This window comes from Homarus americanus, unplaced genomic scaffold (genome assembly GCF_018991925.1).
Source record: "Homarus americanus isolate GMGI-L3 unplaced genomic scaffold, GMGI_Hamer_2.0 scaffold51216, whole genome shotgun sequence".
Lineage (NCBI taxonomy): Eukaryota > Metazoa > Arthropoda > Malacostraca > Decapoda > Nephropidae > Homarus > Homarus americanus.
Window position 1 is genome coordinate 595,067 of NW_024721271.1, and position 72,089 is coordinate 667,155.

The 72,089-nt window shown below is 41.6% G+C and overlaps 1 protein-coding gene across 1 annotated transcript; it reads left to right on the forward strand.

Moving 5' to 3' along the window:
- The first annotated feature begins 13,296 nt into the window (after window positions 1-13,296).
- On the forward strand, window positions 13,297-36,398 carry LOC121861664 (tubby protein homolog). The gene is made up of 7 exons (XM_042359559.1): window positions 13,297-13,428; window positions 26,272-26,474; window positions 27,803-28,000; window positions 28,621-28,866; window positions 29,484-29,601; window positions 29,763-29,915; window positions 30,183-36,398. The coding sequence occupies exons 1-7, from the start codon at window positions 13,323-13,325 to the stop codon at window positions 30,314-30,316; spliced, it is 1,158 nt and encodes a 385-aa protein (XP_042215493.1). The 5' UTR covers window positions 13,297-13,322; the 3' UTR covers window positions 30,317-36,398.
- Window positions 36,399-72,089: the final 35,691 nt, after the last annotated feature.

Here is a 72,089-nt window from a genome sequence, read left to right on the forward strand (position 1 = left end):
AGTGTGACAGTAACTCAGTGAAGGTATATAGTGGTGGACTTATAACCTAACCTAACCCCACTGAGCCCTCCCGATACTCACGGTAATATTAACGTTAAGTGAATATCAAAATCCAACATCCACATCACGCAATACACAAAAGAAAAAAATATATATTCGGTTTTTTTTTTCAATACTTTAATAAAGTTACAAAATATCCGTCGTATGTATTTCAATTTCCAATTAAAACAGCAATTTTCCGGCCAGGTGACTTTGATTACTGTCAACACAGCTAATGAGTTACTGTGTACAGGTAGAATTTCCTGCCCAGCTCACGGTCGTTTAATCATCAACACTCGTGATAAAAAATTAATTAAAAAAAAAATGTGGCAGAGGAAATATTATGATGTGAGGGTTTGGTGAGCGGCGGTGTGACTATTACAAAATCAGTTAAATAATACTGTTAGCCAATCCATTACTAATTAAATTACGGCCACTCAGCTGCCTCTAACCTGGAAATCAATACATGGTTTATACAGCACGATTATATACACACACACACACACACACACACACACACACAAAAGTGTGTCTGGAGATAAGTACAGGACACGGTCACAGGTAGGCCAGGTGAGGCTCCTCGCGTCTTGGTGCTGAAGGTAAACATAATCAAGGTGTGTTGACTGAAGATCTGAACTTACCTGCGTTATATTTTTTCCCCAACAGGTGAAAGTGAAAATTAATTAATAAATGAATGAAAGACATGAAGAAAAAAAACTCGTTATATTTTTTAGATTTATTTCATCTCGTTTCAGATTCTTTTGTTCTTGTTATTAATGTTAGTTCTTGTCTCAGTTATCAGTTCACTCACCAGAGACTCGGGAAAACATATCGTACGGATGTTTGTCTTCTCTTTATTCCAGTCATCGTCAAATTAAACCCTGATTGTGTTCACTGATAGACATTACATTAGAGTAATTAATTTTACTTCTAAATTCACAGGATAATTATTCGTTTACACAGCAGGATAATGAAATATTTGTACGTCAAGCAGCGAGATGAATGCATGGCAGCGAGGAGATCTCTTACCAACAACGAAACTACAATATTTAATCATTTATTTTCTCTAGGAACTTTTTGTGTTTATAGCGGCCAAAGTATAAATTATTTCTACATCATAGTTTAATATTGTGGACCAGTCAAAGCCCCTTCGTGTTAGGGTGGTTTTTCTTCAGGTGATCTAGTGCTTCATAGGTGGTGTAAATATACAGGTGTGATGTGTCCCTCTGTGCTAAGGAGCTTTCCACATTGTTAACTGTCAAACCTTTTAACACAACTCGTATTAAATCGTAGAGCTGACTCAAAATAGCTGCGGTGTGGCGGTGATCATGGTAGTGTTCCTTGTTCCGTGTTCCGTGTTGGTATTCTCTGTGTGAATGGTAATGTAGGTATAGTCTGTCTGTCTGTCTCTGTCTGTCTGTCTGTCTCTGTCTGTCTGTCTCTGTCTGTCTGTCTGTCTCTGTTTGTCTGTTATTGGACAAAACTCATGTATCTGTGTTTAATATTAATGGCACCTGGCTGGACTGTTCTAGTCACGTAAGATGAATTTGCATATGAGCGGTCAGTGAACTCGTATGACCTTTATGGTGATTATTAGGTCATAAGGTCATGCAGGTAGAGCTTCCTTTGTTTCATGTTAAGTATTATGTTCCTGTTTTGTTCCGTATCGTAACTATGTCGCGTCTGTTCTCTACATTGATCTCTTAGTGCCACCGGAATCGTCCCCATACATACCGTTGGCACTTTACCCATCCTTCACACACCCTTGGCACCCCCCCCCACCACACACCACATCCCCTGGGTATCCCTTCTCCCCCACACCACACCACACCCCCCCTCCCGTCACCCATCCCCGCTCCCACACAAGCCAGACAGCAGGTCCAGTCCAAAATGCAGCTTCCATGATTGTACTTGACTACCAGTGTGAGCCAGACCGCCTCCCTGCCTCAGTATGTCATCATTTACTGAGGCTCAACCTCATATTATTACTACCACTAAACCCTCAGTATGTGGACAATCATGACCTCTTGACCTAAACCTCTTGACCTTAACCTCTTGACCTTAACCTCTTAACCATAACCTCTTGACCTCAAACGTTAAAAGTTATCATGGGAACAAAACTCTACCAGTTGTAAAATCAGTCGACTGTACCTGTATATGTGGTACCTACTATGACCAGGTGCCGGGGCTACCTACCTGTAGAGGGGAGTCCACCTGTGTCCTGCGCGTAATTACCTCACCTGGGCGTCACTGACTATTACTCAAATTCGCGTGTAACATTATGTTGGCCCAGAAAAATGAACCGACTGATTGATCACATTACCTGGTGGATATTTATCATTAGGAAAATAGTGAAACAAATGAAGGGGAAGAGGTGCTTTTATCTATTATTATTATTATTATTATTATTATTATTATTATTATTATTATTATTATTATTATTATTATTGTTGTTGTTGTAGTTCTATTATGAAAAATAAATAAATTTAGACATTAAATACTTATACAAAATACTTATAAACCAGCAAGGTATTTCTCAGTTACACATCTGTACTTAAATGTCTGTCTGTCTGTCTGTCTGTAACTTTGAGCAAGGGGTTCCTAGTCTCCCTGGCAACACTCTCCCAAAGTTAGATGAAGGAAAGTTTGATTTGTATCACAATGAGAGAGACAAAACGAGGGAGAATGATAAGACTCTCTCTCTCTCTCTCTCTCTCTCTCTCTCTCTCTCTCTCTCTCTCTCTCTCTCTCTCTCTCTCTCTCTCTCTCTCTCTCTTTCACCAAAGAAGAAAACACGTGGGAGTAATTCAGTATACTTAGAGTCTTATAGATAAGTGATTTAACCATTCCCAGGAGGAGACGAGGAGAGGTTAGGGTTAATCTAGCAGCTTTGACCATTGGCCATTACCCTGGGCCATGATGAACCCCCCGCCCCCATCTCTCTCTTCGGGAGGAAAATGGCCCTTTTCCTCCATTAGTGGGGTCCATGGGGATGACTGGTGTGTGGGGGGGGGGGTGACGTGTATGTGAGGAATGACCGTATGCAGGCAGGATATACCAACATATCCTGGTAGTACAGTATATAACTCCGTAGTATCCATAAGGACGTAACTAAATTAGCTCTCCTCGTCCCTACGGCGTGATAACACCGAGTTATCTCCGAGTGTACGTGAGCTGTGTACGTCCTGTGTCCGTGGGGAGGTGTTGTGAGGCAGCTGTTGTGAGTGTATTGTGAGGCAGCTGTTGTGAGTGTGTTCTGAGGCAGCTGTTGTGAGTGTATTGTGAGGCAGCTGTTGTGAGTGTATTGTGAGGCAGCTGTTGTGAGTGTATTGTGAGGCAGCTGTTATGAGTGTATTGTGAGGCAGCTGTTGTGAGTGTATTGTGAGGCAGCTGTTGTGAGTGTATTGTGAGGCAGCTGTTGTGAGTGTATTGTGAGGCAGCTGTTGTGAGTGTATTGTGAGGAAAGATGTTTTGAAGATGGGTTGTATTGTGAGGCTGAATGTTTTGAGGCAGATGTTATTATGACCACAGTCACCCCCACCTCCCCCTCCACCCTACAAAAGAACACACCGTACATAACACAACTAACTTAAACATTACACTGAGTCACTGGTCACTATGGATGTCCAGCAACAACGATAAATTCTGAATATTGAACACCACAATGAGGATATTGACTTGTTGTATATTTACGTCAGTTATCCAAAATAGAACGAGCGAATATTGTCCATAGTAGTAATGGTGGTATTGACAATTTGATGTTTATATTGAATTCAGTCTCTTTACTCTCCTAGGGTGTTGGTTGGTGGTGTTTGTTCACTGCTGTGTTACTTGGTGTGTGTCTACTGATGGAATTGTTTACATGTGGGGAGGTTTTATGTGTCGTAAGTGAACGTTTGTAATGGTTGTTTATGATGGGGGTCTGATATGTTGATGGTTTGAGTTGATGTGGTTTTGCTGTGAGTGAGTTTAGGTATGCTCTCTCTCTCTCTCTCTCTCTCTCTCTCTCTCTCTCTCTCTCTCTCTCTCTCTCTCTCAAGGTAAAAATATGTATATTTTCTTTATTTACTTATTTATTTGTGTTATTTGTTTTTGTTTACCATGATATTAAACATAACACATATAGCCTGCGCGCGCGCGCGCGCGTGTGTGTGTGTGTGTGTGTGTGTGTGTGTGTGTGTGTGTGTGTGTGTGTGCAGACAGGAGACACGACACTGGCCATGACTTGCTGAACACCTGCCGTACGGTGTAATGTGTGGGTGTTACCTGGGGTGGTAGAGCATGACGCAGCCCTCACTGACCTCTTGTTGTGGTGTTTAAGGTCAGCAAGGGTCACCCAGGTTGTGTTGTGGTGCGTTAGGTCAGCTGGGTTCTAGACGTGATTCTGACATGGGCCCAATCATTGCACCAAAGCGGCTCATCACTGTAGGTAAGAGAAGGTGAAGTTATAATCTTGTTTTGGTGGTAAATTATCGTGTTTACGGAGTTAGGAACGTCATTACTTCCCGGGAGGAGTAGGAGAGGGAAGAGGAGGAAGGAGGAGAGGGAAGAGGAGGAGTAGGAGAGGGAAGAGGAGGAGTAGGAGAGGGAAGAGGAGGAAGGAGGAGAGGGAAGAGGAGGAGTAGGGAGAGGAAAAGAGGAGGAGTAGGGAGAGGGAAGAGGAGGGAAGGAGGAGAGGGAAGGGAGGAGTAGGAGAGGAAGAGGAGGAGGGGAGGAGGGGAAGGGAGTAGGAGAGGGAAGGGAGGAGTAGGAGAGGGAAGAGGAGGAAGGAGGAGAGGGAGAGGGAAGAGGAGGAGTAGGAGAGGGAAGAGGAGGAAGGAGGAGAGGGAAGAGGAGGAGTAGGAGAGGGAAGAGGAGGAGTAGGAGAGGGAAGAGGAGGAAGGAGGAGGGATGGAGAAGGGAGTGGGGGGGGGGACTTATCAGCTCCGTCGCGGCTCCCTGGACGTCACTATTATTACGAGACAATACTGACAGGTTCCTGGGCTGTGTGGTGGGAGACTGTACGTGTGTGAGGGCTGACTCGGGTGATGCTGTTGCTAGATAGATGCTTTCACTCAGCTGAAGGCTTCCTCTCAGCTAATGGCCTCTATTCACCTCAGGCTTCCGCTAGTGGGTTTGAGGTTTCCTTTCAAATAGAAGGTTCCACTTACCTACACTCTCCCCTGTACCAGAAGCCTTCCATTCAACTAGTGGATTCCAATTAGCTTGAGCTTTCCACTAAGCCGGAGGATTCCAGACGCTATGAGGCTTCTACCCTCTGTTGCTGCATAAACCCCTTCAAGATCCAGCCGTCCACCTCCACCCCCTCCTTTTCTTCCTCACCACCATCAGAGACTCACCACTGTGGAGTCAATGAGTCACACACGAACTCCTGCGGCCGTCACGTAATTATGCACAAATCAAGGTGGTGGAGAGCGGACGGGTGGGCGGGCGGGCAAGCGGAGTTGGTGCCCAGCCAGGCGTGAGGAAATGGAGCGGATATGAAAGGACATTCTGGGCGGAGAGGCGCGAGGAAGTAAATTAGTAGGAACCGTAATGCTGGATTTATGATGTCTCCTCCGTCAGGGTGTGTTAAGAGTGTCGTCCCCCCTGTTACACACACTCACACTTAGTATAGATTGATAGGTATACTGTAGGCTCTTAGACATATTAAATAAAAATTAAGCCTCACAATGTTGTAAAAATGTCACTAGGACTTTGACTATTAATTCATCAATAGCCTGGTGAGGGGGCTGGGGGTGAGGGGTGGGGGAGGGTAGGTGGGGGGTGAGGAGGGGCGGATGGGTGACCTCTATTGCACCCATTTGGTAAATTAGTAGACGTGATGATGCCGTGACCTCTAAAGTGTTGGAAGAATAATGCACTAGACTGTACTCTCTGTGTGTGTGTGTGTGTGTGTGTGTGTGTGTGTGTGTGTGTGTGTGTGTGTGTGTGTGAAGAAGAATGTCGGCTTTAAACAAGACGGATGTGGCTTGACGTAACCTATTTTGTCTTGTTGCACGCTGTTGGTCTCTCCTGCTGTACCGCTGTATTCCTGATGCTGTATCTGCCATCTTTACATCTCTCTGCCACCACTGATACTCCACCACCCTGTCACTATCAGACCCCTGCCACCACCAACACCATACCATCACTGTCACCCTGCCACCACCAACACCATACCATCACTGTCACCCTGCCACCATAATTTCCCCGAAGCCTCACACGCCATTGATCTCTCCTCAACTTTTAATTACATCATCAAGAAAATAAAAGATAGTGATAAAAGTGATAATTTGATGGAGGAGCCACGCCCGTCTCTCTCTCTCTCTCTCTCTTCTTTTTGTTGGACCATAACTTTGTACAGCAATGAAGAAAAATAATGTATAGTGAAGTAGGTTGACTGGTGTGTGTGTGTGTGTGTGTGTGTGTGTGTGTGTGTGTTCTGGCACAACTGGACTGGTCGCTGCCTCCTCTACCATTCTATCCGGCCATGTAAACAGAATGATAATGAGTGCCCCATTTATTATAGAGGCCATTACTGGTACACAAACACACGACAATCTGGGCCAAAAAAAAAGCCTTTGTGGTGATTATCATAAACGAACAGGTGACAGGTGGCGAAAGGTGTTAATCATTGAGAGGTGAATTGACAAACGCTGGGTGGATAAAACCTTACCTTACCTTACCTTACCTTACCTTACCTTACCTGACCTAACCTAACCTAAACTAACCTAACCTACACAAACAAAGGTATTATCGTTCCACTCACCTGTTCCTTCACGGCCTGACCCACGCTCACCTCCGCGGGTTTATGTGGAGGTCACTGAGCCACTGAGGTCACGTTAGGTCACGTCTGGTTTGGATATAATGACTGAGGTTCAAGAAAGTTACGGTGGTTTACGTTTCGTTACGTTATGACAGATTGGATGGATTATATATATCAAATACTCAAGTTGGGATCGGAATTTGGTCACGTTAGTAGAGAACCGAACTTGAGATAAGGATATTTTTTAAACCATATAAAATAATTCTGTTTACTTGTACTATTAATTAAATCAATATCAGAATAAATCTATCCCTAGTGTACAGTACTCATTTATCTTAGTTTATTTATTGAATTATGTTACATACTTTTATCTTCAAAATTATCAATAGTAAGTTTCCTCAGTATAAACAATTAATCCGTCATATTTTAGCCGTATCACGAGCAGGTAATCCGGATTATTCTTGTCAACAACACCACCTATGTAGCCCAGCTGGGGAACTAGTAGACGTAAACACCCTCTACCTGAGACACAGAGAGACGAGTGGTAGTGAGAATAAGAGAACATTATTACGTTTTATCTGTCTCTTACGTCAAGTTTCTCAGTGTGATTGTGACGCAAATATTCCTTTTCTCAGTGTGATTGTGACGCAAATATTCCTTTTCTCAGTGTGATTGTGACGCAAATATTCCTTTTCTCAGTGTGATTGTGACGCAAATATTCCTTTTCGCAGTGTGATTGTGACGCAAATATTCCTTTTCCCAGTACTTAAGAGAGATTATTTAACGTAAGAATCTTTATTGTAGTATTTTGTAGCTAGAATTTATGTCTATCTTTGTGACGTAATGAAACACTAATCCTTTTTCTCTAGTTAGGAGGATAATTAAACTTAAAGAGTTTTTAAAAAATCTTACGTTTTTGGGGTCGTTTAGAATCGTCGGTCGGGCCTGATAAAGGAAAGTCCAGTACGATAGGAATATACTTTTGGGTATACTGTGCGACTTAATATCCTCTAGTACAACACCCCACACAGTAACACACACACACCCCCACCCCTACACACACACACCCACACCCCTCCCCCACACACCCCACACACACACACACCCCACACACCCCCACACACACACAGTCACACGCCACAAATTACTTTCTCACGGTCGTTCCATCTGCTGTCTGTCTTTCTGTTTTTTTCTCCCAGTAAGTCTCAGGAGAAAGAGTATAATTGTCTTGTAAATTGTTTCTGTATATCATTGGCTAATATCTCTCTCTCTCTCTCTCTCTCTCTCTCTCTCTCTCTCTCTCTCTCTCTCTCTCTCTCTCTCTCTCTCTCTCTCTCTCTCAAAATAGTGTAAGGTATTTGAGTGAAAAGCTTGACAATTAATGAAAAAATAAACAAAGGTGGATTTTGATGAAAGCAATAAATGTGTCCCGTTGTTACCAGTGAAAACAGTGAAAGAAAAGATCCATTAGTGTGTGTGTGTGTGGAGAAAGAGTGGTTGTGGAGGTGGAGGAGTTGTGAGTGGAGAAGTGGTTGTGGAGGTGGTGGAGAGGGAGTTGTGAGTGGAGGAAAGTGGTTGTGGAGGTGGTGGAGAGAGGAGTTGTGAGTGGAGGGAAAGAGTGGTTGTGGAGGTGGTGGAGTGGAGTTGTGGTGGAGGAAGAGTGGATTTGTGGAGGTGGTGGAGAGGAGTTGTGGTGGAGAGAAGTGGTTGTGGAGGTGGTGGAGGTTGTGGTGGAGAGAGTGTGGTTGTGGAGGTGGTGGAGAGAGGAGTTGTGGTGGAGGAGAAGTGGTTGTGGAGGTGGTGGAGTGGAGTTGTGGTGGAGGAAAGTGGTTGTGGAGGGGGTGGTGGAGAGAGGGTTGTGGTGGAGGGAGAGTGGTTGTGGAGGGGGTGGTGGAGAGGGTTGTTGGTGGAGGGAGAGTGGTTGTGGAGGTGGTGGAGAGGAGTTGTGGTGGAGGAAGTGGTTGTGGAGGGTGGTGGAGAGGTTGTGGTGGAGAAAGAGTGGTTATTAGGTGGTGGAGTGGAGTTGTGGTGGAGGAAGTGGTTGTGGAGGGTGGTGGAGAGGGTTGTGGTGGAGGAAAGTTGTTGTGGATATGTTATGGGTGGAAAGGGGAGGGAGTGGTGTGTGTGTGTGTGTGTGTGTGTGTGTGTGTGTGTGTGTGTGTGTGTGTGTGGGGATGGGTGATTGAGGTGTATGCCCTTCACACTACGCGCTCGCTTACTCATATCTCTCTCTCTCTCTCTCTCTCTCTCTCTCTCTCTCTCTCTCTCTCTCTCTCTCTCTCTCTCTCTCTCACACACACACACACACGGAATTTCATTGTCTCCTCAGTTCGCTGTATCATGGATTCCTAAGCCAGTGAACCACAGCGAATCAGTAACTGTGTCTATGAGAGAGAAATGCAGTGTAAATCCTCCCCCTTCTTTTCCTTTCCCTCCTTCCCCTGTCACCTCCCTTACCCTTCCTCCCCCTTCCCTCCTTCCTTCTCCCCTCACGTCCTACTCTCCTGCTAGATGACTGAGTTGACACCAGAACAGTAGCCGCAGGTAAAGGTGGAGTGGGGGATGTTTGTGTCCTCTGAATGTCTGTCTTCAAAGTGAAAAAAAATCAAAGGTTTCTTTTGTCATGAGTTGTAGCAAAAAAGATTTTTAAACAGTAGAGAATTGCATAGCCGCCAGATTCGTGTGTGTGTGTGTGTGTGTGTGTGTGTGTGTGTGTGTGTGTGTGTGTGTGTGTGTGTGTGTGTGTGTGTGTGTGTGTGTGTGTGTGTGTGTGTGTGTGGAAAGGGTCACCCTGGATGTTCTTAACGTTGTCCTCTCATATAATAAATGGATTTCGTCCCACTACCTAAAGGCTCTCTTGGTTTCTATGATGCTTGACTTCTGAGGACTTCTGCCTGCCCTGTTTTATGTCTGCAGGCCACACACACACACACCTATACACACACAGAGAGACTTTGATTATAACCTCTTACCCGAAAGAAAAACATTGTCGATCTAGCTACTTAATATATGTAAATTTGTCTGTAGTTTTATATAAGGAAGAAGGACACTGTAGTACATGGTTCTCGTCTCTATTGACCCTAACAATCCTTACAGGTCAAAGGTCAATATAACATTCCTGGAGTTAGAGTATAATTGAATCTCTCAGTCGCAACATATACCATGCAAGAAACGCTGTAGTTAAGTTGGTTAATTAACACATAACAAAATTATGTTAAATATTACCAGATATTTAAGGAAAATAAATCAGTAATCATGTTAATATTCTTGTTGTTGTTGTTGTTGTTGTTGTTATTTTTGTTGTTGTTGTTGTTATTGTTGTTGTTGCTATTGGTGTTGTTGTTGTTGTCGTCAGCCAATTCACCATACACTGTCATGTCTGGCTACCGTGAACTGCCTCATCAAGTTCATGTCAATTTAAATGCAAATGTCACCCGAGAACTTGGTCTTAAGATATACATGAAGTTAGGCATTTTACTTAACACTCTTTCAAGCTGGCAGTCTCACCTACCTCCCCCCCACTACACCCCTCTACCCCCTCCCCTACCCCCCTCCCCTACCCTCCTCCCCTACCCCCCTCCCCTCACTCCCCCCCACCCCCCCTACCCTCCCCACCCCCTCCCCTACCCCCTCCTCACCCCCCCTCCCTCACCCCATCCCCTCACCCCCCTCCTCTCTACCCCCTCCCTACCCCCTCTATCGCCTCTGCCTGGTAGTTTAGGGTAAATTTGTTTCTATGAGGTCGGGAGTGTTTTGGTTACTAAATAAGTTGTTACTGAGGGAAGTAGAATATTTATCATGAATTATCGTAAGAGTTTTGTGATATGGAAAACGCTAATTGATTTCAGGTGTGACGAGACTACCTCCTTTAATTAGTGGAGTTATAGGTAAGCACTATAACACAGCACCATAATGCGACACCATAACACACCACCATAATATTCATCCTGTTTTTTGGTGTTTGTGATGAAGCGTCCAGAGACCTACTCTGTATAGTGATCTTAGTGCCTGTAGCTCCTGTAGTAGTGAACACCTGTATTTTGGGGGTAACTTATTGAAGATATTTTACATAGATTCTCAGAGACGAAGTTACTATACCGGGAGATGAAATTAATGACTCTAATTTCACTTTTTTATTATTTATTTTTTTTTCCCTCATTGAGAGAAGAGGAAGAATTTATATCAAAGATCCATTCTCAAAATCCAAGCCTGGATTTTGTGTGTGTGTGTGTGTGTGTGTGTGTGTGTGTGTGTGTGTGTGTGTGTGTGTGTGTGTGTGTGTGTGTGTGTGTGTGATGAATAAGACTGGTACCTGAAGTATAATATAGGAATTAATGATGTATTTTTTTCTTTTTATCTGTGTCTCGGGGGAACTATATTTGTCAACCATCTCATCAGTGAATCTCCTGAAGTGTCCAGAGCTGAAGGTCGTTGGTTCCTGCAGTGTACGAGGGGTGGATGGGTGGGGTGTTGTAGGGAGGGTGGGTGTTGGAGGGAGGGTGGGGTGTTGTAGGGACATGATAAAGGCCAGAGTACTACGTCACCTCACACATAAAACTCTTAATCGTTTTTCTTCTTCACACTTAATTACATTCAACACAAAAATATAGATTCCAATTTCATCTAATGCCGGGGAGACCAATGGATTACCTTCACGGAATCCTCAAAGGGGTGGCACGAGTTTTTGTATAGGATTAAACCTAACCTAACCTAACCTAACCATAACCTAACCTATTCTATCTACTCTTAAGACCCTTTGTGTGTGTGTAGATCTGCTGTGGTGTATTGTGCTGTATATCTGCCTGGCTCTACACCCCCCCCACACAAAAGACTTAATATATACACCACACACACACACACACACACACACACACACACACACACACACACACACACATAGTTGCCAGTGTTGTGAATGATCCAATATCATGTTTACTCACCAAATACTCAACCAATGGAATAATCTCCCAGTGTGTTATGACTGACTCAACTTACCCTCTTTACTCACATCATCATCATCATCATCGTCATCATCATCGTCATCATCGTCATCATCATCATCGTCATCATCATCAAGTGCCAGAGGTGATGTGTTCCCGTGATTGCTGTGGGAAGGATTGACACTTGGAGAAGCAGCACACCTTCAGGTAAACGTTTGCTCATCTTTCCTTGGACAGTGTCAGTCTGGGAGCAAGGCTGTGTCTTCTGCGTCCTGCCTGCCTCCTGCCCCGCTCCCGTTCCCAAGCCTCTGCCTGCCTCCCACCCTGCCCAGGCCATCCTCGACTCACCTCACTAGCACCACCACCTCCATGGATTCCTGTTTCTCCTCCAGGTGGTAATGTGAGAATGTTTTCAAATGGTTCACTTAAGGTACCACTCGAAAATGACATGATGCTGTGTAGGTATAGGGGGTCCAGGGCAGTAGGGGGGTCCATGTGTTGTGTAGGGGGTCCATGTAAAGGTGTAGGGGGTCCATGTGTTGTGTAAATGCCAGTAGGGGGGGTCCGTTGTGTGTAGAGGCATCACGTGGTTGGGTGGCTGAACTATCTACATACGAGAACTTCTAGAATGAACATAAAGACGACAGTTGAACACAAAGCTAATAATTGAAGTAAGCAAAGAGGAATAATCGTGATCAAAAAGTGAATAAACATACATACATACACACATTGCCATACATACATACATACATACATACATACATACAGTTTAATAGATACATTTAAATACACATGAGAGGCAGGAGGCAGTGATATCCTCCCTCCCCCTCCCCCATCCCCCCTCCCCCCTTCCTCCTTCCCTGGCTACCATTTCTAGTTGTCATTACCGAGACATGAGTCATTGTGATAATGAAGGTGCGTGAAGGACTGTGTTTCCTCCCGCTAACTGCCAGTATTGTGATGGTAATGTGATATGTCGGTGTGTTGAGGACGGAGACTTCTGATGGGAGGCCCTTGTTACGTTACTTAATGGTTGTTATTGTGACTGAATGTTCCTCTCGGTGTTACTGGGTGGAGAGACTGTGTGAGAATAACCACAATAGCTTAAACCCGTGTTGTAGTGAGGACGATCGGGGAAATATTGAGTGTTCGATTTTAGATGAACACATCCACGTGGAGAGACACTACTCAACCTATATAGATGTGATGATAATGTTAGTATCTTTTATGGAGCTCCTGTAGTTGTGGTAATTAGTGTTGATACAGGTGTGTGTTAGGTTAGGTTAGTTGTTTGTGATGATGTATAAATAATTTTTGTGATAATAATAGTTAATTGGTTTTAATTGACCAATACCAAGGACCAATATAATTTTCTTTAATAGATGGTTGTTATATTTATTTAATTATATATTTATTTATTTGTTTATTTATTTTCCTGTTTACTTTATTAATTTATTTGAGATTGCTGATAATAAAGACTACCTTAGAACGCTCGCCTACCTTGTTATGGTAGTAGTGATGTTTACGTCATTAACAGGTGAGACTAACTACTTCTGGTGGTTGTTACAGGTTACGACGGGCCGCTGCAGTACGCTATGACGGACGGCGTGAGTCCGGACGCAGCCATGACAACGGTGCAAGTCCTGCCTGTAGTGGGCCAGACCTCTGACTTTACCGACGACGAGGACGACAACACTACTGGTGGGTACCTGAAGGAGGGGGCGAGGGGAGGTGATGGTGGGGGTGGGGAGGGGATGGTGGGGGTGGGAGGGAGAGATGGTGTGGTTGGGGGGATGTGGGTTGAGGGAGATTTTAGTCTCGGGAGGAGGATAGGAGCTATATCAGGAGTAGGGAGGAGGGGTGGGAGATATTTGTGTCGAGAGGAGAAGAGGAGCTGTGTCTGGGGAGAAAGGGAAGCATTGGGCAGAGGGGAGGGAGAGAAGGAGGGAGGGAGGCGGGTGCAGTGGAATTCAAAGGGAAGGAGAACGGGGCGCTGAGAAGTTGACATCAAAAGGAGGAGGGAGAGAGGGGGGGGTAACTGCAGCAAGGGGCGAGCGGGGTGAGGGCCTGAGGAGGTTACAAAAGGGAGAGGGTGGAGGAGTATATGATACAGGAAGGAGGCGGCTAAGGAGAGCTGGAGAGAGAAGATTATCTCTCTTCTCTCTCACGTTCGTCTAACTCATTCACTCACTTTAAATGGAAACCTCAGAAATTCAATCTTCGGAAGAGAAAAGGTTTTTGAAAAGGGGGGAACTATCTGAGGAGTTGAGGTGAAGGGGGGTGGGTGGGGGAGGAGGGGTGGAACAGAAGGTAATGGAGTGGGGAGGGGTGGGTGAAGGGGAGGAAGGAGGGAATTTTCTTTGATTGAGGAGGCAAGACAAAGTTTCGGGTTGCAGCTGTGACGAAGGAGGAGTAATGGAAGACTTGATGATGGTTCGGAGAGAGAGAGAGAGAGAGAGAGAGAGAGAGAGAGAGAGATCTGAGAAAGCGGAGAGATACTTTCTGGGGATTAGGGAGAGAGTTGTGTGGCCCAGGCCAGCTTAGGGTGGATGATGGGATGGATTAGGTCAGCTTGAATGAACAGATAAATCACTTCGCTATTTGGATCATGTTATGTTTCATTTAGAGCACACACACACACACACACACACACACACACACACACACACACAGAGGGGGCCAGTAGTGAGGTCATCAAGGTGACAGAGTGCCAGTATCGGGGCCACAGTGCCTCTCGCTGGCCCCTGCAGTAGGAATCGAAGCCTAACAACCCAATTTGACTTTATTTACCCTCGCTTAGATTGACCTTACTTACAGCACCTTAACTATATCTTATCTAAACTCACCTAATCTCTCCTAATTTCATCTAATACAACCTAACCTAACCTAACCTTACCTCATCACCACCCACCCCCACTCCACCCCCACCCATCACCACCCACCACTCACCCAATTCCCCACCCACCCCTGCACCCACCACCACCCAACTTCACCCAACCCCCACCACCAACCCACCACCACCCACCCCACCCACCCCACCCACCACCACCCACCACCACCCACCCCACCCACCCCAACCCACCACACCACCCACCACCCACCCCACCCACCACCCACCACCACCACCAACCACTACCCACCCCACCCACCCACCACACTCCACCACTACCACCCACCCCCACCCACCACCCACCACTCACCACCCACCCCCACCCACCCCCCACCCACCCCACTTCCACCACTATTCTCCATCACACTCACTCCCCCACCACTCCCCCACCCACTCACCTACCACTATTACAGTAACACCTCAGTGGTCAGGTAATGGTGAGGTGATGAATGGGACCTTGGGGTTCCTGAGGGTCGGGAGGGGGATAGGAGAGGGGGTGGGGGGGGTGGGGGGGATGGGTGAGAGGGGTGGAAAAAGAATTGAGAGGGAGAGGAAACTGGAAAAACGGGAGGTGATGAGAGAGAAAGAGGGAGGGGAGAATTAAGGGGAGTGAATGTGAGTGGCTAGAGAGGGGAGTAAGGGAGAGGGGAGAAAGAAAATGAAGGACTTCTTGGGGGAAAAACGGAGGTGACTAAAGAGAATGAGGGGAGAGGGAACGGAAGAAGTGTGGGATAGCGTGATAGAGGGGAGGTGAGAGGGAGGGGAAAAGAGAGGGGCGTGACGAAGAAGAGGAGAGGGAAGAGAAGGGAAGTAAAAGGGGGGAATTAGAGAAAGGAGGAAATAGGTGAGGACTGAGGAGTGTGTTACTTACTGAGGACCACACCACACCACACCACACCACACCACACCACACCACAATAGTGCCGAATGACACATATGACCCCTGTATCCTCTCTCCCTCTCTCCCTCCCTCCCTCTCACTCTCCCTCCCTTTCACCCTCCCCCTCTCCCTCCCTCTCCCTCTCCCTACTCTCTCTACCACCACTAGAGGCAACACTCAACACACTGCGTCAAGTCACTACTATTGTCTCCACAGTATATATATATAAAAGACACTTTGGTCGGGACGTGTAAGAGAAGCTGCCATGTTCCACAGCTCTTTCTCTCCTCAGAAATATTTAACGAAATAATCATCTTTTTCTGTTCCTCTTCGTTGCTTTTTTTTCTATTCACTGTTAATTTTATCCCTATAGTGACATTCTTATCGGTATATTAACAATGATATCTGTATATTATCTTGTTTTGTGTGTATAGTAACTCATAAAAGCTATTTGTACTTGAGGGTAATCGATGACTTTCAGAATAAACACTGCCACTCCTGTTGTCTCGGTAGGGTTGTCAAAATCCTTCGTCCGTTGTGTCATATTTTGCTCAACATAAATTTGTATAGCTTTTTTTTTTTTTTTTAGTAACTGTACATTGGCAGTTTTTCCCAGTCAGTTTCTTCGCCTCCTGCAGTAGGTTCACCCTCCCCCGGGACGCTCCTTTGGTGTAGTAAGAGAAGAGGGATGTTTCCGGGCCGCATTTCCGGGTTACTGGGTGCGGCGTTAGCGTTATGTCTGCTTCCTGTCTCTCCTTCCGTATCCCCCTTCAGTCAAGTCAGTCAGTCACCCAGTCTTTCAATCAGCCACCCAATCAATCACTCAGTCAGTTATCCAGTCAGTCATCCATTCAATCACTCATTCAGTCACCCAGTCAATCACTCAGTCAGCCATCCAGTCAGCCACTCAGCCTTCCATCCAATCATTCTGTCAGTCACTCAGTCAGTCACCCATTCAGTCACTCAGTCAGGATTGGTATTCATAGTTGTGGCTTACTGAACTTAAAGGGTTAGTGTGAAGGAAACTTAAGGCAACAGGAAATGACAGACAGACAGACAGACAGAAAGACAGACAGACAGATATAGAAATACACACAGACAGAAAGAGACAGAAAGGGAGAAGGAGAGAGAGAGAGAGAGAGAGAGAGAGTTGTCTCTCCCCTTGCCTCTCACTACCACCCCTCTGTTTCGTTTTTCTCTCCATTCTTATCCATTTTCCCTGATTTTTCCTGCCACCTCTTTCTCCCTCTCTCTCCGTTCCTCCTTTCTTTTCATGTCCTCAATGCTCCCCTCCCCTTTTTGTTCAACTCCCCTTCTCTCCCCACTACCCACCATCTTGACCTTCTCGCCTCTCTTCCTCCTCTTTCCACCTCCCCCTTTTCCTCTTCCTACCTCCTTCCTACCTCCTCCTCTCCCCGCTTCTCTCCTCCTTCACCTTCCCACCTTTCCTTCCCTCCCCATTATAGTCGCCTGTCTCCCCCCCTCCTTCCTTCATCCTCCTCTCCCCATCACTCTGCTCCCACACCACTTTCCTTCACCCTCCCACCCCTCCATGACTCACTCTCTCGCCTTTTCCCTCTCCCCTCCCCAGTTTGTACGTGCTCTCCCCAAGGTTGAGGCAGCCTGCAGGAGCCTGGGGCGATGTGTACACACAAGGTTCACTAACTCTGTTGACATAATCTACTGACTGACTGGCTCGCGCACTTCCCGGGGCCATCTGCCGAAACGCTATTTGGTAACACCTGAACCTAACCTAACCTGAACCTAACTTAATCTAACCAAACCTAACCTGAACTCCCTTGCAAAGGAAGAGAGAAAGAGTTAAACTGAGTGATAAAGTGTAGGATTAAGAGACCCAAGAAAAGAGGAATAGGAGGGGAACCAGAGTGAGAGGGAATGGAGAGGGAATGGATGTGACGAGTGAGAGGTGGTCCCAGTGTGCCAGCCTTTGAAGTGACTTTTCGCTCAATTTGGGAAAGTGGGAAAACCTCACCTCTCTCCCTTAGGCTTCTCTCCCACCTCACCTCTCTCCCCAATGCTTCTCTCCCACCTCACCTCTCTCCCTTAGGCTTCTCTCCCACCTCACCTCTCTCCCCAAGGCTTCTCTCCCACCTCACCTCTCTCCCCAAGGCTTCTCTCCCACCTCACCTCTCCCCAAGGCTTCTCTCCCACCTCACCTCTCCCCAAGGCTCCCCTCGCCTCCTCACCTCTCTCCCCAAGGCTACTCACGTGAAGATTAGGCTTCCCACTGTATTTTACCTAATGACAAATCACTGAAATGGTACCTGGGAGGGGGTTAGGTTAGGCTAGATCAGATTCGATTCGATTCGATTCGGTTAGATTAAGTTAGGTTAGGTTAGGTTAGCTATAGGGTGCTTAATCTTCACGTGATGCACTCTATGCTGGCGACTGTACAAGCTTAGATCATCCAGGTGTCAGAGTTCACCTGTGTGTACAACAATCACCCCTATACGACCAATTGATCTATTTACCTCAACAAACTACGAAGTAAAATAATGTACCGAAGAAAGATTACTTATTATATTACCTTTCTTTAGTACATCATTTAACTAATTAACGTGTACAGGTATGTTGAGGGAAGCCCGACCACAAAAATAAATAAAGTAAAATAATTTGTTGTGGTAGAGCGGTGTACAGTGTGACGCAACACCCTGGGGGCCTGAACACCCTGGGGGCCTGAACACCCTGGGGGCCTGAACACCCTGGGGGCCTGATCACCCCTGGCTGGGGGCCTGATCACCCTGGGGGCCTCACCCTAATGGAGGGGTAATCACCTAGAATTTATTTTTTTCACTCCTAATGATCCTGAGCCTTGATGATGTGTTGTGACCGTTTGTTAGTCCACACACACACACACACACACACACACACACACACACACACACACACACACTACACCCACACCCACACCTACACCCACACCCACACCCACACCCACACCCACACATCCAGGTGAGCATAACTCGTGTTCCCAGATGAGGAGGTTACGTCACCTGCCGCCCGGAGTGTTTAAGCATAAAACTGAACAATGTTTCCACCACCACCCACCATCACGCTCCTGAAGAAGGGGAGGCAGGAGGTGTGATATGCTACCTATTTCCTTTTACACCTCCTCCTACACCTGCAGGAGGCTTGAGAAGAAGAAAAAAAAGACTGACACACTGAGGCGGAAGGTAGACACGCAAGGGATCAAAACAACAACATGCGAACTATTCCTGTAAAATAAACGTCGTGTCGGTGTGTCTGTTTGTCGACGAATACAACACTGACGGTGATATAATCCTTCATGTGTGTGTGTGTGTGTGTGTGTGTGTGTGTGTGTGTGTGTGGTGTGTGTGGTGTGTGTGTGTAGTTCGATAAATCTGCCACCCTGACTTAATTAGACATAACAGGACGTAGCGCCAAAACACATTCAAATTAACTAGTGAAACATTTCTGACCTGTTTACTTCATATACACCTGTGAATAAAGCTCTAATCGCCCCAGTTAATGTTAGGTTGTCATGATTCACACATTCGTAGGTACACAAACTAATCATATCTCATAATAAAGAATTATCCATGCACGCCTCGCCATGTTTGTTGTTATTGACCAAAGCAACATGGCCGCCTGTTGACCCGAGTCTATTGTAAACACGGCAGGTGAATGTGAGGCTTCGAATGTTATTTTCTCTCCCGGTATTACAATTCGGGTTTAAATATTTTATTTTTATATTTTTCTTACACTTAATTACTACACATTATTATGACAAGCTTCTCTTCCTTGATATATCTCTCTTCACAATATATAGTTTCGTGCTCTTGTAGAAAACTGAGAATAAGTCCCCAGGGTCAGGTACAGGCAAGTCACGTGATGTAAAATATTATACCTTGGTTATATTATAAGAATACCCTTTATTTATATATGACATCAAGTCGGATTCCAGCAATGAATATTTCTTTTACGGGATAATTGTTTAATAATGTGTTGCTGGCAGACCAAGATGGCAGCGGGTGACTGAGCGAGCAGGGTGTATGGGGTCATCTGTGTCTCAGTTAAATTGTTGTTATGTTTCTCACTCCTGGAATATATAGACGTGTTGGTCGCTACTTGTGGGTGGTGGTCTGTGTACACGGTGACTGGGGTGACACGTAGCACCAAGCAGGATAGCCACACTTCACCTGACCACCTCAATCCTTGGTGTGATTTCTAGGTGGTGGTGTTATGTCTGGGCTCCTCCTATTCTCCTCCCTCACCCCAGCGTCTCCTCACTCTTGTCTTCATTTGACTCTCCCATGTTCTATACTCTGCCCCCCCCCCCTCCCCACCTGAAATCCCCGCCCCCCGAGACTCTCCTCTCCACCCTGGTCGTTCCCGTCACAATTTGTGTTTCATCTAACTTGACACTGACCACAAAATTGTCACTTGGGCGCCGCGCCACCGTAAAACATCGAATTACTCAGTAGTTACCGCTTCTTTCCCCCAAAAACACATACACAGCATTAAAAACACATATTCCTGATCTCGAATCACCCTTGTAGCTGTTGTCTAATGGTTAGTAGTTCATGAAGGGAATTTGGGGATTTTTCTTTCTCGTTAAATCAAGGCAGTGGGCGGCACCATGAAGGTCCCCCGATAAACAGTGTCGGGTCTGGCCATCATCTGGCTGCCACAGACGAACAGTTTCCCATTTGGTGGTATTGAACGTCGTGTGTGTGTGTGTGTGTGTGTGTGTGTGTGTGTGTGTGTGTGTGTGTGTGTGTGTGTGTGTGTGTGTGTGTGTGTGTGTGTGTGTGTGTGTGTGTGTGTGTGTGTGTGTGTGTGTGTGTGTGTGTGTGGCCGCTCCTCCCCGTGTCCACACCACCACCTATATTGATCCTCTGTCACCTGGTATCTATCTTGTATTAATTATTGGCCGGTACAGGAATATTAAATTAATTATTTGCTCTGCTGGATAAAACACACACACACACACACACACACACACACACACACACACCTCTGATGGTTGGTGGGCATATAAGTCTACGGACGTGGCTAGCCAAGGTTTACTTACTCTACACTATTCTTGAACAAAATCTCAAATTATATTTAAAAAAAAAAACTATATTATTAATTATCATTCTATAAAAAACTCGACAACTTAGCAATTATTAAGTTAAAAGGTTGAATTTAACATCGCTCGTAAATTAATAATATATCGGTGAGTCTTTATTGTGTTATTGAGCTAAAATAATAATATGATTCAGTGTTAATTTACAGGAGCGCGGGTTGGCAACTGTACCTCGATCACGTGACTGACATACAGACATCTAGTGCCTTGTAGTGTACGTGGTGTGGATGTTGTAGTAATATTGTGTTATTTCTGTTTTAAGTCTGTAGAACCATTGAAGGGTATTGTGTGTGTGTGTGTGTGTGTGTAAGAATGTGTTTGTATGTGTGTGAGTATAAGAATATATATGTATGTGTGTGTGAGTTGAGATGAACAATATAGGTATCTAGTATCTCTCAGTGATGAAGCTCAAACTCACGTTGGTAAAGAGATAGATAAGATGGGCGTTTATAGCAGTGGACGGTTAGCGGTGGGAAGTGGTTGACGATCTAGTATTGGAATCCGATTTTCCCTTCACACCTGAAAGAGATTTTGGAGAATTAGTTGGTCACATTTTACTGGTCGGGAGATAACTTCTTTAACGTAACTAGAAATATTTCGCTATCTCTCAGAACAGTTGAGTGTTTATCACGTGTTGGGTTGAGTTGCTGTGTTGGGTTGGTTTGTGTTGCGTTATTTTGTGTTGTATTGTGATGTGATATGTTGTGTTATTAGCTTTGTTTACATCTATGACGTTATTAATATGACTGCCGCTTGATTCAAATCTTAATTAAATATTGTTGTTGTTTTTTATTTAAATCGTGTAATAAACTATACAACGAATACCTGACTTTAATCAAGCTTATGTTGCCGAACAAAAGTTTCCACTAAACAATGCAGTTGAGTGACTGATTACAAAAGCTGTTTCGATAACGTTCTCTTCCCAAACCAAGCTCAGTTTGGTACGATATTTGACGAGAGATCGGTCCAACACTGGGCAGACTCACTAACACTATACTAATAACCCCCCTGAAAATCCACTCCAAGTAGTCTGTGACCCTTGCATGAATCAGCCAGGGTGAAAGTATTACTGTATATCACATGAAACAGACGAGCGGATGACGGTGTGAAGAGTGAGTTGTCCTCGGTAGGATTATCCACCTTTAACCTCTGTATTTCCGATAATGGTGGATCAATTATTAATCCCCCCGGCGGCCAGAGCTACAGCACCACCACCCCTCGCACTGTAACTTTACTGTGTTGATCCAGACTCAAAGAAAATGTTATGTGGTAAAGAAAATGGGGCGCTGGATGGGCGTTGTCGCAGTGGGTAACTATTCTGTTTTAGATATGCTGTCACTTCGTCTCTGTTATAACAATAAGTAATTCAGATCTGTTTTTAGTTTGCTACAGGAGATTTACTTTACTTACAGAATAATTTATATGTTGAATAAGTAAGTATGCTTTAGGTGAGCTACTAGGTACAGTGTTGGTGTGTTTCAGTAAAAAAAAAAATTGCCCCTGCTGAAATTATATGTATTTGAAGAAATTTATACCTTATCTGGCTATATTTTTTTTGCGAAGATGTGTAGCTAACTAATAAAATTATCGTTTATGAGAGAGCAAACGAACTAAGCAAACGTAGTTATGGACTTCTTTCAAGTTCGCCTTCCTCTGTATAATATATTATAGTATACCCGTAAACTAGAGCCACAAAAGAGAACGTACATCAGCTACCGTTTTCTGTGATGGTCGACGATGTTGCTCTCATCATTTAAGAGTTTCCCAGAGATCGACCAGGCAAGACACCCCAATGACTGTGCCACATATTAATGGACCATAACGAGCTGTCTTTACGAGAGCCCGTCAAGTTTATCCATTGTTGTGCATTTTCACTGTTGCAAGAATCTCGTTGCACGCTTATTTTCCCTACGAAATAGCCAGCGAAGAGAAGCAAGGAATTAAGGAAGCTTAACCCAATGTAATTTCAAAGGTTTCATGGTAACCTAACCTAACTCAACTTAACTATATCCTAAAATATCAAAAGTTTGGTTAGATTACGTTCGCTTTTTGGGGTTAAGAAAAAATAGTACTTTGATAACATTGACTGTTATTGTTTGTTTTTACTCTCGTGCTTGGGTGATACTCGTTCACCAGACAGACAGACAAGCAGATGAATGACGTCTCAGTAAACCGAGAATGATGTGAATAATACAAGGGGAAGCAATATGCCAAGAATGCTTTGAAAGATATAGGAGGAAAGAATGGCTGTGATGTGACTGATAAAGGAGAAGATAGTAATGATTAAGAATGATAAGAATAATATAAAGAGAAGATTGACCAAAATGAGAACGTTGTTGATATCGATGACGTAAAAGAGGAATGGTTTGAATTAGAATGTCACTATTGAATGTGATTAGAGGTTATATAACAAATGGATGATTTAAATAAGACGCAAATAAGAATTGAAGGTGAATGATAAATAGCGATATGAGGGTGATTAATAGAATGATTTAAAGATGAATTATATTTTGAATTGAGGGTGAAATGAATAATTAGTTGTGGGTGAATGATGTAGAATGTTATATCCACTTTGTGTTGTGTCACTTGTGTGTGTGTGTGTGTGTGTGTGTGTGTGTGTGTGTGTGTGTGTGTCTTGTTTACACCTGTCTGACACGTTACCTGGCTGAGTTAACATTTTTATTTGTCATGGTTGTTCGTTCACTTCTTGTAATCTTGAATTATTCTTGACAGTGGCAGGTGTGTGTGTGTGTGTGTGTGTGTGTGTGTGTGTGTGTGTGTGTGTGTGTGTGTGTGTGTGTGTGTGTGTGTGTGTGTGTGTGTGTGTGTGTGTGTGTGTGTGTGTGTGTCCTGCTGGCTGGCTTGTTGTTGTCAAGGGATTATGGCCCTTATTTTTCTGTAGGGGAAGGAGGAGGGGGGTTGAAAAGGAGAGGAGGGTAGAGAGGAAGAGAGAGAGAGAGAGAGAGAGAGAGAGAGAGAGATGGAAAGAGTGAGGAAGGGAGGAATAGAAAGGAAGGGAGGGTTGTGAGGATTAAAGGCCCTAATGATGACTGAAATAACAGAGAATCGGTCAAAGCTGCGTTAGTGCCGGTCTTTATGCCCGACGTGTCAATATTGAGGTGTATCTGGCAAACAAAACTCCCTCACGTGAAATAACACATTGTCGGTCGGTCAGTCAGTCAATCAGTTTCAGGAATGACAAACAAAACAAAACTGGACATAGATTCTTAGTGGAAGACATAAGCTGGTGTGAGGCGGGAGAGGGACAATTAATGCAGTGCGGGGGAGAACAGTGGGTGAGGGAGGAAGAGTGGTGGAGATGTGGGAGGTAGGACACAGTGAGGGAGGAAGAGTGGTGGAGATGTGGGAGGTAGGACACAGTGAGGGAGAATATTAAGGGCAGGGAGCAGTAAGGGAGAGTGTGGTTGAGAAAGAGTTGTGATGGCGATGAGGGAGAGAATGATAGCTGTGGTGTGTGTTCGAGGGAGCACAGTGATGGAGGGAGGAGGCGTGTGTGCTCCCTGCTGGTAGTAGCAGTTACCATGGCGGCAGTCAGTCTGCCTACCGCCCACCATCGCACACTCTCTCTCTCTCTCTCCCCTCCAGTACCAACTGCAGTTCCTCGTCTCCTCTCAGTCTCTCTCACTTCCCCTCAGGAAGAACTCTGTCGCTCCCGTGCCACATTTTGGGGAAAGTAACGCAAAGACCCAAGGGAGGGACGCCAGGATGATGTGTTGGTGTGAGGAATGTGTCAGGGAGGTTAGGCACGCTAGTCGGGACAAGTATGAGACAGTTAACAAGGCAGATGTAGCTGTGTAGCCCCCGGTAAGTGTGTTTTCTGGGGACGCGCAACAGGTGGCGGCGTGCACGTGGCTGAGGGTAAGAGAGGCGCCGCCCACGACCTCCTCCACAACACACCACAGCTCAGGAGTGTGGGGTCTGCTGGTGTAGGGTGATCATTCCGTCCATACACTGTTATACTGTTTCTGGGACGTCAGCAGTGCCCGACTGTGACATATTGTGAACCAGTGAATGAGTGTGGTGTTAGTCTATACTTGATAACACGATCAGAACGCTGTGTTTAACGATGTAGACTTTTAGGTGGGCAGTGCGCTGTAGCAGCAAGAATATGTGATGATCAGAAGACGATATACCCCCCCTCCGTCCACGCCTTCGTGAGTACCTGAACCCCGAGGCCTTCACACATGTCCTGCCACTCACCACCCACCTCTACACCTCGGTCACTCAACCACAACTGAGTTACTAATGAGTTTAATGGGCACCAGACGTTGTGCGCCGGAAGGGTGTGAACCAAAGAGAAGGAGTGTTGTGTCAAGACTCTTGGAGGCAACCAAACCTGAGACAAGGAGCACAGTGTAGCAAGTATGTGCCAGAACCAACACAAAAAAGGCTCCAGTACTGAAATACTTACCAATTGTAGCTTTGTATAAGAGCAAAGTATTATATAAATTAATTAAATGCTCTTAAATGATAAAAGTACCTAAAAAAAAGCCTGCGTATTGGCTTTACACACCGAGTGGAATCCCAGCGTTATTGTGGTCGTGATACAAAACTGGAAGGGACACAGGACTGACGTGAGTGAGCAGTGTTCGTCCCCCCACGCCACCAGGGATAACAATATTGGGCAGTCATATAAACAGCTGATGTAGTGCTTGTGAAACTACACGATCACAAGGGTAAAGGAGTCACCATTGCTCTCCCGCACCAAACTACCACACACACACACCCCACGACCACCCGCAACACACCCCTCGACTACCCCCATAAGACACCCCACGACCCCCACACCATCCCCGCACCACCTCACACACTTTACGACCCCCATCAGTGGACATGAGTTTTGCAGCTCTGAGACGATTCTTAAGAGGTAATGTATTCTGGGTGTGTGTGTGTGTGTGTGTGTGTGTGTGTGTGTGTGTGTGTATAATATTCTAATCTTAATAAATTATTAATCGTAATTAAGAATATTTATAAGTTAATGATTTTGTTATGGTTTTGACAGTAAGCTGAGATAAGATGAAAGTGTGTTTGTCCAATCTGTTGTCTGTTTTAACTCATAATCGTCGTGTATGAAAAAAAAAAGATTACTATTTTTGTAAATCATGGATATAAAATATGTTGAGAATTATTCTTAATAAATTTCATCATTAAGTTGTTTTCGTGACCAGCTTCAGCCAATCAGCGGCCAGAGTGCTGCCACTTCCTGTGTTTTATTTGTACCACGTGACCTGATTCAGCTAATCAGTGGCCAGAGCGCTGATGATCGGTCAGACAGCTATGAAGGGAAAATGAGTCCACAGAGAGTTGGATCAGGCCAAACACCACTTTCCACCAACACCTCATCCACGTTATTAATGAGATATGTGAGGATTTCCATGACTCAGGAAGGAATTACAGCGGGGGTGATTATCCGGGGAATTGTAGGTAATGTGTCCTTGGATTGGTCACTTAAGAGATAAAATTAAGGCAGAGAATCTTTTGATAGAATGCACATTAACCGAATATGACGTATGTTTTAATTGTTCTGTTGAGGGTGGAGTATGGGGAGGGAGGTGTTTGTTAAGGAGGGTGTAGTAGTGGATGGTGTGGGCAGGGAGTATATTAAAGGAGACATCAATGACAGTACATCTTGATCCACAGAGACTGAACGCAAGCTGGCGGGCCTCCAGCTGAGTGGTTTTGTGGACGGTGACGTGGAAGACCAGGAATCTACACCCATCATTCCCTCCACGTCGCCGGCATCGCCCGACGAGCCCTCCCATGCTGTGGTGCTCCCACAGGCCCACGCCTTCTCCATCTCCCAGCAGGGCCAGGACCAGCAAGGGATGAGGCCCAACAGTGCCGTAAGTGTACCATCCATACTACTTAACACAACCACACCATCTCACTCTCTGTTTGTTACATTGTCTAGATAAATACATGAATAACGTTAAACTTTTTCTTTGAGTAATAATTATAACGCTACCAACTATACGGTATCACGAATGATTAAATTTAAATGAACCTGACCTTATTACAGGTTACTAGGAAGTTAACCCCGGCTCAGCCAATGATTTTTTCCACCTTGGATTGTCTTGCTGTTTTATAATACAGTATTTGACTTCAGACATGGGACCAATTATAATCATTACCTTGTAATCATGATTGGCTACAATTATGGTGTACAATACTGGATATATAACATCCAATTATTCATACCTATATAAACATAATTGTTATTTTAGTCCAACATTTACAAACACTACGTTAATATATCCACCTTCATTTACAGTTTTAAACGTGACTGCATTGAGATCATAATCGATCCAACAAATTTGTTGTAACCTTTTAAGGAGTGGTCATTGACAGATCCAGGAAACTAGTTAAGCTATCAGGTGACTCAGAAATCATGTCATTATACTGTATTTGTCAAGATCAAAGAAGAACCACTTCTACATGTGATAGGTCATTATGGCTATACTGTACAGCCATACTACCATGACAGTACTGCAGTATGCTCCAGGTCTAACACCATTGGATTTTTTTGTGGTGTCCTGGGGGCTTATTTGATCTCGCAATATTTACTTGGTAAAATTGTCAGTTTTGAACCTATTTATTTTTCTACTGATATAGAATCAATGTGATCAAAGGTAACCAATATTTTACTTGGTGTGATCATAAATGTAATTGTAATTAATTATTGTTTACTGTACAGTACAGTATTTATTGCACATGCTCAATGGGAACACAACTTACTAAGTTGTGTTCCCACAACTGTACCAAAGTTGAACTTAGGTACAGTTGTAACATTTTCCTGTAAACCTTTAAGCATTTACAGTGTCCAGTTTTAAAACTGTTCCTCATTATTTTATTTTAAATTTTCATTTGGAAACTCAGTTGCTGCAGATTTTTTAATGAATTCAACTGTTATTGAAGACCTCATAGCCATATATTTAGTACAGTGTGAACAAATTAATTACTTCATACTACACTACATCTACATGTAATATTCAGGTTTTTTATTGTAATTCCCAATAGTCTTTTGGGGGGATATTGCTGATTTAAATGCCCATATGCATTATAATCAGTGTCAGTGTTCAGTACGTACCAGATAACAGTATTTGAATTTTGAGCCCCAATGATAAATATTCATTCTTTATATCAAGTATTAGAATGGCTGTAATTTTTGCAGGAGTCTGTAGGATCAGGTGAAATGCCGTCATCACTAGCAGGAAACCTTGATGACGGTCCTGAGGTGGAGAGGTTTGTGTTAGAGCCGGCCCCTGAAGGCTCACTTATCAAATGCCGCATATCAAGGGACAGGAAGGGGATGGACCGTGGCCTCTTTCCTACTTACTTTCTGCACATGGAGCGAGATGATGGTAAAAAGGTTAGCACTATTTTTTTCTTTGAAATGTAAGAGAATCCAATAAAGCTGTAGCTAAATTTTAGTCTTTTCAGTACAGTACCCTATTACAGGTATGAGCTTGATGGATGCATTTTAATGCTGTACTGTGCATTATTTTTTCACTGAGTCATTTCTCATGAATGAATCATACTCATTGATTTTGATGCAAATATAATTTTCACACCATCAAGACTGTGGCACAGTGCATATATAGTATTAGTAAAGAAACATGTGGCACAGTGCATATATAGTATTAGTAAAGAAATATGTTTTAACATATACTGTAGTATATTGTCCTCTTGATCGCTAATAGTATTACTGACTGTTTTACTCAATGTTAAAATGAGTTTACTCAGTAAACCTGTGTACAAAACATCAAGTTATCTCTTAAAAGAATTGTCTGATCTTATTTGTCAGTACAGTACAGTATTACAGTAGTCATCTCTGTTGTAGGTCCTTAAGTAGCTAAAAAAAATGTAAATTATGTGTAATTTTTCTAAGTTTCTTTTTGTATTTGATTATTATAATAATGTTAATAAATCATTTTTGTTGCAATTTGTCAAGGTCTTCAGCCAATTTTAATTCAAATTTACACTTTGCAGGTATTCCTATTAGCAGGACGAAAACGTAAGAAGTCTGCCACCTCTAACTATTTGATCTCTGCTGATCCAACTGACCTCTCTCGTGGAGGAGAATCTTTTTGTGGTAAATTAAGGTCCAATTTATTGGGGACACAGTTTACCATATTTGATGGGGGTGAGGGTCGCAAGAAGGCCCCCTCCTCCACCACCACCACCACCACCACAGAGAAGCCTGGCTCAAGACAGGAATTGGCTGCTGTCATTTATGTAAGCATAATTTACTTTACCAATTTTGTAATACTTTTGTACTAGTAATTTTATTAATACATTCAAATTTGAATGTACACTAATTCTGGCTTAGCTCTTGCATTTTATTTTTGCTTAGGAATTTAAAATTAATGGTAAATTCCTAAATACTAAACCTCTACTGTCCATATTTTATATGTAATGTACTTGAAGTCTTTAAGCCATTTCCAACATGTGCTTGTATATTATAACAATATAATGAATTACAGGTACAGTAAACCCAGTACAGTTCTATACAGTACATTCCACACCATTATTTAATTACAGAACTCACAATAATATTACAGTACACTATTTGTATTTGAGGTATAAAGTGAAACTCCCACAAAAACAAAAATAAGAGTCAGTAACATAGATGTGTCATAGTCAGTAAATGGTTTACTGCCATAAAGAAGGATGAGCTAAATTGATGTACTGTATGCAATCACATGCTGCATTACTTTTAACAGCTGTAAACAATGCTTTATTCTGCAAAACTACGTATAACCATATGCGTTTAGTGGACGCTGACTGCATGCTTCTTTTGACAGTTTACTCTGAACCTTTATAAAGAAATAACTATTCACCTTGTGTTGCAGGAAACCAATGTATTAGGCTTCAAAGGTCCAAGGAAGATGACTGTGATACTCCCAGGGATGACAGCAGACCACCAAAGAGTAGAATTTCGTGCAAATGTAGAACATGATAGTCTTATTGGTAAGTTGAGTCAGACAGCTTCTTGTATGGTTTCATTTTTAATATAAAATATGCTTTAGCTTTAGAACGTAATGTAAAACCACAAAATTGAGTTTTTTATAGGTCACCTCATCCTTACCAGTGCAGTATACCATTAAAAATAAAACATAAATTTCTTTCAGAGCGATGGAAGACCAAGAATATGGATCAGTTGATTGAACTATGTAACAAGACACCTGTATGGAATGATGACACGCAGAGTTACGTCCTAAACTTCCATGGTCGAGTCACTCAGGCCTCTGTCAAAAATTTTCAAATTGTCCATGAAAGTGATGGTTAGTTCTGTTTATTTCTGTTACAGTATTTAATTTCTATATCCCATCATGGCAGTAATGTAACACATTGACACAGTGTACTAGTCATGTATTAGTTACTCTTTTTTTTTTCATTAATAGATGCCTCTTCCTGTTATGTGGGTTTTGTGTGATGTATTTGTAAGAGGAATTTATAGCTTATGCCTCCGATTCATTACGGTATCCAAGCTTACTACGAACAAGTATTTATTTCCTGTTTTATATTTACATGAATTTCCCTCTTTACAGTTGATTACATCATCATGCAGTTTGGGAGAGTAGCAGAAGATGTGTTTACCATGGACTACCGGTATCCTATGTGTGCTCTTCAGGCATTTGGTATTGCTCTCTCATCATTTGACTCTAAATTAGCTTGTGAATAATGTATTTAGTACATTTAGATATCTCCTTCTAACTTTTGGATGAAGTGTGCATTGGACTGTGCTGGCTAGTGTCCTCATTATGATACAGTTATATTATGAACACTGGAGTTTATGTAGCTAAGACTGGGAGAGCGGCAGGCCAGTACTGTGTTGCCTGATGCCTTGTTCACTCTGTAAGCTAAGGTGAAATGTGATGCTTGTACTTTGCTAAAGAGCTGTGTGCCATTTTTGCCAAGTCTTACAGATGAGAAATTAAGTCTACTATCTGTTTGAAACGTCTCATTCAGATATAAACTGGTTTTATTGCTGGTTTTAAGGCTTCAAGTGGCTTAACACTCAACTAGAAACATAACTAACTATTTAAGAAGAGTTCTCATGACATAAACCTTGCAACTTTTTTAGCTTAACATTTCAACACTTCAGAGTGTTACCTTTGATGACTGAAGACTCATTTTAGGAGTGCACATTAAAAAAAATGTGCTTTGAATATGTAATATATTGTATTGTACGTTTCTTTGAAAGCTCGTATGAATTTCAAATGTTTTTATTTATAAATAAGTTACTGATTTTCTACTTATATTTTTTTAGGTAATTTTTAACTAATGTTTATAATGACTGGTATCAATACTGATCTCATTTTGATCCGCTTTTACTTATATTAAGGTTCCTTCTTTTCTTTTTTTAGAATATGACTGGTTCCTTGGCATATTGCAATTTTATTGAAGCACAAATGCAGCCAATATAGCTACAGTATACACATACAGTATATATTTATATCTGTCATAGGTATTCTCTTTTTTTTTCAGAAAGTTGTTTTATCCTTATATCATTCTTTATATAATAAGTAGTAGAACGCAATGATCATTTTTATCTGGATTAATAAACATGTGTAGGGTGGGAATACAGGATACTTAGGTTGTGAATGAACACCATAGAAAACTGATCTACTTTGAGGTGTTCAGTTATTGGTGCAGTATCCTGCCCTCTGAACCAGTGTCTAAAATGATAATGAATTCATTGAAAATACTGTACTTGACTGTACATAAGAAAATTAATACACATGAGATACCCTGTGGAAGAACTCGGTAACAGCTGAAATACAAAAAATCCAGAAAATCCAGTTAAATTTACATGATATTAACATTACTATAACTTTTGAATCATAAACGATATCTTGTCATTTTTTTCGCACATACTGTACATTTGAACCTCCCCATAATGATGATGTGAATGAAAATGATATTAGTACTGTTCATCTTTAATATTTCCAAATACATGTACAGATTTTCATAGAGAGCTATGTCAGAAAGTAAGCTGCATAAGAGAAAGTTTCAAAATTTTTTTACTTTATGTTGCAATACTGTATTATGTTTTCATGTAATAAACAGTAAAACAGTAGTAATTCAAGTACTGTAATGTATGTAGTTGAGAAGATAATTTTAACTGCATTTTCTGGAATTTATTTCGTCAATAAAGGTTTTCTGACATTATTATGCTTAGAGAATTATTATGTACATATTGTTATTACTAATTACTACTGTAATACAATTTTGCAATTACTGTAATAAACATTAGGTATTCTGGACTTTACCGAAGTGTCTAAATAGACTTTCAACCTTATTAAAAATGGCATAAATCGGTACTGTATCTCAATACTTTTACAGTACTTGCCTGGATAGAGGATATAGTGATATAAATATCTCATTTTTGGTTGTGTTGGTGCCTGTCGAGTTCTTCCACAGGGCACCTCGTATGCACATTAAGTTTTTCTTCCTTTTCTGTTCTAATGCAGCTGTGGCCAGAATCAGCAGCAAACACATACATTTCAAGACTCTTTTTTTTTATTTATTCAATCAGATTGCTGTTGAAGGTGCATTCTACTGTGATATCCTGCTTCTACAGAAAAGCCCAAGATATATGTTTGATTTACCCTTGTCACTTCACACAACCTAACATCAGTCATCTTCATCACATTCTTCCCCAAAACTAACTTAACACAATGTTCTCTGGTCATTCATCCACATACTTTGTCTCCTTACTGGTCTTCTCCTCTCCCTCCTGCCATCCACCTCTGAAGTATACAGTACACTGTTTCCTTCTCCTTTACCCTTCAGCTTTGTTTTGCAAAATACCAGGACATCTATGTTAATTTTGCTCATCATAAATTTATTGAATCTTTCTTCACTTTCGTAACTGAATATTGTACAAGAAGGTGGGGTCAAGCCCTATGCAGGTCACTTGTTCCCATACCCATGTTCTTGTATAGTAATGTTTATTATTATAGGCTTTGATACTGTTCCACTGTTTGAATATTTTATTGTGACTTAATATATTTACCATGGTATTCCTGTTTCTCACTTGCTTTAAGTTAGCTTAATTTTAATTGTTATGTTGTTAAAACATAAATTATCAGTACAAGGAGTTATTCAAGTCTTTAAAAGGCTATGTTTGAGTTTCAGATTTGTTGTGGAAGCACTAACATTTATGCAATCATACAAAGATTACCTCAACTTTGTTGTGTAAACTCTAGAATTTATTTTACCTATTTCTAAGTAGGTTTAGTTAAATTTTGTTTATAACATAATTTGAAATTTCTCTTTCTTCATAATAGTTCCTGAAGTAACATTAAGTTTATAAAGAAATAATATGAAATTAACTACCATATCTACATGCTGAACAACCAGCTCTGTCAGTATTGTAGTAGCACTTAATTACCAAATACTAAGTAGCATTGCCACTAGTATAAGGGGTTATCAGATAACAGTAAATGTGCATACAAACACCTATTGATTGTGACTCATGTGCTTTAATAAGAATAACACAATTATAGTACAGTACATTTATTCTCCACTGGGACACATTTCAGTAAGACAGTTTAGTGCTGAAGTAGTACAGTAGTAGTTAATATATTTAATGATTGGTTACATCTGGGAAGCCAATTTAAATTCTCCCTAGTTTATGAGACTGGAATATAGGAAAGAAAGTATCCCTCTAATAGATAAAAAGGCATTAACCAAAAATAACTGAAATTCACCTTTTCTATGACAACAAGAATGTCCCATATCATGGTAGTATATCTTACAAGTGCATGTTTTATACTGTACATATTGTAATGCAAGTATTTGTAATCCTGAATGGTATTTCTTTTTTATAAAATGGCCAGGTTATTTTTTTTTAGTTAATAATCATTATACTGTACATGCATATTTCAGGCACATTGCAAGTCTACATTATTTTCTCTTTCATTTGTGAATGCTGTCTTGGCTGCAGAGATTCTCCTGCAAATATATTTGTTCAATTAGGGGTATCATACCTATATCACATGATGGACTGTTAATCCATAAGATGTACATTTCCTCCTAGAGCCAGGAAGGATTGGAGGGTTTTTACTGTTGATGGTGTGTTCAAAACTGGTGACTCGGATATGTCAAAACTTGGAAGTAAGCTCATCCTTCTCATTTAGGAAGTTTGTTAACATCTTCATGTGTAGGGGACAAAATAAAGGAGGTTTAGTTATGAGTTTATGCAAGGAATTTTGTTGAGGTAATACAGTAGAGAATATTGGCCATTAATGTATCTATAATTCAGATTTCTTATTATTTAGGGAAATTTTCAAAAATGTTTTTAAATATCAAATGTGCCATAACATGAATTTTTTCATTGTATGTATGACTTTATGTCCTTTGTTCTTAGTGTTACTCACATGGACAAAATCCCAAACAAATGACATATCTATGTTTTTAGAGGGGAAAAGGGAGAAATTGTATGCTGGTTGCCATGGTTCTATAGTTATCAAGTTATACAAGAAAGGTTAAACCAGAAACTTTTACTGTCTCTGCACAGAAAATTTATTTATTCTCTGGACCTGATTTAAGTAAGTGCTGACGGTGCCAATTATCCTGAAATTACAAACGTATTTCTTCAAATGGAATTAATACAAGGGACGTAAAGAGCAGTAAATCTGGGATAATTAAAATAAATTAATTTGGAAAGTAATTTAGTCAAGTACAGTAGATAAGAACTGATTAGTATTTATCAATGATTTCTTTAGAAAAAAATTTGTGATGGCAAAAAATTTATTGTACTTTAATATGAATTCTAGGCTGAGGTTTTGATTATTCAGACCATTGGTGTTCAGTAGTGTTATGGATGACTGATAAAACATAGATTATTGTGAACTGAGGTGGATATCTATACTTTTGTCTCCTTGAAGTTATATTTTGTGACTGATGTTCTCATGTCATTGTTCAAGTGCAGAAGGTACTCATACCATTTAAGTAGTAGTGTAGGACTACTTGTCATTTTCTACATTAACGAACACTTCCCTTCTGTGGGCTGGTTGGTCTGAGTAGTAGATTTGCTTCTCATTAAGCTCCTTAGTGAAACCAATATGACAGGTTAGCATCAGAATTAAGATAAATAACAGTAAAGAATGACAACTTGTTTTGTAAAAGCTATATTCTAATAATAGTGCTGGAGTTCATACTGTAGATGTGTATATAATATCAGAAATAGTAATAAGATACTGTATATAAATAATTTTTCCTGAGTCCTGTATTGTAACCTATTCATGTACAGTACTCGTGCATACATGTGACAGGCACTAGAAAACTTTTCATTGAAGAGATGTACGTGTAAATGGTTTTTCTTATTATTCTAATGTCGTTCATGAAGACAGACCGCAGTGGTATTAATATCTAAAACCAAAGTACAGTATAGAAATATTTTTGAATGAACATCTCTATATTTCACATCTCGAATGGTATGAATGTCTTAGTCCAGGTAGTGCTGTATCTCCTGCTACAAACATTGAACCAAGTTTTTTTTTAATACTGCTAGAGAAAAGAAATGTTGGTAAAGATGCTATTGATGTGTCTATCTAAATTTCTGACACTTAAAGTTTTGTAAATACGGGATAATTTAAAACTTCCATATTATAATATACAGTACAGTAGAACTTCTCTACACAGGACTTCAGTACACCAGAATTCACTTTTTTCAGACTTTCTAGGGTGCTCCAGACTGCCCTCTATTCACCTGAAATATTTATAAAAGTTCGAAAAATCCAGCGTGTTTGGACGGTTTGTTTGTTCATACGTGTGGTTGAATGTGTGTATGTGTGTGTAGGAGTCGCGCCATATATGTCCAAGTCCTGCTCTCATATGTGCTGTATCTGTGTGCCATACCTTGCTACTTACTCTCAATTACATGAACTTTTTATGTTGAGAACATATTGTCTTTAACAGAGATACTGTAATTGAGGGTCGTTGCATTCACCAAGTTTATTTATGGATTCATTATCCTATTTTCATATCTTCAGCCTCATCTGGTGTACGATTCATCATAATTCATATAATATAATTTGCTTTTTTCTGACTTTAGCTTTTTACAAACTTAGTAAATTTAGTAAGAACAGCCGGCATGATTCACACACATCAAAGCTGACGCTTATTATATTTATAAATTGTAGAATATTTAAAATATTTGATATGTGAATTTATTTGCAACATTTCTACTTGTTGATTTAACTTTTTCTTGTCTTTTTCTGTACTTTTCTTACACAACTCTTCCATGCTCTTTCCTCCCTCTGGGGTTTTTGTACCCATTGACCCCCTCCCCATCCTCACCCAAAAATGGGAGACTAAAAAAGAGAGTGAGAAAATATTTATGCTTTCATACAGAATGAATTAAAAATTAGAAGAATGATGATCAGGCTAAGGTTGGGAACATTATCACGTACAGTACAGTACAGTACTGTATAGGTAATGTGGTCGTCTTCACTGATTCATTGTAGCAGAATTTTATTTCTTTGGTTGAAAATGTGTTGTTTACATATTTCAGTGCAGTAAATTTTCTAATATTTTCCAACCATTAAAAGTAAAGTAAAGACAATAAAGGTTAAATAATTCAGTATTAATATTAAGGAAAAGAGTGCTGTATACTGTACAGTACTGTATACTGTACTGTCAGACATGATATATAGGAAGAGAGTTTTAGGAAAGTTTTTAAGACAATTTTATGATTTATTGATAGTACTGTAAAGTAAGTTAAAAAGAAATGCACACCAGTATCTGTTCAAAGCAGTGATTATATATATATATATATATATATATATATATATATATATATATATATATATATATATATATAAACCTGTTGCGTGGTTCACTGTCAGTTTACTGGTAGTTCTCACTACAAATACAGTAGTTTTGTTATTTAAAGTGTAATCCACATGTTAAAATTCTGAATACTTGTCTCTGGAATTTGAATTGTGTTGTTTTAACCATGTGAGTAGTACTTGGAACATTCTCCTGCATGATGCCACAGTGTGTGGGTGAAATATTTCGGTATTTCTTCATAAATTTGACAAAAAATTTCAGGACATAAAGGACATGTGTACCAATACAAATAACTTTATAACTGTAATTATTACTACAGTACTGGAAAAGTACAGAGAATTTTGAAGTAATTTAGGCAGTCAATAATTAATGGACACCTTGTTTGATGACAATTTCATAAACTTTAATCTTAATGGCTTTTAATATGGCCATCCATGCTTTGAAGAGGTGTTTAATGTTTTCAGAATACTGAAGGAAGTATTGTTACTGGTGATCAATGTGATGTGCATGTACTTGTAACACAAGAAAGGTGCCTACTATTGTATTACTTTTATCAACAGAGTAATAAATGTGCAGAATATATAGTAAGCTTTAGGTGCTCATTTAGATATCTGAGTTTGTTGCTGCTAGTGCTAATCAGTACAAGTTACTGCCTTTTTAAAATATATTTCAAGCAGCCTAACAATAACAAAGAGAAACCTGCACAGTTATTCTAAAATAATTTTCATAATAAATTTTTTGTGAATACACAACAACAGAGGTGCACTTGGACACCACACCATATCAAAACAATATATGAATACGGACACAGTACAGTATATGGATATTGTACTATAATAGCTCTTACAATGTACTGTACTGCAAAGATTAGCTAACTCCAAAAATCATTCTTTTACTGTGTAATTTATTTTCTTAAATAAAAAACTTTGGCCTTACTCTTCACATTTATATATTTTTATGAGAACATTTTGAAAGTGCATGACAAAACTTAGACTATAATATAACATAGTAGATGATGACTTACACTGTAGAATGAATTAACCACATTTGTACTGATGCATGACATTGAAAAGGACACAGCTATCTTATTCTTTCCTTTTAATTTCATCTATAAATACCTCATCAAGTTTTCTTACTCAGCTACATTATATTAATGTTTGTGCAAGTAATCAATCTTCTCAGAAAGGATCATGTACCATTTTCACTCATAATAACTTCTCCCTCTTACAGTTTTACCGACACAATCTTGTAATACTGTACTGTTCTCTCTGGCACACACGTTATGGATCACTCCCACACCCTCTTTCTCTTAGTGACATTATGACACTCCTAGTGTCACTCTCACACTGACTATTTTAAGTTTTATTTTCATAAACTATCTTTATGTCATTATCACATTCACTCTTTTACAATGCCACACTTTCAAACCCTTCCATCATTATCTTATAATATCAGTCATGCACTTCTCTCACTATTCAGAATTCATTTTTACTTCCATCTTCCTCAACACTTCCTTTCTCCTTTTTTTACCGCACACATAATGTCACCTTAACTTCACTGACCTCAAATATAAATTACAAGCATCATACCTCACCATGAACTAGGTCACTTGTACATATATATTTCTTATGTGGAAAATTCAGCTTTTAAGATGTGATTGATGATAGTGGAGGCTACTCTCAGTTTGTGTAGTGTTAGGAGTGGCAGGCTTTCTAACTGCTCTCCAATCCATGCAAGGGGAAATGATTTTGCTCTCTTTTTGTCCGTCCCTTTTATGACTTAAGAACTACAGTTCTTATCTGATCATATTTGTTTGTATAGTTTAACATGATTTTTATGGTATATTTAGTAAATATTACATAAAAAACAAGATTGTGCCAGCAACACTTAATGGTATTTCAAATGGACACATTACTTTACTGTACAGGAGCATGAGATTTAAATGTACAGTACTTAATTTAATGCATATTGGTTAAGCTATTTTCCAAGCAAATTCGTTTTGCTCTTATTAATAGACTGGAATAAACCTGTCACAGTTAAAATATGTGTCTTGAGCATATACATACTGTACTGTATAACCAGTGCAGTAAATTAAAAACAATATATAGTGCAGAACTGTACTGTACTTTCAAACTATAATTGGTATATACCATTCTTGAATTAATGTTCAAAATATGAGTGCTGATAATTATTAGTAATTCTTTTTATTGCAAATATTATACAGTACTGTACGTACTTATATTTTAAGAAAAAATTATAAAATGTTGGGTAGTTATGTCCATCGCAATACAAGGGTGTCCTCACTTAAGTGTCGTGGCTGTAGTCTTTGAAAATGCAACTTTAAGTGAAATGATGACACAGATAAATTGATCCCATAAGAATTTATGATAACTGGGGGCCAGGTTCTGGAAAAATTTTTGCCAACAAAATTTATTCTGTATTTATCAGAGTTTTAAAATTAGAATTACTAAACATTGTAAAATTGTACACGAGTTTTAACAGGATATATAACACATTTTAAAGTTATAAATAAGTTTAAAAAATAATTATACAGTATGGTGCAGTAGTTACAAATGAGCAACACCAATGACCACTGTGTACATTCACCAGCATCAAAACACCTTGAGACCTTTAGTACACAAACTGTCCCTTACTGGGCACTTTACACTCATCCTGGAATCGCGCATAGTAAGCACTGTATAGAGAAATAAGGTAATTTATATATAAAAAAAATGCTGTACATAAGCATTAGCTGCTGGTCATAACATTAACAATCAGGGCTGCCATGTAGCTGCACTCTTAACAGATGATGGCCAACATCAGTATAATGAAACAATGTGCAACCTTATATAAATACAGTACTTAATTCATCAGGAGCGCTAATCGATAAGACTTTAAGCGAGGACACCCTGTACTGTACTGTGTGACTGGTATGATTTACACTATCAGCACCAATTACTTTGTTTTCTAAGTAAATATGTTTTGTAATTAGTCAATGCAAAATAAATACAGGAACTGACAGTATTCAATAACAATTTTGTACTTTTGATTTATGGAAATTAACATATTTGCCATAGTAGTACTGTATTCATTATTTTTGGTTAAGGAATCTTTTCTTACATTCCACATTAATGTTTTATTAAAGTATTTTTGGAAACACAAGACAGCAAAGTGACATATGGTGATAGTCTTGAAAATACAGTACTGTACTGTTTATTATTTCAAAAATTTTTGGTGGTCATTATACTGTACATGTATATGTCAAAGTTATGAATCTGATTACACAATTTGTTTTAATTTTGATTTGTGTTCCATTATCAAAATTACCAATACAGTATATGTTTTGGAGATCTAATTGTTTAAGTCATTATTGAAGAAAGGCAGCACAAGTTAAGTTGTACAGGGGCATGGACCAAGCACTGTACAGAACTATCAGTGTATACAGTACAGAATATAATGTCTACTGTATTCTCTTTCTTACATCTTACACTAATGGAAAACAACATGAGGTTGATATAATTGCAACATTAAATAGACTACTCATACAAGATTTTTATTTTTTTTTTTATTTATTTATTTTTTTTTACGAGGATTAGCCCACCCGGGCACAGATCATTGACCCACGTCGGGGCCTGGGGGGCGAAAGAGTATAACAAGTGTATGGATAGATGAATGCTTTAATTCACTTTTGATTTAAGCATTGTAACACATGGTTCATCAACCCCTAGCTAGCACTGTATAAAGGTCATGCTATTTTTGTATGTGTTCATTGATGACACACCTAAGTTGTGAAAATATGCACAATTCTTGACTTGGCTGTTTATGCATTTGGTGCAGAAAATGTTAAACTCCCCCAACAGAATTATGGATGTCCTTTATACCTACCAGTCTAGTCTCCTGGGGTACCCCACTAACCCTGTAATGTATATTTGAATACAGTGCATACAAATTATCGAGTTTTTTTGGTGGCAGTCCTATGTACACGGAGTAAACAAAGAATTATAATATTATAGGGGTAGTTATGCATGTATGAACATTAACAGAATACCGAGTACTACTGTATAGAAATTAAGGTACACATTACTCGTTCACACATGACCCTCTTATTATTTATAGTATAGGTACCAGTCAATCAAAATGTTTTTATAGTGTTCAACAAAAATGTTAAGTACAGGTACCAGCAGATAGCTACCATATTAATTTTTCTTCTTATAGAAATCAATATATATATATATATATATATATATATATATATATATATATATATATATATATATATATATATATATATATATATATATATATATATATATATATATATATATATGGCATTGTACGTAGGTAAGGTTAGGTTTTTTATGTGACTTTTTTTTCCTGGATTCAGTTACTCATATTATATACACTAGCAATGAATAACGGTATATTACTGTGGAAAAAATGCTATAAAAGAAAAATCTGCTTTACGAGTAATGATGTGTGTGTGCATATATTTGACTCATCAGCTGACATCCCAGGCTTTAATAGTTCAATGTGTATTCAGGCTGACTGCACATTGAACTATTAAATAAATGAAACTAAATTGAAACTTTCTCACTACAGTATAACAACACAGCTAGAATACGCCACTACCTTAACGATAAACAAATTATCACGAAAAAATACCCATCTACGCCCACAAACTTATACTGTACTGTAATACGTATAATGACAACAGGTATAAGACAAAAAGATTAATAAAGAAAACCAGTCTCCTCCAACACATACATGCACAAAGCTCACATTGCACGATTTATATAATTCTGAAGGCGAGGAAAACTCAAGCATGTACGAAAAATACTACCTTTTAATACTCTTCATTTGATGTCTCACAAGTGTTTCGGTTCAACTTATATCAAGCCACGTTAAATAACTAGATTTAATTCTAACAATATTCAGGATCACATTTTTAGTAAATAGCATAAGGGTACATTTATATTTATTGATGTTGAGATATTTAAATACTGTACATCTGACTGACAGGTTTGGTTACATTAGGAGCGCAAAGGGCTGGCTATCACTGTCTGCCACATAGTTGGGCACGAGATGGAAAATGACATTTACATTTAAGTTTGAGAAGTTGTATTTCTGCTGCCTCCTCACCCCTGTCCATCTCGCGGTTACTACCCCAAGTGTGTATTATTATTATCAATAACTGTCTCTGGAACTTCTCGGCCTTACTAAGTTTTTTTTTCACTGCAGACTAAACAGTGTTAAAAAGAGTTACGAAAAAGAATCGTTGTGCTGATAACTATAAACCCCTGTGATTCAGACTTTCGAACTTTTTGCCACACTATTATCACTGCTGATCATAATTGCTACGTAGTTGTGCGTGCCACTAATGTCATTTGGTGTGTGAGACCCGCCGCCGAATGTCAAATTTTTCCACGTAACACCTGCCATCGTTCACCAGCTGTACTGTGCACATCTGGAAGCTTCATCATAATCTAAGTTCTTTACAATTTGTTTCCGGTTGTAGAAGTAAAGTCAAAGAATGCATTTCATATTTTTTGGTTAATATTCGTCCATTGGCTGTCCGCGGGTTTCCAATTTGCAATATTACAGACACAGACTAAAATCAAAACAAAAACATTAAACTTCAAAATAATTTCTGTTGAAAATCAGTATTAACGAAATATTTCACAAATTTCTAGGCGTAATTTTCTGTACCCGCCATATTGCTCACCATGTTGTCCGAGTCATTTTTCTCCCCCCTCCCTCCTCCCCTCCCCCCTCCCCTTTGCGACATTACAACCAATGATCTTCAAGTATCGTGTCATGTGACTTGACTAGCCAATCATTTTGAAGCAGACGATTGGAACTTTGGTCTTTGGAGGAGCCGACGGCGTAAGTGGCCGTTTGGAAGGATTGTGATGGCGACGGCGTGCAAAAAGTGCTCACTCCCTTATCTAGCTGTTATTCAGCGAGTTTATCAGAACACTAGTGAAGCAGTCCAAATATTGAAAGATCACGGTGTCCTACCAGCATCAAGGCTGTCCTATGTGTGGAAATTGTTTACTTTTAAGAAAAGACAAATTCTTTGGTCTATAAGCCTACCAGATCGCCCAGCTGTATCCTACACCACGTAACAGGTAAGCTCCAAAGAATGGTTGGGTTGGGTTTTGGTGTTTAATGGTGTGTTTTACTCGAATCTGACAGCCATTTTGATGTAAATTAGCAGTTTTTGTTACAAATAAAATTTTTCATTTTTTCTTCAAAAACTGCTAATTTGCGCAAGAAATGAAGTACAGATTTCAGTAAAACACTAAATACACCCACGAAAAAAACTAATTTTGCATCAGAATCTGTGGGCAGCCAATGGACGAATATTTACCTATTTTTAATATATATTGAGACGTTCATGATAATGACAGAGTATCGAAAGGATATTTTTCAAAGTTTTGTTGTGTAAGGCAGGGTTTGTGTTCGTCCAGCAGACGACGCTAACAACCCAGTCTCGTCTTGCGCTCTGACGTATCTTTCTCGTCTCCTATATTTTAGTATACTTATCCGTAAGTTGTTATGAATACGTTTTCTACTCGCATTATATCATACTTATGGATTGTGCATTTAAAGTGACTTTGTGTCCATTGGCATTTTGAAGTATTGATATACCAAGCCCTGGATAGGAGGTTAGATCAGGCCCATTTAGTTTCATTGGTTAGGTTAGGTTAGACATGTATACCGATATTTGAGTCTGTTAATTTAGGTTCTTGATATTTTTGTTTGGCAAAAATTATTTCTCCGCCACTTTTGAAATTTTATTCATAAACTGAAGAACTTCTATTGAAAAGTTTTCCAATTCGGCTTCCAAACCCGGTCACCTGCTTTTAAATCTTAAATTCTGTAATAGGTTTAGTAAATTTATTTTAGGAACGCTATTATTGTAATATCAAACATGAAACAGTTTAAGAACGGAATATCAACGTCTGGTAAAGTTGTAGGAGAGGGTCCCTAATTTATTTCTCATTATTTTTGATGAGATAAGGATCTGTGTAGGAGCTAATCTTGTTTACATAATGGCCACCCAAACTAGAGATTGCTATGCCGAGTGAAGAAGGTTCGTGTAGGATGAGGATACTCCCATTGTTCTTGATAGTCTTGTCAAGGGCTATTTGAAGCCCAGCACTGCTCTCGATTCCACAGCTTGAATTGGTAGAAGATTTTACAGGTCTGCCTCCCGCTTATACAGTTATATTTGTCCTGCATGGTATCCTGTCGAGCTTGAAGTTGTGTCTCGCGTTACGTTGGTGCTGCGTGACATGAAAAAATGGCCCGGGTTCATATATGTGTTTGTTTTTAAAGCAGTTCTGGCGGGTGAGAACGACAAAAAACATGACGCGAAACGAACCAACTAAATCGAGTCGAACTAACTTAACGATCTTGGATTTTATTTAATTAGGTTATGTTTGGTTATTAAGTTACTTGTCATCAGCCCCACAGCCTACTTGTGGGAGAGTTGTTAATACGACTAACTCTTCGTTGGGAACTTTCAACATTGTTTTTTATTCCTTTCCTTGCTGCTACATCGGATTTGCATTTTAGAAATCCGAATCTTAGCTAAAAAAATAACTTCTCTATACAGTGATCTTAGCCATTGATTAAGGGCAATCGTGTGATGACTCGACCCCTGGAGTACTATGAGTTTGTACTCAATAGGTTTATAATGAAATTCTTAAATATTGTGTATTATTGGTAATATACACAAATCATACTCCTGTGTGCAAAGAATGTACAGCATTACCCAAAACAGTGTAAGCAAAATTTTTGCACATTTGCCCATCTATAGAGGAATGGTGCATATATTCATCAACACGAAGACGAAGGCAGACTAATTTGTGTCGAAACGAATTCTTATGTTGGGTCAGGAGTCGGGTGTTGCCCGCTCCACCTCCCACAGGGCAGCGGTAATTGCCCACTCGGAGATAATTATTTTTATTTTTTTTACATTTCATCAGAGGAAAGATTAGTTGTAATATTTAAGGTAATATTCCTTTAGCAGGTATAATTAGCGTTAATTCCATGTTTACTGGGTAATTAGGCTGTCATGAGCTTTCTTGCGTAGTCATTTAAATACCGTATGCCGCTTGATGAATAGACGTCAAACTTTCGTCTCATGTGGTCACAACGGGGCCATGTTCTCGATGTATTTCTTTAATGTCTTGTTATTGTTGATTGAGATGAGAAATTTACGCTAACAATCAATTCCATGAAGTGCATAGTCATAGTTGGCAGAGGTGGTTGGAGGGTGTGGATGGTTGGAGGGTATGGGTGGCGGGAAGGTGTGAGCCCAAGAGTTGTGTAATAAGATAACCAGTGAAGTCTAAACAGTTTGGGGTGTTGTGCCGAGACCTGTCAATACTGATGACGTTTGACTGACGTATGGTAAGGGGGTGTGTCGGCTGGTGATGACTCTTGTTCGCTTGTTACTTATGTGTCCCTGTGTCTCTTAACTTTTGTCTCTTCCGTCTCTCCCCCCCCTCACTCACTCACTACTTAAGCTGCGTACCTCCCCAACACTCACCTCTCACTCTGCGTACCTCCCCCTCACTCACCTCTCACTCTGCGTACCTCCCCCTCACTCACCTCTCACTCTGCGTACCTCCCCTCCTCACCTCTCACTCTCACTCTGCACCTCCTCACTCACCTCTCACTCTGCGTACCTCCCCCCTCACTCACCTCTCACTCTGCACCTCCCCCTCACCTCACCTCCCACTCACCACCTCCCCCCTCCTCACCTCTCCTCTGCATACCTCCCCCCCCTCACCTCTCACTCTGCGTACCTCCCCCTCACTCACCTCCTCTGCGTACCTCCCCTCACTCACCTCCTCACGCTGCTACCTCCCCTTCATTCACCTCTCACTCTGCGTACCTCCCCCTCACTCACCTCTCACTCTGCGTACCTCCCCCTCACTCACCTCTCACTCTGCGTACCTCCCCCTCACTCACCTCTCACTCTGCGTATCCCCTTCCTTACCTCTCACACTGCATCTCTCCCTCTAATCTCTCACCCTGTGTCTCTCCCCTTCCTCACCGCTACACTCGCCTCTCTCACCTACGTCTCTCTTCTCTCATATAACCTTGTCAGCTCCTTCCACTCTTTCCATTTTGTTTAAATTTTGCGGGATTTATTTTCCCTTTTCATTAAAAGTGTGGAGAGGAAATGAGAGTGTGTCTGTGTGTGTCATAAAAGTCTTTCACTCTCCCTTTTTTTATTATAGTGTGTCTTAAAGAGTATTAGTGTGAGTGTTGGCGTCATAAAACATAGTATACGAGGCTTTAGGTGGTGTTAAAGAGAGGGAGGGATGGGCAGCTGTTGTTGCTGGCCAAAGTGTGGTGCAACGAGTCTTTTATATATACTGTAGTGTGGTGTGTGTGTCTGCATATGTGTGCGTCTGTCTGTGTATGTGTGCGTGCGTGTGTGTGTGTGTTATTGACATTTCGTGGTAAAATCCGCCATTACAGTACACCTGAGGACCATCGTGTGCAGGTGTGATAAAAGGCCACAGGTGTCGCCTTACCTTAATACCCCCTCTGGAACCTCCGAGTATTCGTAAACAATTAAGAGATAAAAGCTTTGTGTGAATTAGATTTTAAGTGATCTAAATGGTAGAGAATTATTCTGTACAGCCGACGACGAAAAAAGCCTAGTAAACATTTAAGTCTGTAACATTAAAAATATGGAGTCTGTTAGCTGGGTGATGTTCCTGTTAGCTGGGTGGCGTCTCTGTTAGCTGGGTGATGTCTCTGTTAGCTGGGTGATGTCTCTGTTAGCTGGGTGATGTCTCTGTTAGCTGGGTGATGTTCCTGTTAGCTGGGTGGCGTCTCTGTTAGCTGGGTGATGTTCCTGTTAGCTGGGTGATGTTCCTGTTAGCTGGGTGATGTTCCTGATAGCTGGACGTATCCTGTAAGTTTGTCTCGTTAGTGACATTTTTCCTTGCGTTGTGTAGCTACTCCCCAGCGACCTCTCCTCCCCTTCCATCTCGGCTGAGGAAAGGTAGGGGACGAGTACAAGGAATAGAAAGGGGGGAAAACGAGAGATGGAGAGGGAGAGAATGTGACCACCATCTTCCTCCTCTGAAAATAACAAAGAGAGGGGAAGAGGGAGTTAATTTAATAAGGGGAAGTAGATGGAAAAGCTCATTGTGTTTGGTGGTGACATCAGGTTGGGGTGACACAATTTGGGGGAGTAATCAAGGTCTTGGGTAACATTATAGTATGTACAGACACTATAAGTTCAAGTGTTCATATTCTCAAAGGTTCTTAAGAATAAAATTATCCTCGTAAATTAAGACATAAAAAAAAAAAAACACTCAAAACACAAGCGGAAAATGTCCCAGAATATTGTCAGATTTTGAGACGAGCATTTTTAACAAGATATCGTTCACTTAACACTCCGCTGAGACCGTTTCTGACTATTTTTTATTTATTTATTATTTTTTTGTCTTCTAAATGATGCTAAGTGAACGATATCTAGTGAATGTTAGTCTTGGGTTTCGGTGCAGTTTTTTGGGTATAATTTTTTATTGTTGTTGGAGCATAAACTGTGTAACTCGGCCAGGTATTGTGCGTTCTTCCATCACCTATTGAGGGTAATTTCATATTGAATCTTTGGAGAAACCTGACTCTCTCTCTCTCTCTCTCTCTCTCTCTCTCTCTCTCTCTCTCTCTCGCCTCCTTCGACCTTAAACGTCTCCTGTGTGATCCCTGACCTCAATATCCTTCCTTCCTTCTTTTTTATGTAACCTTCCGTAATCCCCCTTACCGGCCGCCCCCACCCCTCCATCCCTGACCCCCCATTCCCTGACCTCTCATCCCCCGACCCCCTCCATCCCCCTCCATCCCCTAACCCCCTCCATCCCCTAACCCCCTCCATCCCCCTGACCCCCCTCCATCCCCTGACCTCCCTCCATCCCCTGACCCCCTCCATCCCCTGACCCCCCTCCATCCCCCTGACCCCCTCCATCCCCCTGACCTTCCTCCATCCCCCCTGACCTCCCTCCATCCCCCCTGACCTCACCCTGACTCCTATCACACATTTTGTCTTGGCCGGCAGGGAGGGCGACGTGGGCTTGTTTACCGACTGGGGGCCCGGCTGGTACCTAGGCGAGGTGAAGGCCAGCAAAATCCTCGTGATGGCTTAGTATTATTATGAAAGATTTTTGTTTGTTTGGTTGTTTGTTTTAATTTCGTGTTTTAAAATAATATTACCATGTGGCGTAATTGTTGCCAACAATTACTTGTTGGTAGTTGTTGAGGTTTAAAATGCCGATCCGGAAGCACAATTCAGCAAGCAACAAATCGAGGTTTAGTCATTGATGTTCTTTCTGAATACGACAATTGGCGACGGTTTGTTGATGGTTCTGTTGCTTGTTCACTATATCCCGGAGAGCATTATCCTCACCCTCCTCCCTCTGCTACAAACACATTAACGAGGTAAAGACCCTAACCACTGTATTAAGATATATATGTCTCGAACAGCAATATGACCATGACAACCTTAGTTAAGACCATCAGGGTTCCAATAGCCTGTCGAGTCTCTTGAGATTTACAAATGTACCTTTAATTTAGCATGATGGGTTGAAGGTCACACCAGGCAGGTAAACGGGAGAGTATTATATCACGCGAGTCTCATTATAGTTAATTAAAAAAATCTCCATAAAAATAAAAGGCCTTCCCTCTTACCCTGGGCCTAGCGTCGTTTATAATACAGGAGACTCAGCTCTGACCTTCATCCCTTCGGCCTACTTCCTCCCAGTAAGGCAATACAAAAGACTCTACCTTGACTTGTGTTCCACCTACCTGTTCATTAATTCATTCGTACGTTGACCTGTTGTTTATCTTTTATAGCTTTGAATACTGTGTTGTATCTTTCACATATAGCTTAGTGTCTTGTATCCCGATTCAAGCTTTTATGTATGGTTATGTAGTTAGCCTTGTATTGCGTATTTTATTGACCCCGGACACTAAAAATACACAAGAAAATGGAGATCTCGTTTCATTGATTTCACTATCAGGATGTCATGAGCCTTTTCTTGGCCTGGGCAGTGGAAAAGGTCCGACCCTCTTTTGAGTGATTTTCGTTTGATCATCCGGCGGGAGATCCTGCCCCTAGCGGACCCGGTGGAAGAAATGTTCGTTTTATAGATGGTCTTTAGTTTTACTCTTGGGTGTCGATATTCATGTGTAGCTGATCCTCTTCTCCCTCCCTCCCTCCCTCCCTCCCTCCCTCTACTTCCCAACTCTTTACCCCTCTCCTCCTCCTATTCTCCCTCCCTCCCTCCCTCCCTCCCTCCCTCCCTCCCTCCCTCCCTCCCTCACAACCAATTAGTCCGGACGGCTCAGATGGTGTTATGGTCAGCTTAAACCTCCTAAGAGAGTGACGCATTGTTGAAGACACTTTCACTTTATCCTCACATAAAACTTACGATGAAAATTTCTCTCTCTCTCTCTCTCTTACATTATTTTTTTATCCATTTTTTCTCCCTTCTTACCTCCTCAGTTTCTCTCTCCCGTTCTTCCTTCCTATCGCCTCATCTTTCCTTCCTCTCACTCCCTCTACACCCTTCCCTCTCATCCTCTCTCTCTCTCTCTCTCTCTCTCTCTCTCTCACACCAGTTTTCTTTTTTACAGTACGAGGAGAGAGAGAGTCGTGTAGGAGCGCCTCTGTCTCCATCTCGTAAAAATCTTCATCTTTCCTTAATATATCAAAGTCTGCTGCCTTACTGTCGAGAGCGTCATCTTTCACCGAAAATTGCCCTTTCATTTTTCAGAAGATCGCAAGAAAGGGATGGGGAGGTTGGTGAACAGGAAGGAAGGAAAGGGGTGTAAGTAAGAGAGAGAGAGAGACGGAAAGAGGATAAAGAGGGAGACGGGATAGGGAAAAGAGGGAAGGAAACAAGAAGAAAGGAAGGAAGGAACGAAGGAGGGATAGAGGAGAAGGAAGAAGAAAACTACCTATTGCTTCAATCTTGATGATGATATTTGGATAAGTCAATTGAATGATCTTCTTTCGAAACTGTATCTGAGGTCAGCATATATTGCCTCGACCTCTCTGTGATGACGGCCGGATGCGAAGCCTTTAACTGGGATTGATGAAATGAATATAACTAGAATTGCGGCTATTGCAGTGGTAAGGACTTTTGATGCCCCCTCCCTTCCGCTTCCATTCCCCTCCTTCTTCTCCCCTCCTTCCTTCCCTCCCCTCCTTCCTTCCTCCCCTCCTTCTCTATTCCCTCGTAACCATCATTCTCTCTATCCCTCCCAGACCTAGCCCCTCCTCCTCCTGCTTCCCAATGTTCTCTCTCTTCTCCTCGTTTGTCGCCTTGTCCTCTTCCCTGCCCACAGGCCCTTTCGATATACCCTGCTTTATTTTCCTCTCCCTCTTCCTCCTATTTCCTCCTTTCTTATGGAAACCCTCCTTCGAAATCACCTTTCCCTCCCTCCTTCCTTGTGGAACCCACCTTCCTCTCCAGAACCCACCTTCCTCTCCAGAACCCACCTTCCTCTCCAGAACCCACCTTCCTCTCCAGAACCCACCTTCCTCTCCAGACCCTCCCTCCAGAACCCACCTCCCCCAGAACCCACCCTCCCCTCCAGAACCCACCCTCCCCTCCAGAACCCACCCTCCCCTCCTACGACACCCTCCTTCACTGGGCTAATTCATTATACTCGAGGGTTGGCATAATATTCACCTGTGTGCCTCCGCAACTCACCTGGAGAACGGAAGAAGCCAAAACATAAACACCTGGCGTATATGTTCACCTTGACCCCCTCCCCCCCCATAGAATTATTTTATTTTGAGGGTCAAAAGGTCAAGGTGGAGGTCACAGACTCCGAAGGATTAAATTCGTCCATTAAATATGATACGAATTGTGACAGTAAATATTTTAACGGCATAAAATTGAATGAATATTGACATAGTGAATAATTACAGTAATTAACCGTAAGAAACCAGGTTAAGTGAGGGTTTTTTTTCTTGCATACAATGACCGGGGGCAAAAAAGTTCTCAGCGATTGAGTGAGCCAGTTAATAAAAATTTGTACCCATAGAGCTGGATGACGCAGCTGTGCCAATCTTAGTAACCAAAGAATGGGAAAATAATTCTCCTCGATAAGGTTTCCTCTCATACAGCTGGCGTCAGTTAATTCCACCGGCAACAATGGCTGAAGACGGATGATGGCTGAAATGGCTTCCCTCTTCTTTTTTTTCCCCTCCATCATGTCTTAACGTGATCGAAATGGGCGGGACGACGGTAGGGGTGGCCAGAGCTCTTATATTGGCAACATTCCCGGCGGGTTGGTGGGACCTACTGGGGGGACAGTGTTGTTATTTGTGTATTTTTTAAAAGACTGTGTATGATGTCATGGTTGGTGGCTGGGTAGGGGGGGGGTGGAGAGGGACTTATAGATTGTGTTAAAAGGTTAGTGGGAGGTTTGGTATTTGAGTACGTGGTTGTCCTAAGTGTTTCGGCTCAGCTTGTGTACCTGAGTTGTCAAAGGAGAAAGCATCTGGGATTTTTTGGGGGTAGTGGTGTGTAAAGTGCTATACTGGAGACTGACTGCACAAGACGGGAGCAAGTTGACTCTCGTTGGTGTAAAGATCTGATGATAAGAGACGACTGTAGTATATAATCTTACAAAGCAGTGTTGGAGGCATCAAGCGATATACTGTTTCTGGGCTCAAATTCACCACACAAGTCTTCTTTAATGCCCCCGTCCTCCCTCATCTACCCTCCTCCTACCCTACGACCACCTACCCTACGACCACCTACCCTACGACCACCTACCCTACGACCACCTACCCTACGACCACCTACCCTACGACCACCTACCCTACGACCTCATAAACTCCCAAACTGTGAACTTTATAGATGTGGTTGAGTCTGCATAATTTCTACTCCACTCTAGGTTATCATATTCTTTTAGTTGGAGAAGGGAGACAACGAGACCTAGGGTATTGGGTGTTAACGTGTCAAGCAGTGTAGATGGTCTCAGGTTGTGGGAGAAGTGTACGAGACATTTATCACAAGTTGTGTTAAGAGGTGTTGTGGGTTGTACTTCTGGCAGCGCGGAATAAAGAGACGTGTGTTAGAGAGAGGTTCCATCAGGCGGGAAATATATTGTCTGTTGTTCAGTCAGTCAGTCAGCAGAGGTAAAAAACAACATTAATAATATTCTCCCTTTTCCCTCTTCTTCCTCCTCACGTCCCTTCCCCGCTCTTGGTCATCATCTACCACCACCTACTATCCGTCCTTCTCTTCTCTTCCACCTCCTCTCCTGTCCTCTCGTCTTAACTTCCATTTCTCTCTTCTCACATTTCCCCCCACACAACTCCTGTTCTATCCTCCTCCTTTTTGCATCTCATCTCCTCGCCTCTCCACCTTTCCACTTGTCTTTGGTGCAGGCGGGAGTGTCAAGAGGCCAGGGAGAAAAGATTAACTCACACAAGGCTGTCGTAAGCGGCTCTCACGAACACAGGAGGAAGGAAGAAACGAGAAAGAAATAGATTGAAGGGAGAATATAAGAAACACGAAAGGAGATGTGTGTAGCCAATAATCACAGTTGTTTACAGTTAGTTAAAAGTGAGAGAAGCTTTTTTTGTCGTGTTGATACTATTTTATTAACTTTTTTTTTTTTACACATTAGTATACAGAGTTAGTTCGCGTTGAGTGGATAGCGAAGTTAGATAGACAGTTGACGTATAATTGATGAGGTATAGAGTTTGTGTCTACGTACAAGAGCCAATGGTGGTGGTAGTGATGGTGGTGTTGTGTGGTGTTAGTTGTGTGATAATGTTATGGTGTTAGTGACTGAAAGGATTGTTAGTAGTAGTGGTGGCAATGATGGTGTTGTCATTGTTGTTGTTCTTGGTGTTGGTAGTTGCTCGCGTGGCTATATTTGTTTCCTCATCCTGGTTATAATGTCTCCCCACTCCACCCCATCTCCTATACCTGTGTGACTGTCTCCTCCTCCTCCTCCTCCGACGGTCTCCAACACCAGCGTCAAATTTCGTGGAGACATGAATATGGAGATGACGAATAACCTAACGTGTGGAGATTTGATTTCCTTCCGCTGTGAATAGATGTGAGATGGGCCCTTGATACAATCCATGTCCTATCTTGTCACGCTTTGAAGATTTTGTTGTGTCCGTAAGCTTACTAACCCAGAGTGTGTGTCAGTTCACACACACACACACGTGTACACACCAAGTCCTTCCCCCTCCCCATGTAAGTTTGACCATTAAACTCTTGTTCCTAATTCACAAATTACTCCCACACCTGAGTCTCGCTTAATGATGGTAATTTTCCCACGTAACGAGGTCATTAAGCACACCTTATATGGGAAGCTTCACCTGCCGCTGTCATTTATCGCATAACTGACGACAAAAGAACTGACAGACAAATAAATTAAGATAATAAATTAAGTTGGACAGAAAGATTACTCATCATTATTGTTATCATTGTTTAGTATTATTGTTATTGGTGTTATTATTACCTGTGTTGTGAGTGGTGTTTAAAGATTCAAACAATGGCCTCACCTAAAGCACAACAACTAGTTACTGTCTGTGTTTACTAAATGACATTATATATTAAATCTAACCTTTATTGATATATGACCAGTAAAGAACTTATATATTCACTGGGTATATTATTCACACACTAGCTTTACTTGTGTATATGTGTCTTGGGACAAACACACACACCGACAAAAAAGTAGTTTAGATTGAGTAGATTAAACGGGAAGAAATGACTTATTATTCGACCCACAAGACCAGACCAGACCTAATACCTTCACTGTTTATATTCCAGGTGTTAGGTTAGGAGGATTAAGAGAAAGGGTAATCGTATGCAAAGCAGGTACAACGAGTAAGGAAAGGGAGGATATGACACTAAAATCCCGGTGACGAATATATGTACACTACGGGCTATAAAAATCACGTGAAGGCAGCCCAGCCCGTTAACGTGTTCTCAAAGCGACTCTTTAGTCCCTTTCAGCGTTACGTAAATCCCTTTTCAGCCTGGTGGAGGTTTAAGGTGTAAAATGGGTGGAAACGGGAGGGGGGTGTGGGGGTGATGGAGGGAGGGAGGCTCAGGTGTGAGGGAAAGGGAGGGGTCAGGTTTGTTGACGACGGCGTGAGGGAAGAGGATCATCCATCTTGTTGTTTCTCTCCCTTCGGTTCGTGTTAACCCCCCCCCCGCCTCCCTCCCTGAGTACGATGACTTAACCCTCCTGAGTACAGTTACGCACAACATACACTCTCCTCCCTCATGTCTCCTCTCCCTCCATGGTCTCCTCTTCCTATGTCGTTTCTCTCTTCATGGTCTGCTCTCCTGTATCTCCACAGTCCCCCCACCCTCGACTGCTCGATATGTCATTCTGGGATGAACTAGTTTGGACGTGTAATGAGCGTAACAAGGCCATTAGGAGTCACCATGAAGTGTTCAGTCTTAGTGACGTCAGGTTACCATAAATTAGCTACTCTCTTAATAGTGTCAGGCTTCTGTTAATTACTCAGCGGTGGTGTCAGGCTTCTGTTAAGTACTCAGCGGTGGTGTCACTGTTATTAAGTACTCAATGTCTTAATAATGATGTCAGGGTGTCACTAAGTATTCCGTTGAGAGAGAGAGAGAGAGAGAGACACACACTCACCCCCACACACACACACAGGTAATACATTATCTCACGACAGGAGCTGTGTGGAGGTTTACACAATAAGGAAAATATATAGGGAGAAAGAGAGTGACTTTCCCGGTTCCTTTATATATGTAGCGTCGTCGTCTTCGTCAGGAATTTGTGGGTGAAGGCGAAAGGAGAATTGCCAAGTCAGCCCTCACTGTTATTGTTCTTCCTCACCAGACATAATAATATTCTTTCTGGTGGGGTTAGGTTAGGTTATTGGTTTTATGAGTAGGAAATATGAAGGAAAGAAGGCATAATCTTATACCAGTGTTCCGTTTTTTTATTAGTTTTTATTATTTATTACGTATTTTATGTATTTATTTGCGTATATGTATAGTACGGGTATTGTATAGTGAAGTTGTATATTCATTTTATATAACATTGTATATATGAATATTTTGTATTGTGAGAAACTTGTTATAACAGTCCTAACCCAAGGTGGCCCAGATCCTAACTTAACCCAACACACACACTTTTGATCAGCTTAACCAATCGCCTAACATGAAAGAAATTGACAATTCTGTAGTCGGTTCACCTTCCGTGTCTCGTGAGATCTGACTGTCACCCGTCGTGTCCAGAGAGCCACCTGAGATTGGCTCCTATTTTAGACAAGATCAACCACACACACACACACCTTCACGGGATCGAAAACAAGAATCAGTTTTTATTGGGAATGTTGGAGGAGATAGAGGGAGTAGGTAATGGGGAGAGGAGGTGTAATTTTGGGAATAAAGGTGATTTTGTAGTTAGTGAACTCTCATGTGAGCGCACACACAATTCAGTTTTTTATCCGTGAATGCAGCATTAGTAACAGACAGAGACACACGTTGAGCTTCTAACACGCTTGAAATTGTCTCGACGTAGATGATAGTCGTGTTTAACTTGATGCGTCATATATAAAACCAATTTGGTAGATCACAGCATCAACCTGTCATAGAGAAACCATTCTTGTCCACCAATAGGATAAAACATCACTATACTGGAGCCGGAGATCAAGGTGGCCCAAATTGTGAAGCTATTTTTATCATAGTCCCCTTCACCAGCCAATCACAACACGCTACGTCACACACTAGTCTCCATGACAACAACAACAGGTCACCGTGTCACCCAGGCGAGTGTCTGCCGGGTCGACCAGCGAATAATTAACCCCGCTGATTGGCTTAGTAATTTACTGGGGTGTTAAACATATCATTAAGAGTTCCGCTGTACTGAGAGTCAGGGTTGGTCGAGTGGAGGGTGGGGGAGGAGGGAGGGGGGGTAAAGGAAGAGGGTAGTGGAAGAGAAGCGGGTGGGACAAGGAGGAGGAGGAGGGAGGAAGAGGGATGAGTCAGGAGAGGAGTACAGTACTTCTTCTTTGTCATGGGTCACATTCCTCTTAATAACACAACACCTCCTCCTCCTTCCTCCCCATTCTTCGCTACCAGAACAGTGGATAAGAGAGAAATGAATGGAGGAAAAATAACAGACGCTGTAGTAAATGAAGTGAACCATAACACGAGCAGTAATGGCGGCAGGTCTTGAGACTATTAGAGATAAGGACGGAAAACGATCTGGCCGTTTAGGTAATCTTCATCAGCTTCCACATTTTAAGACTCCTGGCGTGGTATAAATGGCTTCACTATATTGATGATTCAAACGACTCCTGTGAATCTTCCTCGAGTCAGTTTGTCTGGTAATAAACTCTTTCTCGGTCTTCGGATGTGGAACGGAGGCAGGATGGAAGATGGTATCACAGTTAAAACGAATGGACGGCTATTTCCCTGAAGCTGCCACACGATGAAAAGGAATTATTATTGATATTCACCCTATAACTCACACTTGTCTAGCTTTTATTATTGACTTGACAAACGTGAGGATGTCCGGGAATATAGAAGACTTTTAAAACATAACTACATCGCCTTTTTTTTTTTTTGTGGAGTTGAGGAAAACTTTTAAAATTCTATGTTGGTGATGGAGTAAAATAAGACCTTGTGGTGGGTGACGGCTGGGTGGTGAGTGTGGTGGTGGGTGACGGGGTGGGTGGGTGGGTGGGTGAGTGTGGTGGTGGGTGGGTGGTGAGTGTGGTGGTGGGTGACGGGTGGGTGGATGTGGTGTGACGGGGTGGTGGTGGGTGGGTGATTGTGGTAGGTAGGTGACGGTGTGGGTGATTGTGGTAGGTAGGTAACGGTGGATGAGTGCGGGATGACGGGGTGGATTTGTATACTGAAGTCGCGGTTTTGATGTTATATGGAGAACGTATGAGCGAAGTGGAAATGTGGAGTAGAGACAAGTGGACTGAATCCTGACGGAGTGACGATGGATGTAGGTCGAGTAGGAATGATTGTTGACGGCTTAAGCTGTGTCGATATAGACGGGGTAACTGTTTGGTGTGGATGTTAGGCTTATGCTTGTGGATAGAGAGGACGTTAGTGGTGATAGAGTTGGGTGGAGAGAAATTCATGAGAGTTAAGCAGTGAAGTTCTCGACAACAGCTGACTCCCTGGTGACGTCATATGTAAACAAACATTACCAGGGGTGTGACGTATTTGTATTTTGGATCGCATTCTTTTATCTGTCCTCTCTCTCTCTCTCTCTCTCTCCTTTACTCATTCCTCTTCTTTTCTTCCCCGTACTCATCCCTTCTCACTCTCCTCCTCTTCCTCATTCTCCTCCTCCTTGCCTTGCTGTCGTCCCCTCACGTTCACTTCTCTCATCATTACCATCATCACTTTCCCCTCCTCTCACCTTCCCAGGGATCTATTTCTCCCTTGCATTAATCCTCCTCCTCCTCCCTCCTCTATCTTATCACACCCACCCCTTGGATCTTTCCGCCCTGCCTCCCTTACTGTCACCCTCACAGCATTAAACGAGAGAGAGAGAGAGAGAGAGAGAGAGAGAGAGAGAGAGAGAGAGAGAGAGAGAGAGAGACTACCTACCTCCACTATTATTACCTTCACCACCACGTTAGCTCATCACAGGTCAAAGGTTATAGATAGATAGGTAGGTGAAATTGCTCTACACTTTTATTTTTTTTATAGACGCGTATCAGCTAATTTGATAAGTGATATATGGACGTGTTAATGTACCAGGCTTTTAAATGTTTATTCACTATATGATTTGCATTACGAAAGACAACAAGAGCCTTTGGGCAGATGCAGAGCCATGGGGGGGGAGTGAGGTGGGGAGAGGGGAGTAATTCTGTAATATTCTTTTACTGTATTTAACGCTGTTGTGAGTCTAGCTGGGTACAGGGATACATAACTGTAATATAACAATGGCTGCTGTGTTTAATTATTTATATTTAGAACCGCTGGCGTCAGGGATTGAGAGAAGCTTTTATTTATTATTTACAGTGGATGTTTTCGTTTCCCACCGCCCCTAGTGATGCCCCAGGAGTATGCTGGTGATGCCTGACTTGCGTTATTTAGAACTGACTGCTGTGGGAGTCATGTGTGTAGGTCATGCCCTCATGTGTATTGCTCCTATTCCATCACAGTTTAAAAAGTAAATTACGAAAGAAAACATTATTTAAGTCTTAGTTTGTTTTAATCAATATTAGATGATATTTTGAGTTATATGGTGTAAAAATAATGTTGGGAGACACTGTTGTTGAAAATATTAATCTTCTGTCAAAACATCGGAAGGAATAACAGTAAAAGTAATATTATTTTTATTGACTTGCGTGATTGTTATTAAAGCATCCAAGCGTTGAAGAATATTTTTATTGTCAGAACATCCCCAAAAAATTTAGATTGTTACTGAGTAAAGAAAATTTTGAAAGAAAAAAAACTAACAAATATGTAAGAGAATAAATAACACAGAATTGAAGAATAATTACTTGTCGAAACAATTAAAAAAAAAGTTTATGGGGAGAAATGCTTTATATTTCCTCCCAGCAAAAGTATGTGAGTTGGACATATGTTTCCCCATTTTTATCTTGGAAACCAGTGGCCCATATTGTGTCTGTAGTGTAACTGTGGAATTGACCTCTGACTCCTCCGTCGTGGTTTCGTATGGCCCCAGTTTGACGACTTTAGGTGACATCTCGCTTGGACGACTTTCAGTGATATTCTTACTTTGACGACTTTCAAAGACATCTGGACGACTTTGAATGATTTCTCGCCTTAATAAATCATCCCTGACTTCTTACGTTGTGGTTGGTTAAGTGTAGGGAGAGAAAGAAGGAGAGAGAGGGAGGAAGGCAGAGAGGTTAGGAGAAAAAAGTTAAGAATGAGGCATCTTTAATATTACATTTTCTACCTCGACATCATAACATATTTAATTGGTTCTGTAGACGTGAAGGTGAAGCAGTAACGTACACACACACACACACACACACACACATCAAACAGCCATGTAGTTTAGTTTCCATTAGTTTCGGCCATGAATACGGGAAAACACGTTAATGTAAAGTTGAGTCATCACTTGGTTCATATTTTTTTTTACTGGGTGATACAAAGTGATAAAAAATAAAATACTCGACATTAATGGGTAATTTCGCCATGTTATCGTGTATGTTTTGTTAATTTGTAAGTTGTTTTAACATGTTACATTATATATTAGTAATGTGTGTTTTTTTCTTCTCCTGAGGGGTAAAATATAGTCACTCGTTCCGCTTTACTATGACAAGTTTTAATATTCTGTAATGTTAAGTGAGATTCTGTATTGATTCTCTCTGTGTGTGTGTGTGTGTGTGTGCTTTAGTCGTAGAGGATTTTAGACTAAGTGGAGGGAGGACTTTAAAGGGGGGAGGAGCTTTGTACTTACCTGAACGAGGAATTAGATAAGTTAATTGGTTTTATAATTGTTATAGATTAAGCTGTAGTGTTAGAGCTACTCGTTGTGGTAGGGTATAAAGGCTTAAGTTAACCTCAAACGCTCTCGTGGCTGTATAGATTGAACTCGTCAGCTAAAATAATTATACTAACAAAGGTTTAATTAACTGCCCTAAACATGATCCGAGTCAAACTGTGTCTTCATTATAACGACTTTGATGTGTGTGTGTGTGTGTGTTGTGTGTGGGGGGGGGTGGTGAGTGTGTGTGTGGGGGGGTGTAGTGAGTGTGTGTTGTAGTCTGTCTCGTCGTCTGAAAAGTCATCAAAGCTATGCATAGTACCAGCGGCCGCCTCACACACATCCTCTCTGGCTCCGGTGCTAAAAAAAACAAAAAACACATAACTTATTTTACCTTCATCTTAGAATACCCGTAAAAAAGATCATCACTCTTCGTTACTGAAGAGTCTCAGCGGTAGGAAGAGTCTGAGCGGTAGGAAGAGTCTTAGCGGTAGGAAGATAGAGTTAAGAGTCTTGTGGCTTCTTACAGAAAACTTACCAACCTCACTCTGTGGGTAAATTTCCTCTTAATTTTCTCTCATCCATATATAGTCTTAATATTAATGTTATTAGCTACTGAACATCGAGAGTACTTACGAACCCTTAAGAAAAAAACTCGTATCTTTTAATAATTCTCGTAAGATGGTATATCGCTAGCGTCCAGGATGGCGTCGTCAGGTTTCATAGTCTCGTGACAGTTTTACGATGCCTTATAAATATTGATTCATTATACAGGTAGTTTGATTTTTAATTTGTTTGGATTTTGTGGTCGTAGTTAGTGTGTGTGTGGGGGGGGGGGTGTTTAAGTGTATATATACTGTTATTAATATACACATTCATTCATTTATACTCAGTCGTTCTTAACACATTTCATTCATACACATATTCATTCGTTCTTATATACACATTCACTTATACTCTGAATTCATTCGTACACACAAGCACATACACATAAGCTAACGCGTACATACACGAACACAAGTGTTCATACATACATACACAAACTTTAGCATGTACACACAAACACCTTCACCCTCCACACACACACATATACAGTATATCGCTGTCCTTCGGGATTCACACGTAATTATACTGAACTATCGTAGCTATGAAGCAGGTCATTGGTGATTCAGCCCATGGAGAGGGTCACTAGGGATTGAGGCGAGTGTTTAATGAGATGAAACAATAGAAACAAGATATAAAATAGTGAAATAATTAGCAACAGGTCATGAACATGTGAGGCTACAGTATATACGTCATTACTAAATCGCATCATAAAAGAGGTCAAAGGTCAATAACATTAACTCACTAAGAAATGGGGTTATTAAAGGATTAAACGGGATCATTAATACGTTCATTTTAATTACAAGTTATCAATAGAATCACGTTTTCAAAAACAGGTCACTGATGCGCCAATAGAAAAAGGTATACTACTAAGTCAAGTCCTTAGAGTGGAGCCATTGGCAGGACATAAGTGTAACCTAAGTCATGAATTGCAGTGGAAGAACAGGAACAATGCATTACCAGCGACCCCTTCTGATTATGCGAAACGTAATTGGGAAAGGCAGAGTCGACGTGTCACGGATGGCGGTGAGGTGATGAGGCGGTCAGAGGGTCGAGAGGCCTTTGGGACCCCCACTCACTCGCCTCATGATTATGGTGTGTGGAGAGGGCAATAGGACACCCACTCAGTTCATGGTTATGGTGTGTGGAGAGGGCATTGGGACACACCACTCAGGATTATGGTGGTGGAGAGGGCATTGGGACACCCACTCACCTCATGATTATGGAGGGTGGAGAGGGCATAGGGACACCCACTCACTTACTCAGTTCATGATTATGGTGTGTGGAGAGGGGACTGAACACCCACTCAATCAGCTCATAATTTTAAACACTAGGTGGGGGAGCTATTGGGTACCGTCTGTATGTATGTATGTTTTTGTTACCGTTTCTCGCCTCTGTGTATACTCACGCTTAATTACCATTGTGTTTACTATAATGGACTTGTGTTACGGAAGGACTAAATGTTATGTTTACCAGAGGAGGGGAGGGGAGGGTCGGATTCTGAATCGTGACCTGACCTGACCTCCCAAATACTTTTCACGAATTCAAGGTTACACTGGCTGGCGTTGGAGGGTGTGGTGTGGTTGAAGACCTGGTAGATGGAGGATAATGGTCGGGTGTCGGACGAGGGTGACTGAGGTAATCACGTTGTTAGAGAGAGTTAGGTGTGTAGTTACATCAGATGAGGGTGTTGACATGCGAGTGGTTAAAAGAGAGACACACACATACACACACACCTGTATATTTACCTATATTTATGGACACACGTGTTACACCCAGTCGTGGAGGGTGTAGTGTGTGTGTGTGTGTGTTTAGTAGTAGTAATCTCTGTTGAAGGTCAGGGCTTTGATTAAGTGGCGTGTGCACGTGCGTCTGTATACGGTAGTTGAGGTGAATACACACACACACACACACACGTGCACACAATCACAGAACGATAATTATTGTTACTACAGGAGCCTTTTTATGTAGTTATGTTTGACGAGCTTTACTGGCACTTGTGACCCTACACACTCGCGCGCACACACACACACAGACATAAACGATTATGGGACTATTATTCTTTGCATAGAACCGTGTAAACCTAACCTAGCCACATGGGATCCGAGTTGTACACACACACTCACACTCTCTCTCGTAAAGTAAAAAGGGCGGGAGGGACTTAAATGGCGCTAATGAACTTCGGAGTCAATTTACTCTTGCCTCATCTGTCTAAGTTGCTCCGTGTGTGTGTGTTTGCGAGGTGAGGGCTCCCCACTACAATCACAGACGAGACCGAACTCCCCCTTCAAATACGCCCCCCCACTTCCCCACTCAAATTATCTCTCCCCCTTAAACACCCCCACTCAAATTATCCCCCCCCCCCCATATTGGAATGATAAACCACAAAAGGTATACAGGTACATATATACAGTATATCACAGCGGAAACATAACGACACTATACGTTATTTCCAAAATGTCAATCGCTGTTGTCAGTAACGAGGCTCAGTAACCATGACTCCAGCGTTGGGAGATTATATCGGGGCTTTTAACACACTACTATATTTATTTATTTATTTATTTATTTATTATTATTTTTTGTTTTGGGGGAATCTGGTAATGGTGTTGGATTCTGGTGGTGTTATGAATCATCCTAAGTTGTAGTTTGTGTTGATGGATATTTTATTTATTTATTTATTTATTTTATAGGGGCCGGGGGGGGGGTGAGCTTTGTTTGATGTTGTGGGAGATATTTACATTTTTGATGACACTGAACCTGGAATTAGAACCCCATCCCAATTTTAGTTGTGTGAGAGAGAGAGAGAGAGAGAGAGAGTTTTTTTCCTTCATCTTTCTCATTGCAAAGACAGCTGTATGAAATCTTCGCCAGACGAACTACTGCCCGCCTTCTGCCAGTGGTGGGAGAGGAGGTGGAAGGGAGGCGTGAGTTTAGTTAACACTCAGTCTTCGCCACATTAATCATCCACTGTCCACCCTCCCTCCCTTCCCTCCTACCCCCATCCCTTCCCGCTTCCCTCTCCACAGGACATTAATAATAATTTTGGACCCTCTTCCTCCCCCTCCCATCTCCCCCCTTCCTTCCCTCCCTTCTCCCCCCGTCCTTCCCTCCCTTCTCCCCCCTTCCTTCCCTTCCACTCTTATCTAACTTTGACCAGTTTTTAGTTTAACAAATTTATTGGCAGAGCTTGTAGCACAGTTTGCCTATTCTGAGTAATTCAGTCAGGTTTTGACACTGAGGGTGGTATCACTGTTCACTGCCATGCAGGACAGAGGTTCATACACAAAGAGATGCATCATATTCATTGACAGTACATATACATATATGTACACACACACACACACACATATACATACATATACATATATACATACACATATACATGTACATATATATACACACACGCACACATACATACATATACGTCGGTCAGATTCATATGGGTAATGTCACTTTTCACTGCCATACAGGACAGAGGTTCGTACACAAAGAATGCATCATATTCATTGACACTATATATAGGTCAGATTCATGTGGGTAATGCCACTGTTCACTGCCATACAGGACAGAGGTTCGTACACAAAGAATGCATCATATTCATTGACACTATATATAGGTCAGATTCATGTGGGTAATGCCACTATTCACTGCCATGCAGGACAGAGGTCCGTACACAAAGAAGGAAATACATCATATTCATTAGCAGTATATATAGGTCAGTGGGTCACATACATTGGAGTCATATTCTAATTGAAGACTAATCAGTGTGGGCTAGCAAATTTGGGATAAACAGCAAGAATGTCCTCAAGCACAATAAGGTACAATAAGTCAAGTGGCCTGAAGTCTTTGACAGTGTCACATTCAATAATATAGTGTTCAAGTGTATGCTTTAAAGGTATATCACAAAGTTTACATGCTGAGTGTTCCGGTATGGGTACAGCGTTACTAACTTGCCAGATGTGTCTGTATCCTAGCCTAATTCTGGCCACGACTACATCACATTGTCTGGTTCTGTCCTTATGCTGGCCATACCGGTACCTCTTGTCACAAAATTTGTCATATTTACTAATGCTACAACTGTCAGGTCTCTCTGCATTTCTCAGAGTTCATGATTCTGACTTGAATGTTTTTAATTACAGCATTGGACAGGCCAAGGTCACGGTCAACATTTTCTTTCTTACATGCCTCATTGGCCAGTCTATCAGCACGGTCATGATTCCTGATTCCAACATGGGACGGAATCCACACAAATTCGATACGAAAGTTGTTCTCATTGGCAGTTATCACATTCCATTTAATATCACATACAACTTTAGACATAGAGCCTGACGGGCTGTTCATTGATTTAAAAGCACTTTGAGAGTCACAGAATATCACCCCACCTCCATTTTCTTTGAGGTAGTCTGTGGCTAAGTAGATTCCAGTTAGTTCAGTTTGTGTTGTGCTGGCCCAGTTGTTCAGCCTTTGTTTGTTTGACACTATCATCTCTTTTTCTTTATATATTACAATGGCACAGCCTGTTCTACCTGTGTTTGTCTGCACAGAACCATCAGTAAAAGCATAACATTCATTTGATTTAATACTCTGTGTCTGTTAATAGTTTCTAGTGTGACACATCTCACCACATCGGTGTTTAACATTTGCTTACTACCAACAGGAGTGTAATTAATAGGAACTGATATATCCAGCCAAGGAGGAATGGCAGTAATAGGTTCGTCTGGGGTGATTGGGACATTCAGTTTCAAGAGATCTGCAACACTTTTATGAAGCCACGCCCCAAAGAGAGTCTTTTGTGGAAGGTTGGCGAGATGGTCGGGATTACTTAGAACATCAACTCAGTTTGAGCTGTAGTTTGAGAACCATTGTTCTTCAAAACTTTGACACAAAACATGGTATTAAGTAGAGCTATCCTCTCAGATAGGGAGGGCAGTCCGAGCTCTTTCCTCATGTTTACAATTCTGGTTGCCCAAAAAGCTGAAAGACTCCCACTCCACCTCCCAATCCCTGATACACACCCCCCTCCCCCTCACCCCCATTCTGAAAATCTCTCCGGGTGTTCAGCTAACCAACACCTCTCAACCAACGGGAACGCCTTCAGTAGCTGTAACGACGGTATTCGGGTGCCCCTCACCCCCTAATCAGACATCGTGAGTGTGGGGGGAGGAAGGGGTGGGACGAGTCATTACATCAGTTTAACAAGCGTGATACGTATAGAGAGCCGTGTGGTGAAGCGGAGGGGTCACGAGGGGGTCATTTAACAAGGTAATGATGAGTGTCTGGGTCCTCATACCAACTAGTCATGAGTGGGTGGAATGGGTAAGGTGACTCCAACTTACTACACCTTAAGGGTCGTCGTCATCCGCTGGTTCTGAACTATCCTAATCCACGTGTCTGACTCGCCTACCCTCCCTAGTCAGGACTGAAGGTGTGGGGATTTGAACAGGTCGGCTCGTGTAAGAAATAAAAACATTAAAATGGAGTCAAAATTTAAGTATGACCGGTGAGAAACTTCATATACACCTGAGAAAAAACCTTATTAAGCGTGGGAAATTTTTCATCAGCGTGGGAGAATCCTATTTCGAGAAAGTGTATTTTGGGATGCTGTTTTTCTCCCTTTACGAGAGAGATTACCTGGTAAGAGGAGCGTCTTACGGCACGCAATACTAAGCCCAATGATTACCATATCTCTGAGGGAGTAGATGGAAGGTAGGAGGTGGAAATAGTCTCTCTCTCTTCCCTTTCAATCATACATTTCAATCCTTACCTCTCTTTAACCACCCCCTTTTACACATCTCCCCTTTATTTCAATTTCCTCTTCCACATCACTTATCTTTCTTTATTCATTCTGTCTTGCTCTTCTCTCCCCAAATTTCTTTTCCATTTTTATCTTTCCCACCTTTTCCTCCACTCCCTATTCCATACTTTTCCTTTCCTATTTCTCCTATTTTTACCGATCTCCTCTTTCTTCCATCTCCTTCCTCCTTCCTCCCTGGGCGTGGTGTTCAAGACATCCTGAGACGCCGGTCAATCCAGAGTAATATCCCCCCCAATCCTCCTCATATTACCCATGTGCTGATAACCTCCCACATACATTCACCATAGCTGTACCTTTTTGTATCCATCTGTACGGAGCTCTAAAAAGTACAGTCCCTTTCACTAGTGCGTTTACTCGTCATAAAAACATTCCCACAAATTATTACATTGAGATATTTGTTTTAATATTGTTTTACGTCGATTCCATAGTATGTTTACTATTGTAAGTTTCCTTCTGTCGAATGTAAACAAACGCAGCGCTGCCACATTGCACAAAACCTGACGAGCCCATGGAAACGCACTAGCGAAGGTGACTGTACCTTAACCCTACGATACGAGACGCCTATATGAGCCAGGAACGAATACCCAGGCGTCAGTGTTTTGATATTATCACTACTCCTTATAATTGATAGGGGAAATAACGTGACTTGAAAAAAAAATTATATATAATGCTATTCTTCGAGGCTATGTGGAGGTATTTTCCATTAACAGGCAGTGCGGCTACAGCATACTGATTACCAAGGAGTCCGGTACCTTTGGTGACAGCGCAGTAGCCGGTGGTAGCTATAGAGGATTTAATATTATAAAAAATAAAATAAAAATTAATAAATCTTACATAAAAATATCATCATTACTTTAGGATATAACAAACAACAATGAAATACGATTTAAATTAAACCATATGATCAAATTTTCTCCAGATTCATTTAATTAAGAATAAATTAATAATACCTGAAGGCTCTTACCTGTATACCACCTGTAATTAACACTCCATCAGAACACCTTTTGGCTTATTAAACACAAGAGTCTCGTACACCTACGACAAGTAGCTTATTGGTAGATATATTAAGGGAACGTGTCAAACCCCCCCCCCCCCCCCCCTCTCAAACTAGGGTAAGTGGACACTGAGGACGCTTGGGAGTAAAGCCCACATGAGACCTTAATCCCAGTTGATCACACACACACAGGGCTCGACGTGACATATACTGTACATTATTTATATACCGGTATATACATGTCCTTTCGTATATCTAGAGATTTGAGGCAACTTCTTTCCCCGTTTAGTTACGGGTTTTACAATATTTTATCTTGATTTTTTTTAAAGGAAAAGAAACTTAAAATAGCAATGTGAGAAAACAATTGCTTTCTTATTTTTGACCCTTTGAGGACGATGGTTTGACCCTTTGACGATGATTGTTTAAAGAAGCCAAACTTATTACACAAGAAACGAAAGTTGAGATCCTTACAATTTCCAGATACGTTTAATACTTTTTTCTCTCCCTCCGATAGCATCCAGTTTCAACTTGACACCTTTGGGAAATCAATGAATCTTTTCTTTTTTCCTTATTTTTTTTTTTTTAGTCTTTACCGACTCTCAGATGAACACACTTGTTGGATTCCCTGGGACGACAAGTTAGTGATGTACGGTATCAACAAACATCCTGGAATTACTCTTTTAATATCTGGCATCAATATTCTTGGGTTATTTATTTTTAGACAGGAGCAGAGTGGTGGCCAGGAAGCCGAGAGTTGATCCAGATAATCCATGTATACCCACACACACACACACACACACACACACACACACACACACACACACACACACACCCATCACTCGTTCCTGTGGTAAGATGAGTATAATCACATATTCACATATTTCTTCTCAATCAAATGGCCATAATATCATCCTTCATCATTCGTTCGTGTGGATGATACAACCTCAAATCTGACTCAAGTTAAGGAAAAAACAGCGTATACAATTTCTCTTTGGGGGCGGGGAGGAGGTTCATCCGCCCTCCTCCCTCCAACACACACGCTGAGTGGCAGACAAACCAGTTAATGGAGCCAATCAGTTCTGCTCTATTGGTGCTGGGTTCTGATTGATCAACCGGCGTCTGCTGGTGAGGTGGGGCGCCTCTTGTGTGTGAAGGGGGGGAGGGGGAGTAGAAAGGGTAAGGGGAGAAGGGGGAGAGGGTGAAGGAGATATGGAGGAGGAAGGAGGGGGTAAAGAGGAGTAGCAGGGGGAAAGGAAGGGAGGGAGAGAGGAGGGGAAGGAGTATGAGGGGGTATATAGTAGAGCGGATAATGGAAAAATCGTGCAAATGGTGATACAAGCAAGAAATATGGCGTCATCATACCCTAGGGGCTACTTGTCAAATCTGCCTGATTGACCATTTGGAAATCCAAGACGGCGGTCATTTTTCAAGATGGCTGAAAAATTGACCTTCGAGAGAAGATTTTTTTTTTTATAGAAATTGATGTAGTTGGTCAATGATCTTAGTGTCGATATGCATGTTTTCAAGCATGCTCAGATTTTTTCTATTTCTGATACTCTCAGATATATATTTGTCTTATTTATGACTGGTTTTATGTACTGGTTTTATGTTTTTTTCCAACTAGGTGAGGGTAGCAAGCAGAGGTGTTGGTTAGCTGAACACCCGGAGAGATTTTCAGAATGGGGGTGAGGGGGAGGGAGGTGTGTATCAGGGATTGGGAGGTGGAGTGGGAGTCTTTCAGCTTCTCTATCGAGTTGGTCCTTGAAAATGGATGGGGTCAACTAGCTCCTTCGTAACCTTCCTTCCTTCCTTCCTTTAAAATGGTCACATTGTGGTGGTTTGTGCAGTACATGTGTCTTGTGACGTTGACGTATGTAAGTTACAGCGTTTGGCGTAGTGGTGGTGATGAAGGCAGCGGCGGTAGTGATGGTGGTCGTGGTGAAGGGATAATACCACAGCCCCCACCTGCCTCACCGGGTACATTCATCACTGCCCCGTCACCAAGGTGTTCCCGTCACTAGGGCTAATATAACGCGGTGATCCAGAATCTACATCATAAATCTGTCTGGACCAGGGAAGGGACATGTCAGGGATTCTGGGTAAAGACGGAGGCGCTAAGTGGAAAGTAACCACCTGACCCATTATAGACACTGAAGCCTAATAGAAAATGTGTTGGGTCTTTTAAAGAGATAATTCGTGTCATTGATATTAGTGAGATTAGACTATATGGGGATGCTTAGATGTTTTAAATAGTAACTGTGTATAAAAGTACATCAGGTGAACAAGGGTCTAATGCCAGGTGTCCGAAAGGTGAAGGAGACCAATAAGTATCACATTTACCTGGAAGTTACTGGACTACTACTTCCTCCCTAAGCTACCTGCCCCCCCCCCCTCCTCCCTCTTCTCCCTTTTCCCTTCTCCTCCTCCTCCTCCAGAGCATCAAGCGCCCTACCAGATTCCCAAATATTCGCTGTTTATTTTTTTCCCCAGATGTGTTGAGGGAAACGTATGTAAGTTGTAAAGTCTCGGTACAATTTTGACGCCATTTAAAGAGCTGTATTTTCGCTTCCTCAGTTACGTAGATGGAATTTGCAGTGTTATGGGGCGGGAACTTGAAGCTTGTTAATGAATAAGTTTCGTTAGTATAAGCAATCAACATCGCCTGGCGTAGTTCATCCCACAGTGACACGCCAGACAACCGTTCGTAAGAGACAAAGCAACACCGTCTTCTGAATCTTAAGCAGACACGTGTTAGGGTGTTGGTCGCCATGGTAACGCAGGTGGTCATTGGTAGTGAACGGGAGAGTCAAAGTGTTCTTGGTATTTTATTCAGATTACCTCAGTTGTTGTTGTGGTGGTTGTGGTCGTCATGGTAACGCGGATGAGGTCCCAGGCGGCTTGAGGTGAGTGTGAAGCTCGCAACTCCTCACTCCTCATCCTCCCCTTATCCTCACCCTCTCCCCATCCTCTCCCTCCCCTCCTCATTCCTCACCCCCTCTCAAAAGAGATCAAATATAAGACGTGTTATACGCTTGAGTGAACATTCTTGGGTATAATTTAACTTCTTACACACACACACACACACACACCTTACCTTATGTCAATTTTTCTTTCCTAGGAATTCCGTCATATTAGATTCAATGCCCTGAAGCCCATCTAAGTATACATATTTTTTTCTCGCTTTTTTTTTTTACGTCAAATCCTGAATAAAGTGAAAAAGAAATCAATATTCTTGACGATAGAGGTCTCACTGTAAAGACTTTTGTTCATCTTGTAAGAAAGGAATTGAGGAGAAAGATGTAGGTTTAGAGTAACACTTCCCGTTGTTGGTGTCATATTATAATGGGTAAAATCTATGTGTACCTTCCCTTCCCTCCTCCCCCCCCCTGTATTTTCACGTCCTGTCATCCATTAATACTTAGCCAGGTGAACTATGTATTAGCCACGTTAATTAATGACCTCGGACTTAACCAGGTCTAGTGATTTACAACTGTTTGTGTTATCTTGATTATTACAGATTTTTATCGAGTTATCTTGATGTTATCTTGGACGTTACAGCTGTATATTGTGTTATCTTCAATGCAACTCTCACCTTTATGATTCCATCGCTTAATAGATCACACCAATATTTTTTTTTTCTCACAAACTTATCATCAAGTCGTGTGTTGCTTACAGTTAAGGAAAGAAATAAATCTTTATTGAGATGAAATTTAGTCTTTAATTAGGGTGATTGATTAGTAATGTGTCTCTCTCCCATGACTCACAGTGAAACCTTTATTTAACGCACTGTATGGAGAAGAAAGTCCGTTATATCGAGGGTCTATTATACGTAAAACCTCCATCTAACGAAGTATATAGAGATGAAAGTCCGTTATATCGAGTATCCGTTAGATGTGAATCCCCTCCAATTAACGGATTATATGGAGAATTAAACACTCCTGAGCAGAGTTAGTGGATATTATAATATATTTAGAAGTTCAGTCAACAGAGGTGTGTGAGTAGGTGTCCTGTTGTGTAAATTTATGATCATCAAAATAATGGCGCGTTGGGGTGTAAGGCTATTTGTCTTTTGCTGCACCACTGAACGTCACGGTGTGTTGATGGTGGGGGAGGTGGAGGGCCGCGGTGCCTTCCTCAAGATTAGTGGCCCTCGCGATAAGACGTAGAATAATTTTTGATATATTTTCCAAACTCCCTGAACCTTACGCATCGCCTCGGGCCCGTGCCACTGGACAACCTTTGGCACCTTCAGGACACACGACACATATTATCACTTCTGGCACCCAGGGGACACTTGCAGTACCACTAAGAAGCCCTCAGACCACAGGCTTTTCTCAAGGGGTCGAGGAACCAATTGTGACGATAACGAGAGAGAGAGAGAGAGAGAGAGAGAGAGGAAATATTGTGGTCATGAGGTTAACAAGATCACATAAATGTCTTTTTGAAAATATTTTCTCTTTCGATTTGAGGAACTGATGTGTTTGTTTGTTGGTCGTGTTGTTTATTTGTTTGTATATTGTCTGTGATTTATTTGTGACTACAGCCATCAATACTACCACAACTATAAAAAAATTACCCCACTCACCACAACACTTCTACTACCACAACCATCCACAGCACTTCTACCACACCACCACCACAACACCTCTATCACCACCACAACCATCACCACCACCACAACCATCACCACCACCACAACCATTACCACCACCACAACACCTCTATCACCACCACAACCATCACCACCACCACCACAACACCTCTACCACCACCACCACCACCACAACCATCACCACCACAACACCTCTATCACCACCACAACCATCACCACCACCACCACCACAACCACCACCACCACCACCACCACCACAACACACGGCAGCATTATGCACTGATAGACAACAAACCCAATTTCTTGATAGATGAGTTGCATTCTCGGTCTCCTTCAGTTAATAGACTTTATTACTACTCCATTGGTGTCCTTGATGAGCCAATCAGCTCCTCACAAGCGCCAGTGGCCCACAGTTGGAGCGTTATCATTGGCCGGAATGTCACTTAATTATCTTGGAGACTTTATTGCTATCACGTACAGTACATGACACACGCACACACACAAACACACGCACACACACACACACGCACGCACACGCGCACACACACACACACACACACACACGAGAGTCACTGAAGAGCGTGCCGCTGGGTCGTGATTGTGCATGCATATCGTCCGGATGATGTAAACATGATTTTATTTGTATTAGCGACACTTGGCATGTGGAGTGTTTCTGTGTGTGTGTGGGTATTAGAGGGTAGTGGTGTGTTTGCGGGGGAAGAAGAGTTGGCGTAATGGATGATAGTCAACAGGTCATCTAAAGCGCTTACTCACCATCCTATTGTTAACTATGAATGAATAACAAAAACAATGTCTCTCCTGTGTGTGCCAGAGGTCTAATGGTTCTTCAATTGATAAGAAAGAAAACACATCCAATTTTCTTCCTCAGTTGATAGAAAATTATCCAGCGTTCTTGTTCTTTCTCTTCTCATCTTCTCGGGGCCTCTCATGACCTTCTCGAGGCTTGAAGGATCAGGCTAAGAACCATCATGTGTGTGTGTCAGTTTTGTTGTGTAGGACGGTGAGTGTGTTGGCTGAGGACATAAATTTCATAATATCCATAAATAATCGTATGCTGATGATGTCAAATTAATCCTGTGAAGTCAAAGTTAATGATTATTTAATGAAGTCAGATTGGT

Bases quoted from the DNA above. Each gene is read 5' to 3' on its own strand.
- LOC121861664 (XM_042359559.1), top strand. From the start codon at position 13,323: ATGACGGACGGCGTGAGTCCGGACGCAGCCATGACAACGGTGCAAGTC. The intron at 13,429-26,271 runs GTGGGTACCTGA...CTTGATCCACAG, and splicing joins CGAGGACGACAACACTACTG to AGACTGAACGCAAGCTGGCG. The intron at 29,602-29,762 runs GTAAGTTGAGTC...AATTTCTTTCAG, and splicing joins AGAACATGATAGTCTTATTG to AGCGATGGAAGACCAAGAAT.